A 68,109-nucleotide genomic window follows, 5' to 3' on the forward strand; every position below is an offset into this window, starting at 1 on the left:
TCTAACCCAGGTCGCCTGCCCTGAAACCACCTCAGCACCTCAAGACAGAGATGCTGCCCTCTCAACTATGCCTTCCTTTGCGCATCAAACCCAGGTCTCCCCTCTTCTAACCACCCCACTACACCAGGACAGAGATGCTGCCCTTTCTACTTCTCCTCCTTTTGGGTCTCAAACCCAAGTTGCTTCTTCTCGAACCACCCTACTACCCCAAATCAGTGTGTTTCTTTTCCCACCTGTACCTTTTCCAGCGGCTCTAACCCAGGTCACCTCCCCTGGAACAACCCCACCACCCCTGGGTACAAAGACTGTACATTGTCCAGCCCACCAACAGACCAAGGGGGGTGCAGATCCAGCTGGAGAGGCTTCCAGCTCACTTGCTCTGTGTCTCCCCTGCAGGGCCAGTGTGTCTGTGTGTCCCCTGCCCAGAAAAGGCCTGCAAGGAGGGCCGGAGGGAGGCAGAGAGACAAGGGGCATCCAGGAGACAGGCAGAGAGACCAGGGATGACCAGGAAACTAGTCAGGTGCCAACACAGGAGGAGAGATGGCAGAGACATAAGAGACCGGAGGAGTGTCAGGAGAGACAGGAAGAGACACAGAAGGAGAGACAGGAGAACAGACAGGAGGAGAAGCAGAAGGATATACAAGAGGAGAAGGGGGAAGTGAGACAGATAAGACTGGAGGAGAGAAAGGAGGAGAGGTGCGAGGAGAAGCAGAAGGAGAGACAGGATGAGAAGCATGAGGAGAGGCATGAGGAGAGGCATGAGGAGAGGCAGGATGATAGAAAGGAGGAGAAAGAGATAAAACAGGAAGAAATACAGGAGGAGAGACAGGAGGAGATACAGGAGGAGAGGCAGGAAGAGAGGCAAGAGGAGGGACAGGAGGATAATGTGGAGCAAAGACAGATAGGACTGGAGGAGAAGCAGAAGGAAAGGCAGAAGGGGATACAGAAAGAGAGGCAGGAGGAGAGGCATGAGGAGAGGCAGGAGGAGAAAGAGATAAAACAGGAAGAAACACTAGAGGAGAGACAAGTGGAGAGACAAGAGGAAAGACAGGAGGAGGGACATGAGGAGGGACAGGAGGCGAGGCAGAAGGAGAGACAAGAGGAGAGACAGAAGGAGAAACAGGAAAGACAGGAGGAGAGGCAGGAGAAGGGACAGGAGGCAAGGCAGGAGGAGGGACAGGAGGCGAGGCAGGAGGAGAGACAGGAGGAGAGTCTGGAGGGGGTGCAGGAGGAGATACAGGAGGCAAGGCAGAAGGAGAGACAGGAGGTGAGGCAGGAGGATAATGTGGAGCAGAGACAGATAGGACCGGAGAAGGGTCAGGAGGAAAGACAGGAGAAGAAGGAAGAGGAGATAGAGATAAGGCAGGATGCGAGGCAAGAGGAGAAACAGGAAATACAGGAGGAGAGGCAGGAGGAGATACAGGAGGAGAGGCAGGAGGGAAAACAGGAGGAGAAGGAAAAGGAGATAGAGATAAGACAGGAGGCAAGGCAAGAGGAGAAACAGGAAAGACAGGAGGAGAGACAGCAGGAGGAGAGAAACGAGGAGACACAGGGAGAGAGACAGGCAGATAGAGAGACGATTTTTCAAGGGTTGAAGCGGGAAAGGGGGGAGGAGAAGGGAAGGGAGGGGGCAAATGAAGGGCCAGAGGAGGGGGCAAAGGAAGGGCCAGGGGAGGGGGCAAAGGAAAGGGAAGGGGAGGGGGAGGGCCTGCAGCTCCAGACTGGCTTGTCACTCAGATCCAGGAATAGAAAAGCTCTTGCAAGCTGCAGCTCCACACTCTCAGTCGTCCGACAGCCACAGTCAGGAATCTTACCCTTGCTAACGCAGACGCCGCCACGCACAACACCGCCCTGCTATTCACAGGGTTCCCTTGCAACTGGACAGCAACATCAGACATACCGGCAGCACCAGGAACACCGGCAGCATCGGACACACAGCCCTAGCCCTCCCGCTTCCATCACCCACATACCGGACTACCGGACGACTTTTTACCCACCCAGACCCAAACCCGGACACAGACCCAGAGTAGTACCAGGTCAAGGACCCGGATCCTTTCGGTTCCCCCGGCAGCCTTGCCTCCCCCCCCGACAGCCCCCCAGAGCAGCCCCCCTGTCTGGCCAACCCCCCAGTATGACCGCCAGGCTGTACCAGCCAGACAGGGAGCTGGGCCAGGGGCGCCACTTCCTCAGCAAGCACCGCTGCCCTGAGGCCGACTACCTGGAGGTTTGTGACCGGGACCATTGTCCATCCTCCAGCCACTCAGCCCAGCCCTCCCCGCTGCCCTCCCAGGAAGGCAGCGCCTCCCCCTGGTCGGAGGAGGACCTGTCCCTCCACTTGCCCGGCGGCAGCCTGCCTGGCGACGCCACCCCCACCCCCGCCTGCTCGGACACCGGCAGCTTCGAGTGTGTGGACGTAGCGCTGGAGCAGTGGGGGGAAGGGGGGGAAGAGCGGGGGGGCAAGACTGTCCCCAAGCGTCAGATTCAACTGAAGAGGAAGGACCAGGAGGAGGGGGAGGAGGAAGGGGGAGGAGGAGATAAGGAGGTGTTGGCTGAAGCCTCAGCCCCCCCCCGACTGCTCCTGCGCCAGCACTCCACTCCTGCCACCTTCAACCAGCGGTCACATGACCTGCCCACGTCACTCGACCTCCCCCTGCCTGGAACCTCCCTGGCCGAGCGGCGCCAGCGCCTGCACAAGTCCCTCTCATTGGACGAGACGGTCTCCCCCAGAAAAACCAAGATGGCGTCCTGCATCATCAAGAGTGTCCTGTCAAAGAAGATGCAGATCGAGCAGACCATGCACAACAGCTTGGGAGAACGTCAGGAGAACATTCAGGAGAACCTTTTCTCACCTGCTGAAGCTTACAACAACAGCTCACAGAACAACAACAGAAACTCTCTCTACCATGGCTCCCTGGCCATTAAGTTCCAGGTGGCTGATAAGAAATGCATTAAACAGCGTGCCCTGGGCCCTGGAGTGCCTCAGCAGCATCCCAGTGTGAGCACCAGAACCCAGCAGAAGCCTCCTTTCAAACAGATCTGTGTGTCCGTCTCTGCCAGCAGCCTTCCAGGGTGTCGGTATCAGAACACTGGGAGGAGGAGGTCTGAAATAGCCAGCACTGCTGGAGAAATAGAGGGGGAGGGAGAGGGGGAGAGGGAGGGAGATGGGGAGACAGAAGTAGAGGGACAGAGAGAGAAAGAGGGAGCAGAGAGACTGAGACACCAGGAGGCAGGAAAGCAGTGTGTTAACTGGAACTCAGGGGCAAGACTATCCTGTGACTCAGCTAAATCCGACAGCAGGAGCATGTGTGTAGGACAGGGGACCCGTGGGGCTCCAGAGGGCAGACAGGATGATGGAGAGAGAAACAGAGGAGGAGAGAAGGAGGGGGAATGCCAGAGAGGGCGCCAAGGGAACAGTAAACAGCAACCGCAACCCCTCCTCACTCCTCCTGCAGAGCTGCAGGGGGCAGATGCAGGGTGGAGCAGCAGGAATATAGAGGGGAGGGAGGTAGATAGTGGGACTGGTGCTGGATTTGGGGTAGAGGCTGAGACTGGTGCTGGGTCTGGGGTAGGGACTGGAGCAGGGCTAGGTTCTGGGCCAGGGACAGGGACAGGGGATCTCAGGTTTATAGGCCAGTGGGCCAGTGTCCAGGGGGCTGCCGGGGTATTTAAAGGTATGGCTCCAGTTCACGTGGTCAGAGATATGAGAAGCCTGGTGAAGACCACCTACAACCTTTCCTTCAGAAATACCCCTACAGATGCCGGGATTGGGCGAGAGGACAGACCCCCGTCGGCCAATCAACCGCCCTCGCGTGACATCCTGGGCGTGAGGAAGGTGTCGCCCCCGGTAACAAAGACGCAGGTCCCAGAACACGTCTCTCACTACAGAGGGTACATCAACAGAACCCCTCTCAACCAATCACATGACAGGGTGCCAAACACTGGACTTACTAACTCCGCCTTCCAGGTTCTCCCACTGCCTTTTGGAAGGAGAGGCAGCCAGCCAATCGTCAATCAGGGATATGCCGGGTCGACACCCCTGACCCCTGCTCGCCCCTCCAGGAGTGAGGGCACCCCAGCCCCCCAGCGCTGCCAGCCGAGCAGAGCCGGGCCTGACACCAACAAACAGATATCACCTCCGTCCTACATGTCCTCCTCAGCTCAATCTACAGCTCCATCCTACATGTCCTCCTCAGTAGCATACCAGCACCGGCCAGAGTCTGGGCCAGGGAGCTCTGGTACCAAAGACACCAGCAGCCAGGGACTTGACCAGGGACTTGACCAGCCCCCCAGATCCCAGCCTCAGACAACCCTTCTGGGGTACCTTCCTTCGTCCACTCCTGGCTGTCCACCCCAGCAGATCCTCTCTTCCTATTTCTACACCCCTAGCCCCCTGGGCTACCAGGCCCTTCAGACCCCCACACCCCTAGGCTACCCAGCCCTGCACACTCACTTGGGGAAAGTCAGATATATCCAGGCCCCTGTCCTTTTCCAGCCCCATCAACCTCCAGATAGCTACAAAGAAGTTACATTCTCCCCAGCTCAGCCAACAGTTAGTGGAAACAGCGGAGAAAGGGGAGCCAAAATGGCCACCCTGGAGTCCCAGCAGCAGCACTTCCTGTCCAGTGTACAGGGTTTCCCAGTCACAAACACAGAGCTCCGAGGGCAGGGGAACTTCCCTGAGATGCCCGCCGCCCATCTTTATGGCCAGGCTCCCCGCCACATGCTATTGGACCCAGAGAGTGGTCGGTGCTTCCTTGTGGACACCCCACTTCAACCTCAGCGTAAGATGTTGTTTGATCCAGAAACGGGTCAGTACATAGAGGTCTATCTGCCCCAGCACAACATGGCTGCTACTGCCCCTGCAGCTATCTCCATGCCCTTCCCCTCCTACCCCTCCTTTCCCTTCCATGCACTGTTTGCCCCCCAGTGTCTGCCCATTAACATCCAGACCCATGCCCAGGAGTTGCCCCACAATGCACCCTGAAGCAGAACACAATCCACACCTTCTGTCCTCTTCCTCCTTTCTGACCACCAAGACAACAGTACTGTGGATGACTAGGATCTAGTCTTCTTCACACACTCTCCAACAACCTGGCGTCTGCTAAATGACTAAATGTAACCTTCCCCAGTCTCTACTTGTCTTCAACGGTCTAAGACAATCGTCCTTAAAGGTCTTCACTAGCCTGTGAAACCAAGCTTCATGGTTTCAAATCTCAGCATTACCACCTCCTCCATCTATCGCTAGCAGCTTGAGGGCATAGCCGGCCATAGCGGCATGTTGTTTATGAGAGGAGGAGAGCAGCCTGAGTAAGGACCTGAGACCCCAGAGACAGCTGCTCACACTCCCACTGCCTGACTGTCCTACTCTCATACTGCACAGTGCTTCCTCAATACTTTACTGATTTAACTTTTTCATATTTTTACTTCACAGTGAAATGTTTTGTAAGGATCCACAACTGTGTTTTTACAAAGACAGGATGTTACTGTTTGCTTGCTAACATTTTCTTGTTTGCCAACTTCATTTGAGTAGTTTGTTCATAATGTAAACAACCATTCACACTGAAAAAAGTGTTTTTATTACATTTGTTTTGTATCATCAATATCCTCACATTTGAGTACAGGTCATCCATAATTAAAACATTTAATTAATTACTTGTTTTTGTACACAATAAAGATATACAGTAACAAAAACATTGTTTTGTGGTTGCTTTTATAAATTCATACAGTTTAAATACAGCTTCAAATCTAATAAATAGCATGTCATTAAAGTAAAAGGCTGTGAAAATACAGCAGTGTTCAAAAGTAATATTTTGACATTTCAACTATGAGTCACAGCAGAGGCATAGGAGTGCAGAAAGCTAACAGGCTAACACGCTACCTACAGTAGGCTACTGTAGGTAGCCAAAACGCTAACTAAATTTTGGTGCCGGTCAAGCTGGGCTAGCATGCGTACACACTAGGTACAGCCTGCCTTTGTGCAGGTCAGGCTAGCCTAGCGTGCTAAAGTACTAGCTACACGTTACCCGAGTGCAGATCAGGCTATGTTAGCATGCTAACATGCTAGCTACACCTTAGTGCATGCCAGGCTAGCTGAGGTGTCTGTGTTTGATGCTGCCCCCTCCACCATCCCACCAGCCCCCTCGCTGACCTCCTCTTGGAGGCTGGACCTGTGGCCCCCTCGGTCCCCCCAGCCCTGGAAGCTGGGGCAGATAGGCAGGTAGCGTAGCCAGCCAGTCTTGCGGACACAGCCCATCCCCACGGGAAAGTCGTAGGTGCCCCGGCTGGCAGAGGAGCCCTCTGAGGCAACCGCCGCCTTCCAGTCCAACAGGCCACGCTCCTTCCTCGTTCCTGGCCGACAAACACACACACTGGGTCACACCCACAGACCTACAACCACACACACACACACACAGACCTACAAACACACTGGGTCACACACACACACAGATCTACAACCACACTGGGTTACACACACAGACCTACATCCACAATGGGTCACACACACACATAGACCTACAAACAAACAGACACACAAAAGTGTACCATATACTTTATACAGAGCCACTACATATTATGCAAGCAATCCTCCCCCAATCCCCCCCCCCCCACACACACACACACACACATAACACAGACCACCTTGTAAACAAACAGTGGTAGTCAAGGGCAACAGCTGTTGCACTGTGAGTGATTGATGTGTTCCTTGGTGATGTGATAGACTAACACCAACAAACAGACAGAAAGTGATAACTCCACTCTGATCACATTGGCTTCATGTGTGTGTGTGTCCATGTGTAAGTGTGTGAGCACATGCCTCTGCATATCTATGTGTGTGTGTGTGCATGTTGGTCATGTGTTAAGTGGAGCAGCCAGGTTGGTCACATAGCCGTCATACCGGGGATGGTGTTGTCGAGAGCGAAGGCCAGGAAGCCACCTACGAACATCTCCGTGGTCAGAAGCACGGTTAGGATCTGATCCAGCTCTGACACTCCTGTCCACAGGGAACCAAACCATGATGGATTCACTGATTGATTGGTCGTATCTTGATTGTTTTATGTTGTATTGTAAATATACACGTGCTGTTATCAAGTTCCATCTAACCTTGGCCTAGCCCAGGTATAACCCAGGTCTAATCACCTTCCGGGTGCTGCCTTTGTATGAGTGTGTGTGTGTGACCCACCTGTCTGGATGCTGCCAGGGTGTGTGTCCAGGTAGTTGGGAAGCATGAGGCCAAAGAACAAGGAGAAGCCGAGAACGAAGAGGTTCCTTGAGGAATTCAGATCCACACTATGCAGGTTGGACAGTCCCACTGCCGTGATCATACCTGCACACAAACACACTCAGGACACATACACAGTCAGGACACAAACACAAGTAAATAAAAGTATAAAAGTAAAAATATTGAACACACAATACGGGAAAGTAGCTAGTATCGAATTTGTGAAACTATATGACTATATTCTGAGAGTTCATTTTGAGACTGAGAAGGGAGTTGTCTGTCATCACACTGCCCTGTGGTGGTGGATAGGCAACACTGCAGGCCGGAGCTCCTTTCCATAAACATGCATGGTTCTCTGGGCCTCATTTATCAAGGCCTTTGCGCCTGTTTCCAGGCGTTAATTGTTCGCAAAGACTGACTTAACCCTTGTGTTATCTTCGGGTCATTCTGACCCATCAGTCATTGTGACCCACTGTCGTATTGCGACAAATTTACCTCATACAAAAACAAAGTGAAGCATTTTCTTTTAACTGTCGGGCTGTCTCAGACCCCCCACATTGGAATGGTTAAGAGAAAATTATTTTATTTGTTTTTGTATTGGGTAAAATTGGGTAAACACAACGATGGTTCGTTATGAACCTTTGGGTCATGTGACCCGAAGGCAGCACGAGGGTTAACCGATGCGGGATATTTAAAAACAGGGCGCAATTGCGTAAAATCGCAGATTGCGTACCACGTGAACGGGTAAAGTGCGCCTAATTATATATTCTGTGGTATTTACAAAGACTGCCAGTAAGAGTGCGCCTCTATTTTGCGGAGGAAATTTACCGCCTCTTAAAAACAGGTGTAAACCAGAGGCCTGTTCCATAAAGCGAGTTTACCGAATAAGCCAGACTTATGTCAGTTAGTCGGGCTCATTTCTAGTTCATTCGGTTCCATAAAGCTAGCTCAACGTAGTTCAAACTCGGTTACTATGGCAACTTAGGCTCCGAAACAAGTCTGGTCCGGGGCAGGTTAACTGTCAGGCTTAGCGTGACTTGGTGCTTAACCAGACCTTCCTGTAACACTGACCCAACGGGAAAACGATGATTTACCACGGATAGTCTCATTTTCTTATTCTCATCAGTTCAATATGTTCAACATTGATAGAAAATCAACTTAAATTGCCTACATAGGCTACAACATTTAGCCTAATGTATTAAACGACGATGAACAATGATTTGATACACGCCACGTTAAATGTAGCCTATGGCTAGCCTAGTTTGTGATTTCAAATGTTTAGGCATCAGGGAGGCCTATCTCAATCTAAACTAGAGAGGGTACAATTTCTGGGGAAATTGTAGGGTGTGCTTGCTTGCGTCGGTTGCACAGGGGTCCGTTTTTTAATGACATTTTTACAACTAATATTTCTGTATATTTTATATAAAACTGCATAGGGCCTACTTATTATTTATAAAGATTACATAGATTTAAAAGCATCTTTTTTTGCTGCTCATTTACAACTCAAAATACGAGTTAAGTGTAGAATGAAATATGACGTCTTCTCATTTCCCTTGATTTTTACACCGGTCTGCCAAATTTATTCGTTGATTCAGACCGGTGTAAAAATTTACCTAATCTCTATGACTTAAACGTCCTTTTAAGTTTTCCCTTCTCGTGATATTTTCAGGCATTTAGCCTACTCATATTGCATTCATTCATTAATAAAGAACCCCCTTTGAAGATTATTCTACGACGTTACCGGCAGAAGATAGAATCGCGATTCAAACAGTACCATCTGCTAACTGAAAATATGCCCCCAAAAACGTAAATAAGCTTGACATTTATTTAGTGGAAAATCACTCATTCATAAAACGCTCACTGGTAGCGATCATTGTCAGTAACAACGCAAAATGCGATATAGCCCTGTGTGGAGAAGCTGCCCCGGTAAATTCTACTACTACAGTACAGTACTAGACTACTGCTGTGTTCGTCTTGGTAGCGATTGCGTTGGTTGAATTCGATTAAACGTTCCGTTGTACGGTTTAGGCTGAAATTTATTATTTTCATGAACAGATTGACAAAGTTTAGGCTGTGGCAATGAAGTTCAGGTTAGTAGTCAGATTGTTTCAACTATTGAAAGACTTTTGAGTAAGGGGAGTGCCGAACATGTTCTGTCGCCGTTTGACTTGAACAGCTGAGTTTTTGTTAGCTACTGTACTCACACTAGTGTCTCGGGGAGGCTACAGCGTTGCAGTGAGCTACACTGGTTTGAAACCACAGGTAATGGTAATTTCACCAACAAATCGTTTACTAATGTCAGAATAAATCATACAACGAAAATGTATATGTGAGGAATGTTTATTTTAACGATTGAAAACAGATACATCATAGACCACTGTAGTATGTGTTGCCCGGGCAACACAGGCTAATGTCATGATGCTAATACTTCAGTGAAATAGTAGACTACTGTTTCCGAAAGTAGATGTACTTCCTTAATAATATCAGCTTATATTGTACATTACACATCACAATTGTGTGTCATATCACAAAGTAAAATGAGTAAATATTTATCACCCTGGCCTCTTTGCTTGTGGCGTTTCTGCAGCTGCCTTGCAGTAAAGCTATAGTTAGCCTAGCTATCCCCCAAGTTAACAGATGCGAAACGAATGTTCTGCCAAAGGTAGTCACGCGTGTTTTCGTGACGTTAGTGACGTTAGTAACGTCAGTGACTGTGGCTAGCAAATTAGCCACCGTTAGCTGCACTTTTCGCCACAAAAACTTAACTTAAGCCCAAACCATGCAACGGAACGTAAATTCCAATAGAAGCAACTCAATCTCTACCAAGACGAAACTGTTGACACCTACGTTGTCTATGTAGGCCAAATATTGACTGAGTTTTAGGGGGGCAAAAAGAATAAAAATAATAATAATAATAACTAGAGAGGATACAATTTCTGGGGAAATTGTAGGGTGTGCTTGCTTGCGTCGGTTGCACAGGGGTCTGTATATTTTATATAAAAATGCATCGGGCCTACTTATTATTTATAAAGATTACATAGATTTAAAAGCATCTTTTTTTTGCTTCTCATTTACAACTCAAAATACGAGTGAAGTGTCGAATGAAATATGATGTCTTCTCATTTCCCCTGCAAGAGGCAGCTGACAGGCTGAATCAAAACGAATATATTTGGCAGACCGGTGTAAAAATTGACCTAATCTCTATGACTTAAACGTCCTTTTAAGTTGTCCCTTCTCGTGATATTTTCAGGCATTTAGCCTACTCATATTGCATTCATTCATTAATAAAGAACCCCCTTTGAAGATTATTCTACGACTTTACCGGCAGAAGATAGAATTGCGATTCAAACAGTACCATCTGCTAACTGAAAATATGCCCCCAAAAACGTAAATAAGCTTGACATTTATTTAGTGGAAAATCGCTCATTCATAAAAAGCTCACTGGTAGCGATCATTGTCAGTAACAACGCAAAATGCGATATAGCCCTGTGTGGAGAAGCTGCCCCGGTAAATTCTACTACTACAGTACAGTACTAGACTACTACTGTGTTCGTCTTGGTAGCGATTGCGTTGGTTGAATTCGATTTAACGTTCCGTTGTACGGTTTAGGCTGAAATTAATTATTTTCATGAACAGATTGACAAAGTTTAGGCTGTGGCAATGAAGTTCAGGTTAGTAGTCAGATTGTTTCAACTATTGAAAGACTTTTGAGTAAGGGGAGTGCCGAACATGTTCTGTCGCCGTTTGACTTGAACAGCTGAGTTTTTGTTAGCTACTGTACTCACACTAGTGTCTCGGGGAGGCTACAGCGTTGCAGTGAGCTACACTGGTTTGAAACCACAGGTAATGGTAATTTCACCAACAAATCGTTTACTAATGTCAGAATAAATCATACAACGAAAATGTATATGTGAGGAATGTTTATTTTAACGATTGAAAACAGATACATCATAGACCACTGTAGTATGTGTTGCCCGGGCAACACAGGCTAATGTCATGATGCTAATACTTCAGTGAAATAGTAGACTACTGTTTCCGAAAGTAGATGTACTTCCTTAATAATATCAGCTTATATTGTACATTACACATCACAATTGTGTGTCATATCACAAAGTAAAATGAGTAAATAGTTATCACCCTGGCCTCTTTTCTTGTGGCGTTTCTGCAGCTGCCTTGCAGTAAAGCTATAGTTAGCCTAGCTATCGAACAAGTTAACAGATGCGAAACGAATGTTCTGCCAAAGGTAGTCACGCGTGTTTTCGTGACATTAGTGCAGACCGGTGTAAAAATTGACATAATCTCTATGATTTAAACGTCATTTTAAGTTTTTCCCTTCTCATGATATTTTCAGGCATTTAGCCTACTCATATTGCATTCATTCATGAATAAACAACCCCTTTGAAGATTATTCTACGACGTTACCCGGCAGTAGAAGATGGAATCGCGATTCAAACGGTACCATCTGCTAACTGAAAATATGCCCCCCAAAACGTAAATAAGCTTGACATTTATTTAGTGGAAAATTGCTCATTCATAAAGAGCTCACTGGTAGCGATCATTGTCAGTAACAACGCAAAATGCGATATAGCCCTGTGTGGAGAAGCTGCCCCGGTAAATTGTACTACTACGGTACAGTACTAGACTACTGCTGTGTTCGTCTTGGTAGCGATTGCGTTGGTTGAATTGGATTTAACGTTCCGTTGTACGGTTTAGGCTGAAATTAATTATTTTCATGAACAGATTGACAACGTTTAGGCTGTGGCAATGAAGTTCAGGTTAGTAGTTAGATAGACTTTTGATTTAAGTAAGGGGAGTGCCGAACATTTATGTCGCCGTTTGACTTCCTAAACAGCTGTGTACTGTAGCTAGATGTTTTTGTAGTGTGTCTCGCGTAAGCTACAGCGTTGCAGTGAGCTACACTGGTTTGAAACCACAGGTAATGGTAATTTCACCAACAAATCGTTTTCTAATGTCAGAATAAATCCTACAACGAAAATGTATATGTGAGGAATGTTTATTTTAACGATTGAAAACAGATAACGCTACATCATAGACCACTGTAGTATGTGTTGCCCGGGAAACACAGGCTAATGTCATGATGCTAATACCTCAGTGAAATAGTAGACTACTGTTTCCGAAAGTAGATGTACTTCCTTAATAATATCAGCTTATATTGTACATTACACATCACAATTGTGTGTCATATCACAAAGTAAAATGAGTAAATCGTTATCACCCTGGCCTCTTTTCTTGTGGCGTTCCTTCAGCTGCCTTGCAGTAAAGCTATAGTTAGCCTAGCTATCCCCCAAGTTAACAGATGCTAAACGAATGTTCTGGCAAAGGTAGTCACGCGTGTTTTCGTGACGTTAGTGACGCAGTGACGTTAGTAACGTCAGTGACTGTGGCTAGCAAATTAGCCACCGTTAGCTTCACTTTTCGCCACAAAAACTTAACTGAAGCTTAAACCATGCAACGGAACGTAAATTCCAATAGAAGCAACTCAATCGCTACCAAGACGAAACTTTTGACACCTACGTTGTCTATGTAGGCCAAATATTGACTGAGTTTTAGGGGGGCAAAAAGAAAAAAAATAATAATAATATATATGTGAGAGAACAAAGGTTGTGCTCTCGCCGAAGGCTTGAGCACACCCAACTAGAGAGGATACAATTTCTGGGGAAATTGTAGGGTGTGCTTGCTTGCGTCGGTTGCACAGGGGTCTGTATATTTTATATAAAAATGCATCGGGCCTACTTATTATTTATAAAGATTACATAGATTTAAAAGCATCTTTTTTTTGCTGCTCATTTACAACTCAAAATACGAGTGAAGTGTAGAATGAAATATGATGTCTTCTCATTTCCCCTGCAAGAGGCAGCTGACAGGCTGAATCAAAACGAATACATTTGGCAGACCGGTGTACAAATGGACCTAATCTCTATGACTTAAACGTCCTTTTAAGTTGTCCCTTCTCGTGATATTTTCAGGCATTTAGCCTACTCATATTGCATTCATTCATTAATAAAGAACCCCCTTTGAAGATTATTCTACGACTTTACCGGCAGAAGATAGAATCGCGATTCAAACAGTACCATCTGCTAACTGAAAATATGCCCCCAAAAACGTAAATAAGCTTGACATTTATTTAGTGGAAAATCGCTCATTCATAAAAAGCTCACTGGTAGCGATCATTGTCAGTAACAACGCAAAATGCGATATAGCCCTTTGTGGAGAAGCTGCCCCGGTAAATTCTACTACTACAGTACAGTACTAGACTACTGCTGTGTTCGTCTTGGTAGCGATTGCGTTGGTTGAATTCGATTTAACGTTCCGTTGTACGGTTTAGGCTGAAATTAATTATTTTCATCAACAGATTGACAAAGTTTAGGCTGTGGCAATGAAGTTCAGGTTAGTAGTCAGATTGTTTCAACTATTGAAAGACTTTTGAGTAAGGGGAGTGCCGAACATGTTCTGTCGCCGTTTGACTTAAACAGCTGAGGAGTTTTTGTTAGCTACTCACACTAGTGTCTCGGGTAGGCTACAGCGTTGCAGTGAGCTACACTGGTTTGAAACCACAGGTAATGGTAATTTCACCAACAAATCGTTTACTAATGTCAGAATAAATCCTACAACGAAAATGTATATGTGAGGAATGTTTATTTTAACGATTGAAAACAGATACATCATAGACCACTGTAGTATGTGTTGCCCGGGCAACACAGGCTAATGTCATGATGCTAATATTTCAGTGAAACGTAGACTACTGTTTCCGAAAGTAGATGTACTTCCTTAATAATATCAGCTTATATTGTACATTACACATCACAATTGTGTGTCATATCACAAAGTAAAATGAGTAAATAGTTATCAGCCTGGCCTCTTTGCTTGTGGCGTTTCTGCAGCTGCCTTGCAGTAAAGCTATAGTTAGCCCAAAGGTAGTCACGCGTGTTTTCGTGACGTTAGTAACGTCAGTGACTGTGGCTAGCAAATTAGCCACCGTTAGCTTCACTTTTCGCCACAAAAAATTAACTTAAGCCCAAACCATGCAACGGAACGTAAATTCCAATAGAAGCAACTCAATCGCTACCAAGACGAAACTTTTGACACCTACGTTGTCTATGTAGGCCAAATATTGACTGAGTTTTAGGGGGGAGTTTTATTAATAATAAAAATAATAATAATACATATGTGAGAGAACAAAGGTTGTGCCCTTGCCGAAGGCAAAGCACACCCAACTAGAGAGGATACAATTTCTGGGGAAATTGTAGGGTGTGCTTGCTTGCGTCGGTTGCACAGGGGTCTGTATATTTTATATAAAAATGCATCGGGCCTACTTATTATTTATAAAGATTACATAGATTTAAAAGCATCTTTTTTTTGCTGCTCATTTACAACTCAAAATACGAGTGAAGTGTCGAATGAAATATGATGTCTTCTCATTTCCCCTGCAAGAGGCAGCTGACAGGCTGAATCAAAACGAATACATTTGGCAGACCGGTGTAAAAATTGACCTAATCTCTATGATTTAAACGTCCTTTTAAGTTGTCCCTTCTCGTGATATTTTCAGGCATTTAGCCTACTCATATTGCATTCATTCATTAATAAAGAACCCCATTTGAAGATTATTCTACGACTTTACCGGCAGAAGATAGAATCGCGATTCAAACAGTACCATCTGCTAACTGAAAATATGCCCCCAAAAACGTAAATAAGCTTGACATTTATTTAGTGGAAAATCGCTCATTCATAAAAATCTCACTGGTAGCGATCATTGTCAGTAACAACGCAAAATGCGATATAGCCCTGTGTGGAGAAGCTGCCCCGGTAAATTCTACTACTACAGTACAGTACTAGACTACTGCTGTGTTCGTCTTGGTAGCGATTGCGTTGGTTGAATTCGATTTAACGTTCCGTTGTACGGTTTAGGCTGAAATTAATTATTTTCATGAACAGATTGACAAAGTTTAGGTTGTGGCAATGAAGTTCAGGTTAGTAGTCAGATTGTTTCAACTATTGAAAGACTTTTGAGTAAGGGGAGTGCCGAACATGTTTTGTCACCGTTTGACTTGAACAGCTGAGGAGTTTTTGTTAGCTACTCAGACTAGTGTCTCGGGTAGGCTACAGCGTTGCAGTGAGCTACACTGGTTTGAAACCACAGGTAATGGTAATTTCACCAACAAATCGTTTACTAATGTCAGAATAAATCATATAACGAAAATGTATATGTGAGGAATGTTTATTTTAACGATTGAAAACAGATACATCATAGACCACTGTAGTATGTGTTGCCCGGGCAACACAGGCTAATGTCATGATGCTAATACTTCAGTGAAATAGTAGACTACTGTTTCCGAAAGTAGATGTACTTCCTTAATAATATCAGCTTATATTGTACATTACACATCACAATTGTGTGTCATATCACAAAGTAAAATGAGTAAATAGTTATCACCCTGGCCTCTTTTCTTGTGGCGTTTCTGCAGCTGCCTTGCAGTAAAGCTATAGTTAGCCTAGCTATCCCCCAAGTTAACAGATGCGAAACGAATGTTCTGCCAAAGGTAGTCACGCGTGTTTTCGTGACATTAGTGCAGAACGGTGTAAAAATTGACCTAATCTCTATGATTTAAACGTCATTTTAAGTTTTTCCCTTCTCATGATATTTTCAGGCATTTAGCCTACTCATATTGCATTCATTCATGAATAAACAACCCCTTTGAAGATTATTCTACGACGTTACCCGGCAGTAGAAGATGGAATCGCGATTCAAACGGTACCATCTGCTAACTGAAAATATGCCCCCCAAAACGTAAATAAGCTTGACATTTATTTAGTGGAAAATTGCTCATTCATAAAAAGCTCACTGGTAGCGATCATTGTCAGTAACAACGCAAAATGCGATATAGCCCTGTGTGGAGAAGCTGCCCCGGTAAATTGTACTACTACGGTACAGTACTAGACTACCGCTGTGTTCGTCTTGGTAGCGATTGCGTTGGTTGAATTGGATTTAACGTTCCGTTGTACGGTTTAGGCTGAAATTAATTATTTTCATGAACAGATTGACAACGTTTAGGCTGTGGCAATGAAGTTCAGGTTAGTAGTTAGACTTTTGATTTAAGTAAGGGGAGTGCCGAACATTTTCTGTCGCCGTTTGACTTCCTAAACAGCTGTGTACTGTAGCTAGATGTTTTTGTAGTGTGTCTCGCGTAAGCTACAGCGTTGCAGTGAGCTACACTGGTTTGAAACCACAGGTAATGGTAATTTCACCAACAAATCGTTTTCTAATGTCAGAATAAATCCTACAACGAAAATGTATATGTGAGGAATGTTTATTTTAAGGATTGAAAACAGATAACGCTACATCATAGACCACTGTAGTATGTGTTGCCCGGGAAACACAGGCTAATGTCATGATGCTAATACTTCAGTGAAATAGTAGACTACTGTTTCCGAAAGTAGATGTACTTCCTTAATAATATCAGCTTATATTGTACATTACACATCACAATTGTGTGTCATATCAAAAAGTAAAATGAGTAAATAGTTATCACCCTGGCCTCTTTTCTTGTGGCGTTTCTGCAGCTGCCTTGCAGTAAAGCTATAGTTAGCCTAGCTATCCCCAAGTTAACAGATGCTAAACGAATGTTCTGGCAAAGGTAGTCACGCGTGTTTTCGTGACGTTAGTGACGCAGTGACGTTAGTAACGTCAGTGACTGTGGTTAGCAAATTAGCCACCGTTAGCTTCACTTTTCGCCACAAAAACTTAACTGAAGCTTAAACCATGCAACGGAACGTAAATTCCAATAGAAGCAACTCAATCGCTACCAAGACGAAACTTTTGACACCTACGTTGTCTATGTAGGCCAAATATTGACTGAGTTTTAGGGGGGCAAAAAGAAATAAAAATAAAAATAATAATAATAATAATATATATGTGAGAGAACAAAGGTTGTGCTCTCGCCGAAGGCTTGAGCACACCCAATAATATATATGTGAGAGAAAAAGGTTGTGCCCTTGCCGAAGGCAAAGCACACCCAATTATCCGAGTATAATTATCATAGCTATATAGTTCTTAACAGTAGTCTACAATTGCAAAACAAACCTAAATCCATAGGCTACATCTCCTCCATTTTCCCGACACAACCATGTTAAAAAGTTAGGCTACTGGGTAATGTATTGATTAATAGTAGGCTATTTATTTAAAACAATGTCAAAAAAGTACATTTACATGTGTTTAGAGGGTGTCCGTTTTTTAATCAACGAAGTAAAGGTCTAAAAAAGGACCTCGACCTACGTAGCCTATCGTTCACGTCAATCATGGCGTGTCGTTTCATTTTGATGAAGCGGTGGATGAGGGAGCTGTCATAGTACAAGGCTTAAAGGGAACGTTCTTTCTGGAAGAAGTCACGTGGCATTGCTTTTGCCGTGGTGGATTGTATGATCCATGTTTTACCTCTCGGGCTGTTTAAGAATAGGGTGCACGCGCAATTAGCTTGACTACTTAAATCTTGACTTGAATTAGTAGGACTGCGTGATCTGAAATTGGCCTTTATGGAACCGCTTTAGCCCCGCTTGACTTGTTAAGCTAATTCAAGTCTGGTTTGGGACTTTAAATCCAACTTATTTGAGCGTCCTTTATGGAACAGGCCCCAGGAGTGCGTTTTCATGTGTGTACAAATTTACCTTATGCAATGGCAGCAATGATCCGAGTAAGGCGAAGACAGGGCAATTTTTTTTCGTAGAGTGTGGATGTTCTTCATGTTCGTAACATGGTTACCTGCAAAGTTACCTACCTCGTTGTTTGTGATCATTGACCTATGCACTTTTGTAAAGTCTGCTAAATGAAAAAATGTACATGTAAATGTTCTGCACTGTAATATGTTCAGGCTTGCGGTGACTTCATGCACGTCACTAAATTTAAGATTGCGCTTACTTTTTCCCATAGGAAGATCCATGATAGAAACATGCGGGCCCATTGTTCTTTTAGAGGCGCGATAATTGCGCTTGAGGGCGGAGTATGCGCTAATTGCCTGATGAGTGTCAGGTTTGATAAATACTACGCAAAATGAGGAAGCATAGCGGGCTCTATTACCGAACTCGCATAAACAGACGCAATGTGAACTGCGCATGTGTTAGTGTGGAGGGGACATGGAACAACTGTGGGGGGTACAGGGAGATGAGTGGAGTGCCGGTACCTTGCTACAAAAAAGATGATTCAAGTGAGGCGAGGTGGCTGAAATTATATTTCCAATTTCAAATGGGCCGGACTGGAGCAGAGTAATTGTCGACCAGTATGTAACTGGTGCTATGTTTTACCCCAGGTGTCATGTTCTACCCCCAGGTGTCATGTTCTACCCCCAGGTGCTATGTTCTACCCCCAGGTAGCATGTTCTACCCCCAGGTGGCATGTTCTACCCCCAGGTGCAATGTTCTACCAGCAGGTGCTATGTTCTACCCCCAGGTGGCACGTTCTACCCCCAGAATCTACCCCCAGGTGCTATGTTCTACCCCCAGGTGGCATGTTCCAAGCACTCTGGACCAGTGTGTAGCTGTTTTTATGATCCACCACTCACCAAACAGGGTGCAGAACATGCCCCCCAGGATGGGGTCGGGCAGGGAGGCAAAGAGAGCCGTGAACTTGCCCACGGTGCCCAGGAGGAACATGATGGCTGCCCCATACTGGACCACCCTCCTGCTGCCCACCTGGGGCGGGAGGGGAGGAGAGAGAGAGAGAGGATAAAACCCTGAGGTCAGTAATCACTAGCTGGCTCAGACAGCAGGGCATGCATCAAGGTCCTCCCATCCTTTGTTCCTCTCTAAAGGTTCTAGTTCTTTCTCTGGCATTGATGTCTAAGCCAAGCCCTCTCAGAATAATACAAAGGGATTTGATGTGATTTCACGTGATTGGGTGTGTTTTGGGCTCCAGAGGGGTGGGGCTTGGTTACCTTGGTAATCCCCAGCACACCTATGTTGGGGCTGGAAGAGGTGGATCCATTACCAGTTCCCAGCAGTCCTGCGATGATGCAGCACACCCCCTCTGTAAAGATGCCCCTGCAGCAACAGGAAATTACATACATTACCATGACGCAATGTGACACAAAAAAATATGACACACGACACAACAAAATAGATCACACGACAAACTAGTCAAATAGAACCCACCATTACATGGTAAAATAGAACGCAGTGACAAACCTGTTGATAGCATGTACAGGTGGTGGTGGCGCCCCCGAGAGGCGGGCACAGGCATAGTAATCTCCAATCGACTCCACGATGCCCGCCAGGGTAGCACTGAACATTCCCAGCACCCCGGCAACAGTCACTGTCGGCAACCCCCACTGGCCTATCACAAGGACGTAGAAAGGATGTTTGTAAGGGATGTGTTTGTAAGGGGTGTGTGTGTGTAAGGAGTGTGTGTGGGTAAGGGGTGTGTGTGTAAGATGTATCTGTGTATGCGTAAGAGGTGTGTGTGTATGTAGGTGGTGTGTTTGGTCTTACAGGGGTAGGGGACCCGGAACCATGGTGACAAGGTCATGATGTCACCGCGGGCATCTGTGCGAGCTTTGTATCCGTAGCGACTAGGGTCGCTAGGCAACACATCAGTAAGGGTGAGGATGTAGCACACCAGCCACACTAACATGATCGCCATGATAATCTATCACACACACACACAAGCATACATAAACACACATGCATACATAAAACACACACACATTAACACAGATATACAATCCTATCATTAGCAGTGTCAATTGCTTAACTTGACATTCATGTCAAGTTAAGCAACTGTGAGCCAGTAACACTGTTAACTCATTGTTTGCATGCATGAGTTTGTTTATGTGCTTGCGTGTATCTGTGCGTCTGTGTGTGTGTGAGTCCTTACCGGAAACATCTTGAAGATGTGGACCTTGGTGGTTGAGAAGCCCCTCTTCCTGGTGTAGGTGGGCAAGAGGAGGGGCCAGTTCCTCAGGTACTGGGAAAACAGAACAATGAGGAAGATACACCTAGGATGGAGAAGAAGAAAACGGAGACAAGAAGTTGACAGACACAAGAAGTTGTTCTGTAAGTGCTAAATTTTGAGATGACAAAGAATCTACACTATTTATATGAAGCGTATGTTTGTGTTTATGTGTCTGTGTGTGGCCGTGTGTGTGTATGTCTATATTTGCCTGTGTGTTCCCGTGTGTGTGTGTTTGCGTCCTCCTACAGTGCAGACAGCCCCCAGTGTGAGCCGGCCCGGTCTCCAGCGGTGGTAATAACAGACAGGCCAATGAGGGACACGGTGGGGGTGACGGTGAGCGGGCCGATGTAGTCCAGCAACAGGCCTGGGAGTCCAGCCAATCCCATCAGCACCTCCACCAGGCTGGACACGATGATGGCCCCCTGGATCTGGAGCAGGGAAAGGGTCACTTGGGGAGTTTAGGGGACAGACAGCGGGTTTGGGGGGCATACAGGGAGTTTGGGGGACCAACAGGGGGGTTGGGGGACAGACAGGGGGTTTGGAGGACAGACAGGGGGTTTGGAGGACAGACAGGGGGTTTGGGGGACAGACAGGGGGTTTGGGGGGACAGACAGAGGGTTTGGGGGACAGACAGGGGGTTTGGGGACAGACAGGGGGTTTTGGGACAGACAGGGGGTTTGGGGGACAGACAAGGGGTTTGGGGGACAGACAAGGGGTTTGGGGGACAGACAGGGGGTTTGGAGGACAGACAGGGGGTTTGGAGGACAGACAGGGGGTTTGGGGGGACAGACAGAGGGTTTGGGGGACAGACAGGGGGTTTGGGGACAGACAGGGGGTTTGGGGACAGACAGGGGGTTTGGGGGACAGACAGGGGGTTTGGAGGACAGACAGGGGGTTTGGGGACAGACAGGGGGTTTGGGGACAGACAGGGGGTTATGGGTGACTCAGGGGTTGGGGTAGCTAGGTTGAACACATGGTTGAGACAACGACATCGTCACAACATGGAGGATTTGATGGTGGTACCTCAGTACTTTGGTAGCTCATCACCCACAGCAACGGAAACATAATCTAGCTAATAGGTATAAAATTGCTTTAATCTAGTGAAATGGCACATGATGACAACTAATTATGTAAAAATAAATCTATTTATATTGTACATTTGGCAAATCTTGTCATCCCAGTTACCCAAAGTTGGTCCCATATTGGTGTCCATGAGCAATTTACTTCCTACAAAATCCACTGGGCTATCAATGGAAATGTCTTATACTTATATATGAATATATATATATTCAACAAGGACTTAGATGGATATTTCCCTTCCTGGGTATGAGTGTCAGAAAAGACAGGCCTGTCATTGGCCAGTGTGCTGTGGCCACACCCACCTCTCTGATCCTGGGGTTCCATATATGGGAGGTGTTCAGGGGAAGACTCCAGTTCCCATAAATCTCCTCTGTGGAACAACATTAGAATTAGAAGTCTTCTGTAATGAAGACTTATTAGAGAAGCCATCAATGTAGGTTCAGTGAGGAAGCTGGAGAGACAGAGGGATGATGAGAGGAATGATGAGATAGAGAGAGGAAGGGATGGAGCCATAGGTGTAAATTTAGGGTGGGACGGTATGGACATGTCCCCACCAATATTTAGGAAAAATGTAATTTTCCCCACCAATAATTGCGAGTCGAAACAAAATGTTTTAATTCTTTTAAAATGTTCTGCTCCACAATTGGTTAACTCTCTCAAGGTCAGCGTTACTCCTGATTGGCAGGAGAGCGCTGATCACAATGTGTACCAGCCTGTTAGCTAACAGTGGTCAAGTGAGCGTCAAAGAGAGACTGTGAGAAGAGATTCAATGATTGGCTTTTTGGCAGGCTACTCCTGTAAGGTACACATTAACATTGAGTGAATAATAAACGATAAAATCGAATTATATAACACTCCCTACACACTGTATACTATTGTTGAAAATGTATAGTATTTTTTACGTTAACGAGTCTTTGCTAGCTCTGGAACACAACTACGGAATTGTCTGCTTGCTACTAGTAGCTATCAGACATTCATTCGTGCTTTTAGCAACAGGCATGAGCATCGATAGCCAATAGAATACTAAAACTGTGTCCCCACCAATGTTCAAACCAAACCTACGCCCTTGGATGGAGCAATGTAGTGATGGAGAAAAGAAGGGGTGGACAGAGGGGCAGAGGCACATTGGTATGGCGGAATGGAGGGACAGAGGGGGAAGAGGGAGAGATGGAGGGAGGGAGGAGTGGAGAGAGGGACGGAGAGAGACGGATGGATGGAGGGAGGAAGCAGAGGAGAGAGGGATGGAGGACTGACCAGTAGGGGGGCACTTCCAGCGCTCCAGCCCCAGGATGGCCTGAGCTGGGACGAGAAACGCAAACGCACTGGCCTGGAACAGAGGCAGTCTGGAGGAGAGACGAGGTTACACACACACACACACACATACTGAAACACCCACACACATACTGACATACATACTGACACATCCACACACATACTGACACATCCACACACATACTTACACACATACTGACACATCCACACACATACTGACACACATACTGACACATTTACATTTAGTCATTTAGCAGACTCTCTTATCCAGAGCGACTTACAGTAAGTACAGGGACATTCCCCCGAGGCAGGTAGGGTGAAGTGCCTTGCCCAAGGACACAACGTCAGTTGGCATGACCGGGAATCGAACTGGCAACCTTAGGATTACTAGCCCGACTCCCTCACCGCTCAGCCATCTGACATCCACACACATACTGACACATCCACACACATACTTACACACATACTCACACATCCACACACATACTGACTGACATACTGACACATCTACACATACTGACACACGTACCAAAACATTCACACACACACACATACTGACACACATACTGACACATCCACACACATACTGACACACAAACTGACACATACACACACACATTCTGACACACCGACACATCCACACACACACACATTCTGACACACATACCGACACATACACACACACACACACATGTTGACACATACAGACACACACATGCTGACACACAGACACATGCACACACCCACATGCTGACACACACATTGGTACCTGATTCCGAAGGTGGTCTGTATGAGAGTGGTGATGCCCACACAGGTGAAGATGGTTCCCACCAGCTGGCTGACTGCGTGCTGGTCCTGACCCACACACATGGCTTCCGCCAGGAGGAAGGGCACCGCGATGGTACCACTGAAACACGTCAGGTAGTGCTACACACACACACAAGCACACATACACACAAGGTAGTGTGAACGTATATGAATGTGCAAGAAACATTTTGTATGTGTTTGTGCGAGTGTAATGTGTGTGAGTGAGTGTGTGTGTATGTGTGCGTGTGTGTGTGTGTATGTACCTGGAGGCCCAGTAGTACACAAAGATACCAGGGTGGGACATCCTCAATAGTGTAGATCATGTCCAGGGCCTTCCTCTCTCCGATTGTCTCCTTAACCCTGTCCGTCTGCTGACCCCGCCCCTCTGGGACTTCCAGAACATCATGACTCTGGAGGAGGGGCATCACACGGTGAGGTCACACACAGAAAGCGAATCATACAATGACAATTGGGGGGGTCAATTTTATCCAGTACACAGAGCTGACACAAGTGTAAAGCCAGAGACACTTGTGTTGATCAGCGCCTGGAAAACAATTCGATTTGATGGCATGGTGATTGACTCGTTATTTACTGTAATGATATGCAGTTACAAATCATGACCACAAGGTGTCAGTAGCCTACTAGATTTAAGTTATGAGGTAGTTCTTCAGGAGACAGGAAGTTCTGGTCAGAGACTTGAAAGCATGTGAATAAATAAGATACAAATTTACAAATTAGCCGTTTCATCAATAAAATACGCACATTTTCAGCAACTACACTCCCAATTTCTCGTCACATTTTAAATCAGTTGCTGATTTACATGTACTGTTCAGCTGAAATATGAATTGTAACAACTTACAGCAATGGCGGTCAAAGGATTCTGTTCGTCCTGTTTATCACGGCAACCCCGCCCCTGACGCAAGCGGTTCTTAATACGGACCAATCACAGCCAAGGGGTTTCCGTAAAATGACGGACGGACAGACGGATAGTCAGGAAAATCAGGAGGTGCACGTAGAGCTCTCCGAGGGGCTCGGAGAGGGCACGGAGAGGGAATTTCTCGTCGGAGAGGGCGTTCCCTGTGTCAGTCTCCGTAAAAACGAAGTATAAATCGGCCTTAACTCGTGTTCTCCGATTTGTAACTCGTGTTTGTCAGGTTGCAAACAAATGTAATGGGGTCATTTATTTGTGAATCGCGTTACATTTGTGAATCACAAAATACATTTGTGAATCGCGTTACATTTATTTGTGAATCATGAAATACATTTGTGAATCGTGTTACGTTTGTTTGTGAATTATTAAACTAATCTAACTCCATAGATTAGTTCCTTTCTCTCATGGTCGCGCATCGGGACAGTTGCATAGGCTCACAGTCGATGAAACAGAAATTATTAGTTCATTTCCCGACTGAGTCTGCGGGTACGAGTCATCGGATCGTTTTTCACATGACCTGCATAGGTTTAGTAGAGGAAAAGAAGACACGGTCGCGAAATGAACGAATCCTTTCGACTTCCTCTACCTATGCACGTGAAAAACGACCCAAAGACTCGTACCCAGATTCACGGTCGGCAGAGGAACGAATCTTTAACCCGAAGACTCGGTCGGAAGGGGAACGATTCCTTCGTTCGGTTACGAGTCTTTGGATAATTTTTCACGTGACCTGCACAGAGCCACCCCTGGTAGAGGAAATCGAAACCTAAGAAACCACGACTGTGTCTTCGGATCCGAGTCTTTGGATAGTTTATCACGTGATCTGAATACACACGCTCCGAAAAGAACAGAAAGGATTTTTTTCGTCATTCACTTTCGCGTGACTGCTCGGTTTAGCAGTAACGCCTGGGACACACTGCCTGCGATCGGCTGCGATCTGCTGCGACGCGCCTGGAAGCGCCTCCTTTTTTCTTTCGGCGCCCATGTTATCAAATGGGACCGACCACACTGGCTGCGAAGCGCTGCGATTGCCTGCGATTGCCTGCGATCTGCAGCGATCGTTTCGGCAGCTGCTCGAATTTTTTTGCGAGACACTTGTGAAATCGGCTGCAGGATGATGAAATACACCATATTAGTTGATATATTTGAATAAAAAAACATGTTATTAAGATTTTACTCCATTAATTGTAGACTACGGTGAACATTTGTAAAGTTGTAGACTTTATAATTACACAATGTTGGTAACGAACGTCCTTTACATGTGGTTACCCTGATGAAAACGAATGAAAATAAACGGACAGATCCGTTGAGCTAGCATGCCCGTAGTTGTTTTGTTTGTTTGAGAGAGTTGTCATGCGTTGCACACAACACACAAGCAGACATAGCCTACCGAGAGAGAACCCCCAAGTAGATTTCTAAAATCAGCATCAAATGAATTCTCAAAGTTGAAAAGCACAGGGAGTTGTTGTATGTCAGCAACAATTTTACAAGGACAACGTAGATAAGGATCAATGCTTGGATATAGCCAATGCCATGTTTATGTACCATGTCAGCGTAACGCCTGGGACACACTGCCTGCGATTGGCTGCGATCTGCTGCGACGCGCCTGGAAGCGCCTCCTTTTTTCTTTCGGCGCCCATGTTATCAAATGGGACCGACCACACTGGCTGCGAAGCGCTGCGATTTCCTGCGATCGCCTGCGATCTGCAGCGATCGTTTCGGCAGCTGCTCGAATTTTTTCGTGAGACGCTTGCGAAATCGGCTGCAGGATGATGAAATACACCATATTAGTTGATATATTTGAATAAAAAAACATGTTATTAAGATTTTACTCCATTAATTGTAGACTACGGTCAACATTTGTAAAGTTGTAGACTTTATAATTACACAATGTTGGTAACGAACGTCCTTTACATGTGGTTACCCTGATGAAAACGAATGAAAATAAACGGACAGATCCGTTGAGCTAGCATGCCCGTAGTTGTTTTGTTTGTTTGAGAGAAACGAGTTGTCACGCGTTGCACACAACACACAAGCAGACATAGCCTACCGAGAGAGAACCCCTAAGTAGATTTCTAAAATCAGCATCAAATGAATTCTCAAAGTTGAAAAGCACAGGGAGTTGTTGTATGTCAGCAACAATTTTACAAGGACAACGTAGATAAGGATCAATGCTGGGATATAGCCAATGCCATGTTTATGTACCATGTCAGCGTAACGCCTGGGACACACTGCCTGCGATTGGCTGCGATCTGCTGCGACGTGCCTGGAAGCGCCTCCTTTTTTCTTTCGGCGCCCATGTTATCAAATGGGACCGACCACACTGGCTGCGAAGCGCTGCGATTGCCTGCGATCGCCTGCGATCTGCAGCGATCGTTTCGGCAGCTGCTCGAATTTGTTTGCGAGACGCTTGCGAAATCGGCTGCAGGATGATGAAATACACCATATTAGTTGATATATTTGAATAAAAAAACATGTTATTAAGATTTTACTCCTTAATTGTAGACTACGGTCAACATTTGTAAAGTTGTAGACTTTATAATTACACAATGTTGGTAACGAACGTCCTTTACATGTGGTTACCCTGATGAAAACGAATGAAAATAAACGGATAGATCTGTTGAGCTAGCATGCCCGTAGTTGTTTTGTTTGTTTGAGAGAAACGAGTTGTCACGCGTTGCACACAACACACAAGCAGACATAGCCTACCGAGAGAGAACCCCCAAGTAGATTTCTAAAATCAGCATCATATGAATTCTCGAAGTTGAAAAGCACAGGGAGTTGTTGTATGTCAGCAACAATTTTACAAGGACAACGTAGATAAGGATCAATGCTGGGATATAGCCAATGCCATGTTTATGTAGGCTACCATGTCAGCGTAAAGGAAAGCTCAGAGTAGTGACTGTGATCATGAAAAATTTCAAATCATACAATGATTTGCCGTTGAAATGAACGAATGACTCGAAAAAAGATTTGTTCCTTTTAATGAACGAGATTCAAGCCTTCGTCGAGCACAACCATTGTTCTCTCAAATATATATTATTATTTTTCTTCTTTCTTTTCCCACCCCTAAAGGCCGAATCCTACTTCTCCGACTCCGTTACGGACGGACGGAGTTGGACGGATTGGTTGAATTTATAGTACTCCGAAGGCTGTGGGTGCTTAAAACACTTCACTGCCAGAAGGGTCGGTGGTCCGTAAAAACGGAGAAGTATAAATCGGCCTTAAGGATCCCTCAATATTTGGGCTACATAGACAACGTTGGTGTCAAAATGTTTCAATTCAGGCACAATTCAGCTTCTCCACGCAGGGCTCTAGACTGAGACCAAATTGTCGCTTTTGGCTTTGTTACTGACAATGATCGCTTCCAGCAAACTTCTTTTGAATTAGCCATTTCCCCTTGGATAAATATCAAGCTTATTTAAGTGTTTGGGGGCAGATGGTACTGTTTGAATAGAGCCTAGAGCCTTGCCCCCCCAGCTGCCCCCTTAACTTTGGTGATCCAAAAACTGTACTGTAAAAATAAACCGCCATTATGTCGTGTAGTAAGTGATGCTTTTGACTTATAGAAAATAAAGTAGTTCAACACAGGTAATCCCGTTTGTTTAATAGTTTTTTATGATGTATGCTATACAAACCTATTATGGTTAAAATAACATTACGTTATTTACAAGAGCACAGATTCTACATCTATAGATCTAGCCTCTTAATTTTGTTCTTAAAGTGCACCAGATTGATGCGTTTAACTTTAAAATTTAATAAATTTTCTTCCAGGGGAGCATGCCCCCGAACCCACCTAGAGGGTCGGGGGTTCACCGTATCCTTCTCACCTTTTTTACCCCTGACCTGTTTGGAGTCTGCTGCGGTGCGGTGGCACTGCATTCCGGCAAAGACTGGAGTGACTGAGCTGCCCCCTAGCCTCTGAAGGTGAAGTCAGTTTCCCCAGGTGAAGTTTAAACACACGTTTGTGTTTGGATCTGCCCTCCTACGTACTTCCGCTCAATTTTAATTTTGCTTCTGTACTGCGTCGGGGTTTGAGGTAGGCCTACATTACGCCGAGGCTACACCAAGCACGGGAATTTTGCCTTGCGGACGCAGTTTGGACTCAGCAGAGTTCTAATACATTGTAAGCAATTAGAGTGGCTACACCAGACGCGAAAACTACATTTCCGTGCGGAAAATGTATAAATAGTTATTTTTTGGTAAACAAACACAGAAAAACAGATAACGGATTCATCTTAAATGTAAATCTTTGACGCGTCCAGTGTAGCTGGCTAAATAAAAGATCCGCTCCGTGAACGTTCTTTCTCCGCGCGTCAGAATTTCCGCGCTTGGTGTAGCCGTAGCGTTAGTCAGATGTCTCCGGTAAACGTTCTACCTGTCCAATCAGCGAACAGAGGGAGTGGATGAGAACGATGACGTTGATGCGTTGCGCTAGTTTGTGTTGTAGTTCCGCAATGGCGGCGGAGAAGGATGCGAGCGAAGCCATTCGGTCCGTTGTGGCAACGCTGCCGAATATCTATAAGATAAAGCCGGAGCAAGAAACAGTTTTGCTGAGTTTTGGTGGGGGCCATGATGTCGTGGCCCTCCTCCCCAAGGGGTTCGGGAAAAGTTTGATTTTCCAGCTAGCTCCGTTAGTGGTGAAGGAGTTGGCTAAGGCGAACGCTAGCGATTGGTTATGGCAGATCAGAGTGGCTCTGGGCAGATCCAATAGTTTTAAACTTCAACAGAGTACCCGCCTACAAGGAAGTCAACGCTTGTCAATGGAGCGAACCCAGACTCTGTGTACAAATGAAATGTACGAGAGTCTGGTTAGGACTAGGCTAGCCTAATGTAGGGCAATGCTAAAGATGATTCCGCATCAGCAAAAACAACGAGTCTATTGCGTTAGCCAAAAGTCAAATCGCTCCCTCGTCATAAGAGCACTGCCCTTTGATTAGTTTTAATTTGAGTAAAGACAAGAACAGCTTAATATAAAATATAAAATCTTGTTTGTATCCATAAGGTTTACTGATGGTCTCTGTTTCGCTGACGTTACGTTACAACAACACACAATACAGTGCCAATCCACTTACTCTCACATATCGTTTGTGAAACGTTTTATAATAAGTACTTGAGTAGGCATTGTATGCTGTTTTATACTTGTAGTCCACTGCATCTTGGACACAATTATTGTAGGCCTACCTTTAATTTTAATTTTGATTTTTATACCTTTACTTTAAATATGCACAGTTTTGATTTGTTTGAACACTGGACTCAAGCCTGGAGTGGCCATCGGGAGAATGAACTGTAGTTTTACAATGCTTACAGTATCTTGCTTGTTAAATATAATGTCTTAAGTCTTTAGATGATGATACATGAAATGTATTACACCAGCTCATGGGGCTCGTACCACACAACAAGTTCTGGAGTGGGGGTCACCACTAATGTCTTCTAGAGAAAAACTGCCCCACAGACCCACGCACACACATGCAACAACAACAGACCATCATTTCTGCTCAAACACAGACCCACACGATGTTGCACCAGAACCACAGACACTATCGACATGCCAAAGAGGTCAACAGATGTGTTACTACTGTATAGCATCTAGGCCTGTGCCTCTCTTAACATTAAAGGCAAAGGCCATCCAATCATTTGTCAACTGTTTCAGTAGACCTAGTTGTTCCAATACCAAAATGAAAGGATAACGTAGGACTCAGATTATACTATAGACTCTATAGGCTCAAAAGCATGAGCTAGAGTCCCCCCTATCTTTTCCAATAATTCAGAAGGGAGAAACACTTGCCTCCTACGGAAAAGATCCTGTAAATGTAGAATATGGATTCGTTTTTCTACTACACAATTTTTAAGGTCGGAAAACAGTTGACAAACTTCGATTTTTGGGTGGTCTATGCCTATACTGTAGGATAGGCTAATGTTTTGGTCTTCAAAGTTGCCTAATGCAAAATATTATACATACAAAAAGTACATATTTTGATTTCTTTCTTTCATAAATGTGAACTTTTGGGTTAAGTAATCACTATGCAAAATCACAATCTAATTCGAGAATTGTATCCTTGCAGGGTAAGATGGAAGGCTCCAAATCAACTTGCCATCTAATGATTTACAGACGCATGTTGGGGATAAGGCAAGATAAGTTACTTGGCAGATCCAAATTCGTTTCACAAGCATCTTAGATGGTGGTTTTACCATACATTCATTAAGAACTATGGAACTTTGGCTGGTTAAAACTGCTCTACCAAATGTCCCTCTGCTCTATCCCACTCTTGAAGATCTCCATCCCTCTATATCACCCTCAAAGAGTTCAATCTTCTCTTCATCCTTCCATTCCTCACCAGCCCAACTCTATTCATCCCTCCATCTCTCAATACCCAAGATATATTTACTTCCTTCCATCATCCATATATCCATGCATATATCCATCCATCCCACCCCATCAGAATAATCACACAGCAGTGATAAGGACCTGGTTCCCCACACAAACAGAGCCTGTTCTACATCTGTGAAGCTGCAGTATTCTGGCAGCTAAGTCTATTTCTGATGAAGAATTTCCACCAAGGTGTCATTCAGTAGGCATGCCGTCAGAACGTGTGGTTGTGTATCAACAGGTGGAAGTGTGGGTGTGAGGAGAGTTTACCTTGCGTTCCACTGTCGAGTCCATGTGCTTCGGTTGGCCTCCTGACACGCGTGTTAGAGAGTGAGCAAGTGTGTGTGAGAAAGAGAGGGTGAGTGAGCGTGTGTGTAACGGGTCCTACGGACTGTTTCAATGAAACACGTGTGAGGTGATAGTCGGTGCTGTTTTAAGGGGCGCTAGGAAACAGATTACCTTTGGTTAATCATCTGCCCTGGGACGGACTTTACCCCCCCCCCCCCCCCCCCCCTCAGATCAGGAGATCTGGGTTTGGAGGCCTACTGGGACAGGAGACGAGATAGAAGGCAGGAGAGCAGATAGGAGAGGAGATAGGCAAGGAGTTGGATGGCAGGAGAGGAGATCGTAGGTAGGAGAAGAGGCAGGAGAGGAGGCGGAGGGAAGATGGGAGAGGAGATAGGAGGCTGGAGAGAAGATAGGAGAGGAAGCAGGAAAGGAGATCGGAGGCATGAGAGACAATAGGAGAGGAGGCAGGAGAGGAGATAAGAGGCAGGAGATAAGATGGCAGACATAAAAGGATATAGGACACAAGAGTTTGGGGATGAATGCGATCAGAGCAGGGAGGAGTCAGAGTCAGGGTTCAGTCTGGTTAATAAAGAGCTTGATCAGTGACGTATAACAGCTTTATCAATGTGAAAGACCAACAAACAAAATGTGTGAGAGTCGATATATTTATTACACAGAGTGCATCCATGTAAGTGTTCTAAAGTATATCAGTGTGTGTCCTCACATGTGAATGCAGCCAACCGTGTGTGTTCCTGGAGAGGCAGCGCTTGAATAATTTGATGACTCAGCTCTTGTGACACTATCAAAGTCATTGTCATATAAGTTGTCAGGCGGCTGAGCGGTTAGGGAATTGGGCTAGTAATCAGAAGGTTGCTGGTTTGATTCCCGGTCGTGCATAATGACGTTGTGTCCTTTGGCAAGGCACTTCACCCTACTTGCCTCGGGGGGAATGTCCCTGTACTTACTGTAAGTCGCTCTGGATAAGAGCGTCAACTAAATGACTAATGTAAATATAACACATACATCTGGGTCACTGCACACATGCCCCGACATCTCTCTGCCGGTCTGAAGCACACTTAAAGATCCTGTAAAGTGGAATTGAAAACGAGTTTTAAGTTCACCACACCACAGAAGAATGTGTTGTTAACTACGCTTCCAAATTCGAATGGAAAAAAACAGACATGTTAAATTAGGCTTTGAAATCGTGAGAAAATCAGCAGTCTTCTCTGCTAATATAAAGTTAGCGGTTTGCACTAACTCATAGCAGAGATACCTCTGGAAAAGTTATCTAGTATAATTATAACAAGCACACAGAACTGAGTGATGAACTGCTGCCGGCGGTGGATGGTCCAGGTGCGACCGGAGGAGGAACGGCCGGGAGGGCGATGCTCGGTACGGCTCAGCGCTGCAAGAGAAGCCGTGTGTTCGTGAAGCCCGTCTGTCTCTGGTCCATGTTAAAACTATCCGCGGTGAAATGGTCACTGCAGATGCGGCTGTTGGAGTTTATCCGAAGCTTTCCATCAGCGTGGCTCTTCACAAAATCCACCTATTTTTCCTTTCCTCATCAATAGTGAAATTTAACGCTATTTTTGATGCAGTTGCGGGTGGAGGGAGACATCTTGAAGCTAGCTAGCTAGCTGATGTAGGCTACAATAACAGTACAGCAGGAGGAGCCATTCAGTGATTTGACGTAGATCGGTCAAAGTGACGTAGATCGGTAATTTTTTGGCTCCGCCCATTAAAACCTGATCTGAAAACGGAAGAGAAACTGTTCTATGGTCTAACTCCACATTAAGTTGTCGGGCTTTGCACATGCTTTCAGGAACTAATTTAACACGTATATAATGTACTGAGAAGCAAATCATGGAATTTGCTTTACAGGATCTTGAATATAAGGCAGGGCTCTCAAGTTTTGAAGACAGGCAAGAGTGACAATATATGTATGTCATATTTTCAAGGCCTATTATATGTATCAGACGAAATATTGCAAGCTCCGTCAAAGGTATCAGGCTTGCGTTCGTCCCGCACTGGGTTCGAACCTTCCACCTTTGACATTCCAAGCATAACCACTACCAACTACGCCAACGAAAAGCTAGCTAACTGTGGACGCGGGTGGCCTTTTACATACCTGAGAAGTGAGTTTCACTGATACACACCGGCTACATCTATGAACTACTTGTTCTGAGCAGGTGTTGTCAGTGAACAGGCTGTAAAACTGTTGGTTAAGTCACTCATGAAAAACGGATGCTAATTATCTGGGAAACATTTTATAACAGCAGTCAAGTTGTCATTGTTTGTGTCAAACAAGTTCTGAATTTGTTGTAACATTAAAACAGGATATCATGACTGTGCTCAAAGTGATGCTCGAGCTCCAGTGGTTTGCTCTGTAGGAGAACGAAACTTTTGGAAGACGTTGTAGCAGAATCACGTGAAAAATTACAGGATATGCTTTTTTTCCATTGGTTGTTGCATTAAATCGTACCCAGATACAATGGTGCTATTTTCCGATTGGCTATTGTATAGACCCTTTCTTTTTTTTGATTGGCTGATAAATGGCAAGCTCGATTAAGAACTCCAGGGGAGACGCGCTTGATTCCTGCTCGTTCCACAGTGTGAGTGGCGCGCCCAGAGGAATTTTGTTTGGGTGCTGCGGCATATTAAATATATTATAAATATTTTTTTTCTGCGTGAGACATACAATGTGTGGCGGGAGGGCGTGACAAAAAACCGAAATGAGTGACTGTCACGCTCAATGCGTGACACTTGAGAGCCCTGATAAGGTGTCATAGCTGTGTCCATCCTCTGGAGCCCAACACACGCTGAAGTGACATGAATCAGCACCCCGAGTTTTTGACAGTTTTTGCAAATGTAAAAATTCCCACAATGCATACATTACAGACAGATGGATCGCCAAAAATGTAGAGATGATCCTACTCAAAAACAATTTAGTCTGTTTTGTTTAATTAAGACAAGAAACATTTAACTAGCAATAATAGTAATAAACTTGTGAACCATTCCCTTGCAGTATCTGGGATCACAAAACAGAGGTCAGCTTATGCATCTTGTTAACAGTATTTGTACGGTGCGCATGTTTAGCCCACAATGCCCCCTTGATGTCATTGTCAACTGTGATCAGGTGGCAAGACAATGACTCAGCCCTTAGTTCTAGAAGTTTGAGCTCCTATCTCCTTTACTATGCTGTTAATTTTTCAGGTTATTTTAGTATCTATGTGTGTATATGATTGGTTATCTGTATTTATTTGTGAGTGGTTTTAACGGGACCTCAGTACCTAATTTCGTTCCAGCTCATGTACCATGTCTTTGGAATGACAATAAATTATCCTTATCTTTGAGGACCAAACCTGCTGTACAATACATACATGTTCAAATCCATGTATAAATGCATACATGAAATATCTATATCAATGCATAAATCAAAAGAATATATAATTATGGATAAACAATTATTTTTGTCTTGGCTCCATATTCTCATTCATGTATTTCTGTGTGCATTTGTGCATTCATTTATTCTATTATTTATTTCCATATGTATGCATAGACGTGGAAGTTTATTAATATGGCAGGTTTGGTCTTCCATAATCCACTCCTGATCGGAAATGCAACAACACTTTTGTGTGAAATAGGCCAAAGGTCATTCCAAAAGATTTTCAGACCGTTCTGATGTCTCAAACCTTTTTCCTGGAACTCCCACATGTTAGAACACACACACAAACACACACACAGACACTCTGCTGTTTCATAACTTTATTACCTGGAAAGACCAACAGGAGGAAAGAGCTTGCAGAATTGGTTGGTGATTTACAGACACGTGGCCACCTTGGGTAATGTGGGAACACTTTTTACATAGACGTAAAATTGTCTGTGGGTGTATTGGCCTGCGTGTGTGTGTGTGTTACTGAGCCCTCCTGGACATCAGCATTTCTCTGATATTGTCTTCAGCATCCTTCACACTGCGCTCAAGGTAGGTCTTCTTTTGCTGAGGGAGGAAAGGGAGACGGGAGACAGAGGTACAGAGGTTAGTTGGGAAGAAAATAAGAAAGACATATTGAAAATATACACACCATCTCACTGAAGAAGAGTTCGAGAGAGTGTGAACCATTCTACAATGTGAACCATTAAATGAAATAGTAAATATTTTCTTTTCCACTCTATAATTACAGATTTCAAAGATCTTAATGACATATCCAAATAAAAAATACTCCTAGGAGAAGACAGGGCATATCTTGCTGCCCAATATGAATCAATATGCCACAACCTGAGGTTTAGTAGATTTTTGATGCTTTGGCAACATCGATATTGTGACATTCATGCCAATACATCAAATTTGAATTTTAGAGAGATATGAGAGGGATCTGAGAGGGAGTCAGAAGACATGGGGAGAGAATGACGTGTCACACAGAAGCAGGAAGATTAGTGGCCAACACATCAAACCTATTGTCTGTGCTCCTTCAATGACTTCCTGTGTGAAGCGTTGAGTCACCCTGTGCTCCTGTGACCCAAGTTGAATTGGTTAATCTCACTCAGTATAAATATGGGCCACCTGGGCCATGGAATTGCTAGCCTTTCCATGGTGCAGCTGGCTAAAGAGGTGGTTATGAAAGTTGGTTATTGCATGTGTGAGGGCCCTAGTTCAAAGCCCGGAGAAAGTGAGGAAGAGACTCTGACAAACTACTCCATGACGACTGCTTGAGACACCCCTACAATAGCTTCCAGTGTGACGCCTCCAGTCACCCTGTCTGACCCCACACAGAGGAGCCTGCTATGACCTCACCACCAAGATGTCACCTGTGATGCCATCGAAATGGCCCCTGAATATCAGCAGCATGGGCAGCTTTCGGCGATGCAGGAGCAAGCCCACACAATGAGGACTCGCTGACATCTGGGGGGCCATTGTTGCTCTCCCATACAAATATAAAAAGAATGAGTCAGCTGGAACTGTGACTGTGCTAGCCAGCGCCAGCAGAAAACCAAGATGTCAACACCAGCGTGGAGACATGCAACAAAAACCGTGGCCATGATGGACTCAACTCGGATATCATTAGCATCATACGCAGACATTTCTAGTAAGATCTATTTGGAATAATGTCTATGTAATGTTAAAAACAAAATGCCCCCCCAAAAAACTGATTTGAACAAATGTATTCTAATGTGAGTCAGAGTCCTGGTGTGTGTGTGTGTAACTGTTGGGGGCAGACGAGGTGTCTGCATTCCCACCTCCAGCTCTTTAATCTTCTCATCTGCCGTTTTCTGTTTGTCTGTGAGCTGGGTGTTGATATCCTCTTTAGACTGCAGGATGAACCTAAGAGAAGAGAGAGAGGGAAGAAGGAGCAGGGAGACAGAGAAAGTTTAGTCAGACAAAACCAAGCAAGGACAAACTTGCGTGCACGCACGCGCACAGGTTATAGTGGTTTAGTGTTCCACAGTTGTGTACCAGAACTTGCGTGCACACACACGCACAAGTTATAGTGGTTGAGTGTTCCACAACTTTGTGCACCAGTCTAGAGAAGGTTACTCACATCCGCCCCACACCCTCGTACATTCGCGTGGTCCCTGGCAATGAGGCAATCTCTGTGTGTGTGAGGTTGGCATGTTTCTTCATCCGGGTCAACTGATCGATCTGCAAGTCAGCTAGCTTAGCCTTCTGTTGTGTGTCAATCATCTTGGCCTGAAGCTCTGCAAAGGCCTGCATGCAGCCAGACAATAACAGCAGTCATTAATGTTGATAATGTCCTGTAGGTGTACTAGCACTTTAACCTTCATCAACCTCATCAAAGTAGTTAGTTAGGATGAAGATATCATACATTGATCATAGGCTTTTGTTTAGCACAGTTTGTAATTTTAACTTCGCTGTTTGATGCCTATTCATGAACAGTTTCTACCGTGGCATCTACCGCTAGCTTGCTACCTCTTACTGCAAGATCAGATGTCAGTTTGCTGCTAGATAATGTTAGCTAGCTAGCCTGTGGGTACCATGCACGAGCTTTTTGTGCCATGCCCTCAGTGGCGTTTCTTTTCATTTGTACAGCTTCAGAGAATATTAGACAATTTAGTTGAGTGATGTTTACTATAGGACCTTTAGAATACACCCCATCGGTATCTTTAATCGCGTAGAAAATACAAAATAAGATGTACCTTTTTTAGCTCGAGGTCTATGGGCGCGGCCATGATGGACTCAACTAGGACGTCAGTAGCGTCAGAGAATGTCGAGGCTCTAGCGTCATGCGCACAAATATGAGTAACACTTATGTAATTTAATATACTTTTTGTTGTTGTTACAATACCCCAAATCCAAACGAATTAATTATAATAAATAAACATTGTAAGTATATTTAAAATGTACGAAAATTTGATGTAAAATAAAAGCCGAAATCCCCTTTTTTCTTTTATTGTCGGTTTAAACCTACAACCATCCTGGCTCAAAGTTATATTTCCCCAAGTTTGTAACTTAATTGCACACATGAAACCCATTGTTTAAAACACATCTACAGTAATGATTAGGGCGAACCGAGGCTTTCGAAACACAGGAAATATTTGAGTCGGTGCCTTTGAAACGCTCTAAACTTTTACTCAACACTGACATCTGCTGGCAGCTACGACTATGGCATACACAACAGTCTAATTCCACAAGTGATGTAGCCTGGGTGCCAGCCAAGCCCCCACCGCTCGCCCCTCGGCTTGAAGCAACGGCCCCGGTGGATGTAGGTGGTATTGCATTTCGTGTTTGACTTCCGACTCTTCCGGTCGTTTTTATTCTATTAACTCCAGTCAACATTTACAAAACAATTTCCCCCAATAATTTTTGTTCGATTCTCAACCTGGCTCATACTACTAGCTTTTTCATAGAAGAATTTTTCCTGATTTTTGCTAAGTTTGAAACCAATCCGAAATGGGTAAACTAGCACCCCATTTATTTGCTTACGTCAATAAAAGTTGCCTGCAAATGTGCTCGCGGATACTAACAGGGCACGAGCACAAAAGTTCACATTGGCCGATAGCCGATTTACCTGGAGCTGAAAGCAATGGCTTGAGTTGCCTGCCCTGTTGTAGCAAGTTTAGCAAATGGTTGTCACACATACATGAACTGTTGTTAATATAGTTTATTCCCGTTATTTTAAAATATATTTGATTTTTCGTAAAAACGTTCAAGACACGATGGCAAATATTATATTATGTTAAGCGTGAGCATAGATTGTTGACATGTCTATCTGGAGCAAAGACGAAGATTAATAGTACTTTAACTTATAACCACAACAGGAAATGATATATATATATTTAAATAATATTAGTCTTGCCTTCAGAAGCTTTTGTTAAACACACTCATTATTCTTTTTTTGATCGTGTCAAAGCCAGACTGCTTTTGTGGGACAATGAAGATCATCATTGACTCTATGTTTCACCCCCACTTATATCTGATGGAAACGTCTTGTATATAGTTCTGTTAATATGCCCCTTTCAAAGGCACGTTCAATAAAGTAGATTATATTTTAGACACACTTCTCAATTTATTACATTATTACCAAGTCTTGTTAGATCACGTTATATCCATTAATAGGCGTTTGGGTTAGGTTTTACCCTACAAAACCAATTGGTTTTGTAGGTTGAACATATAAAACACAAGCCACATTTCTACACTGATGTTAAATTGAAGGCAGTGTGATTTTCGTGGCATTTCGTTTGAATATAAAGTTGACAGTAAGCTATGGTAAGTCTGCATTATGGAAGATTTCTGTTACAAAAATAACTATTAAGCTTTCTTTGCCTGGCGAGAACAACGACGGAGTTAAGTGTTCATGTTAACAGTTTAATTAATCCGATACAATGCGTTGGAAATCATACTCAAATCACGAAGAAAAAAAACAACATATGTGATGAGTTCCATCTAGAATAGCCCTATATTTAACCCTATAGCTTATTTGAAAAAAAAAACAAGTGAAAGGAATACTATACAGTGACAGTGTAACAGATATGAATAATCATTTGTTTTTCACATAAAATCCCTCTCCATTTTATTGCCATTATTGTACTGCTGTTTGTTTTATTTAATTATACGTTTTGTGTACTGTATACTTTAAAGAGCTTTATAGAATGTATTTTGGCGTTCTGTCGATGACGTCATCGGGGTGCGTGGTGCGATCTTGCCTCAGTCTGTGCGGAGACTTTCTGAGGTGAGGCGTGCTCGGGAGCGCAACTGTGGGAAAAAATATAATTGTATTGTTTGAAAAGGTCACAAATCTGTTTGGTTGATAGTTACATTTTGTTTAGTGCTGTTGAAATGTTATTGTTGTTGAAGGGACTGTAGACGGGAATATAATGTAATGTGGACGAGTACTTTTTGGTGGGCTAGCTGGACCTTGAACTAGCTTAACTGCACGGAGTGTCTTCTGCGTGTCTGTGTGTAACGTTACTCTTCTTTGTTCTCCCCTCCCCCTCTTGCATTTAGCTAGCTGCGTTGGAGAAGCCTGCTCATTGTGCCACATTTTGTATTTCTGTCCAGGTAATGTCACTTTTGTATGTAATGCTGTTTATCTTGTTACATTTTGCTAATCTTTTAATGGTTATGGTTAGCCTCAGTCTGTGCGGAGACTTTCTGAGCTAGCTGCGTTGAAGAAGCCTGCTCATTGTGCCACATTTTGTATTTCTGTCCAGGCTTTTTGAGGGTACAAATACATTCTCACACCGCCAGAGAAGTTGTTTGTACAATCATTCACAACGCAAGTGTCAGACGGTAAAGGCGGGTTACAACAGCATACATTTCCGTAAAGTTTGTAACATGTCTGATTCTTATCGGACTTGTACCCCATTCTGCCACTGAAATGCCTTAGCTCACACGCTCGCAACCATATAAATCTATGCTCGTGACTGGTTGTCGCAAAGTATGACGTGTACAGCTGACGCCGACACGTGATCACGTGGTTCATGTAGCTCGCTGTAGTTCCAAAAAACCCCACTGCTGTCAACCGGTTTGAATGGTTTTCAATGAAGCTGGCCAACGGAAGTCGCTTTCTCAGGCAAATGATGAATGAAACAGGCTTGATTAAAGAAATCCGATATTCTGGCTATCTTCAGCAGACTCGTATCTACAAAAGGCAGTCCTCCCTGACGTGTTTGGTGTAGAATGGAGTGAAATACAACATTGTGAACACTCACTGCCAGTGAAACACAGGAAAAAAGCGAGAGCTTTTTTGTCACGTGGTTCCGGTAGCTCCCTATAGTTAAACAAAACCCCCACTGCTGTCAACCTGTTTGAATGGTTTTCGGCGGGACAGACAGCAGCACCATCTCGATTCACGGACATTTTCGGTATATTAACACATAATGTCAATTGGTTACTGGTGTGTTGTATCATGTATGTCTGATACTTTATTAACATGTATGTATTACATGAACTTATACATAACGCAATATTGTGAAGCAGAGATAGAAATGGCTATGCTAGCTACCATACTGTACAAACTGTACTGTACCATACTGTACATACCAAACAGTAGCCTAATGAGGACTATATTGTTCCACTTAACGTTTAACCTTAGACGGTTGAAGTAAATGGGTCTTGTTAAACGTTTTTTTATTCATCAGCCCACTTACAATTTAGCCTACCACATTAACAACACTTATATTTGTAGTACTTGATGCAAGTTGAGTCTAACCATTACCACCAGCAACTGCTCAATTTAAGACAAGAAAGTAGTTTGGTAAATAGAACAGAATAAACAAGGCAACCAACTGCATTCAATACATTTTTTTATTGTTAAATATGTCCTGTGTTCTTCCACTCCTTTTGTTTGTAGTGATCCGGTGATCTTCTGGCTATGATACATGTACAGCTAGCTAGAGTAAAAGTGTTGCTTACGTAGACCTAGCGTTACAGTCTAGCTCCAACTGCATTTAGAATCTAACAAGCTTACGATAAACTTTAACTAAAGCTGGCTATATAAAATACTACTAATAACAATTGATATGTGGTGGTCGAAATATGACAAAATGCAGGATTTTCGTGAATTTACCAGCTAACTTGCTTCTGACCACTTAATTTGCAATTCATTGTTGCTAGCTCTACTAACTAGGCTAATAAGAGCTATATATAGAAGACTTACTTTGTATGCCAACGAACACCAATAATTAGAACTAATTTGACAGACTATAAGCCAACTGACTACTGGTTATGATACACGTGCTCTCTAGCTAGCTTCAGTAACAGTGTTGCTTATGTTAGATACTAGCTAGACCTACAGTCTAGCTCTAACTGCGTTTCGAATCAAACAAGCTATAATCTTACGATAAACTTTATCTAAAGCTAGCCATATGAAATACTACTAATAACAATTGATATGTGGTGGTAAAAATATGAAAAAATGAAGGATTTTCATCAATTTACCAGCTAACTTGCTTCGGAGACACTGAAAATGAATGGGGTTGAACGGTGGAAAATGCAATGTTTGGAACTACAGGTCACATGTGACACGCTTTACTTCCGCATTCCTCGATAACAATGGGAGTCTATGGAAGTGTCGCAACTCTCTTGTTCTATGGCTCTGGCGTGCACGAGGTCTCGGAGCTAGGGAAAAAAAGAGCCACTGTTTAAAGCTAGACCGGTAGTGGAAAGATGGCGCGGTCCAGTTTCGTACTCTCGCTTGCCTCACTGAGCACTTTTCATAGAAATGAATAGGGACGCCATCTTGGAAGACAAAAGTTGCTTCCTCTAGTTATATTAACCCTTGTGTGGTGTTCGGGTCTGTGGGACCCGTTTTCACTTTTTATCAAAAGAAAAATGATACGATAAATTATTTTTTCAAACTCAGACTCATTGGCCTTGGCTCATTTTCTGTGAAGAACATATATCAGAACACATTTTCAATGACCACACACCGTACACCCCCCCTACACATTTATATTACATACAGGATGTTTGGGTCCACTGGACCCAGGGCTAATAAGAGTGTGGAAATTGTAGGTCCTGTGTACCTTCACTCTGTCCTCTTGTCTGGGCCTGCTGTTAGTGTGTGTGTGTGTGTGTGTGTGTGAGCCCCTTCCGTTCCCGCACAAGGTTGCAACATTGTTGACAAATTCAAGCACCGCACCTGTCTGCTCTCACATTCCCGCACATTTTACCCTCTGTCTTGCGGGAACCAATATTTATTTGCTCATAATCTATCCCAGCAGCAAATTGGGGGCGGGACAATATAAATATAGCTTTGCCAGTGTGGTTCCTTATCACAACTGATCAAGATGGCGAAAAGATTGTCTGCTCAGAGGGCAATGCAACTGATTTTGGAAGAGAGAGAAGCTTTTGACGATGAAGTAGAGGAAGAGATTTCAGAATGTGAGGATCACATTTCTGAAAATTCAGAGTCTGACAGTGACTTTGAAGAAGAGGATGAGATTGATCATCAGCTACTCCAAAAACGAAGACGAGCCACAGGACCAGCCCATCAGCAGCCAGCACAAGGACCAGCCCATCAGCAGCCAGCACAAGGACCAGCCCATGAGCAGCCAGCTCAAGGACCAGCCCATCAGCAGCCAGCTCAAGGACCAGAACAAGATCGTCATCATATAGAAAGGGGAGAAATATGGATGTCAAAAAAATATGAAATTGAATGGTCTTCTTGCTCAAAAAATGAGCCACCCCGCATGGCTGCCAATGTCATAAGGATGCAACCAGGGCCAACACGGATGGCAGTAACTCATGTGCAGGACACCAAGTCTGCTTTTGAGATTTTCATCACGGATTCAATCCAGAAAAGTATTCTGGATTCCACTAATTTGGAAGGAAGGCGTGTGTTTGGAGAAAGGTGGAAGGAGATGGACCAAACCCACTTACATGCCTACTTTGGGGTTCTCATCCTTGCGGGAGTTTTCAAGTCCAAAGGGGAACCCACAGAATCCCTGTGGGATGCAGAAACGGGCAGAGAAATTTTCCGGGCAACAATGTCCCTGGAAAACTTCCACATCATTTCTAGGGTTATCCGGTTTGATAACCGAGATGACAGACCAGCTCGACGGCAGAGAGACAAGCTAGCTGCCATCAGGACAGTGTGGGACAAGTGGGTGCAACGCCTCCCCCTGTTTTACAACCCTGGGCCGAATGTCACCATCGATGAGCAGCTGATGCCATTTAGGGGGCGCTGCCCCTTTAGGCAGTATATACCATCTAAACCTGCAAAATTGCCCCTCACACACACACCCTGCCCCTCATGTGTTGTATAGGCTGGTATGAAAAGACTGCGTTCAATGGGGCTAATGTGTTGTCTAGACTGACATGGTTACTGTGTGTTCAGCTTGTGTTGTGTAAACTGACCTGAATTGGTTAAATTTCTAATGAAGTTCAAATAGCCTAAATAAAAATCTATAGTTATGAAAAACCTTCCTTCATTTGTAAATTTGTTGATTGTTTTTCCATTCTAATTTTGATTATAACTGATTTTCTTTTTTGTCACATTTTATTAAAAGAACGAGAAGCACTTTAGTTCCTAAATGTGATCTAACAAAGGTAAAGGGCAACTATTAACACTATATGCTGTTTATATTGCTTTTGATTGAGATGAAGTAAACATCTGTTGAGTATTTTAACTTAAAATTGTTTGATTGTGTTGAATTAAAAACCCCAAAATGCAGCGGGTCCAGCAGACCCACGAACACTGGCTGAGTAACTAAAATATGAACACCACACAAGGGTTAACTCTATGGTGCCAGCTAGTGATGGGAAGTTCGGATCATTTTACTGATTCGGTTCTTTGAATCTCGTTCAGTAAAATGAACTAATCTTTTTTCGAGTCATTTGTTCATGCACTAACCTACATATTCTCATGTAGGTTAGTGCATGACATGTGCACCAGCAGATACTATTTTAAAAGAAATTCTTGCATTTAAATAATGTATCATGACAGTTTGTATTATTTGGTCATTTATTATCACACTAGCATTTAATTATCACGGCAAACAATTACACTGCACTAAACTGTAAGTCAGTCATCCGTCTGTCAAACTTCTGAAGTTTGCGGACGACACCACCCTCATTGGGCTCATCTCTGACGGGGATGAGTCTGACTATAGGTGGGAAGCTGACAACCTGGTGTAGCCAGAACAACTTGGAGCTCAATGCTCTTAAGACAGTGGAGATGGTTGTGGACTTCAGGAAGAATACAGCCCCACTCACCCCCATCACCCTGTGCGACTCCCCAGTCAACACTGTGGAGTCCTTCCACTTCCTGGGCACCATCCTCTCCCTGGACCTCAAGTGGGAACTGAACATTAGCTCCCTCACCAAAAAAGCACAACAGAGGATGTACTTCCTACGGCAGCTGAAGAAATTCAACCTGCCAAAGACAATGATGGTGCACTTCTACACAGCCATCATTGAGTCCATCCTCACCTCTTCCATCACCATCTGGTACGCTGCTGCCACTGCCAAGGACAAGAGCAGACTGCAGCGTATCATCCGCACTGCTGAGAAGGTGATCGGCTGCAATCTGCCTACCCTTGAGGACCTGCACACCTCGAGGACCCTGAGGCGTGCGAGGAAGATTGTGGCCGACCCCTCCCACCCTGGTCACTCCCTGTTCCAGCTGCTCCCCTCTGGCAGAAGGCTGCGGTCCATCAGGACCAAAACCTCACGCCATAAGAACAGTTTCTTTCCATCTGCTACTGGCCTCTTCAACAAGGCCAAGGACTCCCATTGACATTCATTCACTTATTTAACCATTATAAGTCCATCTAATAATATAATGGCAATTCAGTATGCATAAGCCACTTTATCTCAGTATCCGATTGCACTATGTTGACCATTCACGCTGCTCATTATTCTTATTTTTATATATATTTTATTTTATATTTAAATTGTTGTATTAGTTAAACTTTTGTACTTTTACTTAATTTAAGATCTGTATATGTTTTGCACCTCCCTGCCACAGTAAATTCCGTGTTTGTATAACATACATGGCGAATAAACCGAATGCTGATTCTAAATGTAAAGTGAGAATAACAAAACCAGTCAGTATGATGACTTGAGCGAATATCATTCACGTCTTACTAAAACAGCGGCCACGCGAAAGGGAATGAGGAAACTGTTTCAACTACTAAAAATACAATGTGGGTCACGTGAAAAAAGGATCCAAAGACTCGTAGAAAGACCGAGTCGGGAAATGAACGAATCGTTTGTTTCCTCCAGTACAGAGCCTATGCAGGTCACGTGAAAAATGATCCAAAGACTCGTAGAAAGAGCGAGTCGGGAAATGAACGAATCATTCGTTTCCTCTAGCTACCACTACAGAGCCTATGCAGGTCACGTGAAAAATGATCCAAAGACTCGTAGAAAGGACCGAGTCGGGGAAATGAACGAATCGTTCCCTCTAGCGTTTCCTCTAGCTACCACTACAGAGCCTATACAGGTCAAGTGAAAAATGATCCAAAGACTCGTACCCGAAGACCGAGTCGGGAAATGAACGAATCATTTCTGTTTACTTGGGCGAGCCTATGCAACAGTCCCGATGCTTATTTATCCCACTTAGTACTGCTAGTTTATGTATAGTTAGTCCACATATTTAAATTTTAGGTATATGTTTATTGTATGCACCTTCCTGCCAAAGCAAATTCCTTGTCTGTGCAAACTTTCATGGCGAATAAATCCCTTTCTGATTCTGATGCGCGGCCACGAGAAAATGAACGAATCACTCTTTGAGAGGACTCGTTACTCCCGAGTCCTTGTAAGGATTTGTTCAAAATGAACGAATCGTTCATGAACAACACATCACTAGTGCCAGCCAAACTTAGCCTGCCCACAAAAATATTTGGTCGGGAAGTTGGGTCTGGGGTCGCTCGGTTGGGGAAAAACTATGTCTGAACAAGAGCTGTTCGGACCAATCAAATTGTCAGGGCGGGCTTTATACGATGATGGACAGATGATCAAACAGTAACATAATCAACCACATCACCAAAGAGCGCTTGGGTTGAATTCGTTTTCAACAAACAACATAGGCCTACTTGCTGTGATTGGTTGTAGGTCTATCCAATTGAGTGAAGAGGCATTTTTTTCCGGGTTCGGTTGAAACACGCCACATACTCACAGCCCAACGGAGCGGTATCAGACCATAGGCTGTGTCTACTACCGCGCACTTTACTAAGTACACTGCAATACAGTGCACTGCAATACAGTGCACTTACATCTGTAGTGCCCTCCGTCGCTGAGTAGTGCTGTCTCAAATGGAACACTTAAGTTAACCACTTGGCGGGAAGTGACGGACCCAATCTGATTGTGACACCCGCGAATCTAAGGCGAATCTGCTCGTGAGTCATTTCGTCCGCCATTATTTTAGAAATTAGGGGAGTCCGGTGGCTGAGCGGTTAGGGAAGCGGGCTAGTAATCAGAAGGTTGCCAGTTCGATTCCCTGCCAAATGACGTTGTGTCCTTGGGCAAGGTACTTCACCCTACTTGCCTCGGGGGGTATGTCCCTGTACTTACTGTAAGTAACTCTGGATAAGAGCGTCTGCTAAATGACTAAATGTAAATTAAATGAAAAGCTGCCGAAAGGGCTCCTCCTCTTCCGCTACGTAGCCAATATGGCGCCCGTTTAGGGCGAGTAGTGTCCATCGTTGTCATAGAGTTAATATAACTAGAGGAAGCAACTTTTGTCTTCCAAGATGGCGTCCCCATTCATTTCTATGAAAAGTGCTCAGTGGCGCAGTGAGGCAAGCGAGAGTACGAAACTGGACCGCGCCATCTTTCCACTTCCGACTCTTCCGGTCTAGCTTTAAACAGTGGCTCTTTTTTTCCGTAGCTCCGAGACCTCGTGCACACTTGCAACTAGCTGTACACGTCATACTTTGCGACAACCAGTCGCGAGCATAGATTTATATGGTTGGAGCGTGTGAGCTAAGGCATTGCAGTGGCATAATGTTTTGAATTTTAAAAGGCATTGAATACTTTGAATAATTTAAACAACACCGAATTCACATATTTCAATGAAAAAAAAAAAAATCTGACCCAAAAGTTCAAGACTCGGAAATTCAGGTTGCTCAAATTTGAGCCCCCCCAAAAATTCGAGCTTAAAAATGTCGAGCCTATCAACTTCGAGCCAAAAAAATTCTATCTTAACAAATTTGAGCCTTATGGAACAATAGGGTCATTGTAATCAATAGGAAATCATTGTTTAAATATGATTGGTATGAAAAGGGCATTGTGTTTGTGAATGATGTTATAGATGTCTGGTAACCTTTTGTAATATATAGCTTTCTTCGACAAATATAATTTAAACTGTACTTATAGAGAATACAACAAGATCTGTAAAGCAATACCGATACCATTATTACAGTTAGTTCAAAGCACATTGTGATATGTAAGAATAAGACCCTTACCAACTTTACCAAATGTTTTTATTAATGATTGTACTTTATTTGACAGTAAATGTAATAATGCATATATTAGTGATGCTTTGAAATCTAAATATTTTTTTGATAACAGAGGATTGTGTGTACAGGTTCCAGGGCGTGACAGGGAGTCAGGTGGCTGAGCGGTGAGGGAGTCGGGCTAGTAATCTGAAGGTTGCCAGTTCGATTCCCGGCCGTGCCAAATGACGTTGTGTCCTTGGGCAAGACACTTCACCCTACTTGCCTCGGGGGGAATGTCCCTGTACTTACTGTAAGTCGCTCTGGATAAGAGCGTCTGCTAAATGACTAAAAATGTAAAATGTAAATGAATATGGTTGCATTGTCCATAAAAAAACTAACATTTAAAATTCATTAAATGGCCCATTTCCCCAAAAGTCAAAGAGACACGGACCCCATAGCTTACTGTCAACTGTATTTTCAAACGAAATGCCACGAAATTCACACTGCCTTCAATTTACATATCAGTGTAGAAATGTGGCCTGTGTTTTATATGTTCTACAAAACCCAACGCCTATTAATGGATATAACGTGATCTAACAAGACTTGGAAATAATGTAATAAATAAAAGCTTGAGAAGTGTGTCTAAAATATACTTTATTTAACATTTGCCTTTGAAAGGGGCATATTAACAGAACTAGGCCTATATACAAGACGTTTCTGAAGATTTTTTTTTTAAATGGATGAACTTCAGCTTCTGGTGTGGAAAAACAGACTTTCATCCATCTTCCGTTTTGTGCTTTACGGAGACATGGCTGAGTGAACTGATCCCAGACTCTGCGCTACAGCTAGCAGGTTTCAAACTGCTGAGAGCGGATCGTGACCCTGTGCTCTCTGGCAAAACGAAAGGCGGTGGTATTTGTTTTTACATTAACAGTGGCTGGTGTGAAGATGTGACAGTGATTCTGCAGCACTGTTCTCCTGATCTGGAATCATTTTTTATTAACTGTAGATCTTTTTACTCGCCACGAGAGTTTGCATCATTCATTCTGGTTGGCGTCTACATGCCTCCGCAGGCTAGCGTCAACGAGGCTCAACGTGTGCTCGCCAGCCAGATACTGAGTGTGGAGCATGAAAATCCGGATTCCTTGGCTATTGTGGTAGGCGACTTTAACAAAGGAAATCTCACTCAAGAACTCCCAAAATATAGACAATTCATCAAATGCTGAAGGATTCAAAATCTATGTGTCTATTCCAATATGTAATGATGGTATTCAATGACACAAATCTGTGTTCTAGAAAGAGTGGTCTGGAGTCACAGAGGTCCGATAATATCAGCTTTAATGCAGCAGTTGGAAATCAACAAGTACAGAGCTCTGGGGTCCCTACCGGCAACAGAGTTTGGGCTGGTTCACAAAGTCCAACTGGCTATCTATACAGTGCAATTGAAACACAAGTATCAAAAAAGGGTTCAGCTTGTTCTAGGGAGTTTTTCTTGCCTACGCGTGTCCCACCTGCTCGGGTGCCATCTCCACCCAGTTTCAAGGTTGTTTCTGAAAATGAAGAGATAGAGACACAAAGAACAGCCTGCTTCCCACACTCAGTGTGAGACCCAATTTTAAGCCTGAGCACACTTCTAAGTTCATACCTTTAACCTTAAACACTGCCCCCTACCCCCCCCCTGTTACTACGCACTAAATTTTAATAAATATATTTTTTAGACTACTACACATGTTATACATCATTGGAAAGCTACGATTCTTGTGCTTGTAGATATGTAAACCATTTCAAGATCGAGTCACAACAACAAGTTTAGTCAACGTCTTTGTCCAGTCACCACTTTGGTGTTGTTTACAAAGCCAAACGTCTCTACTTACCCTCAAAGGTTCTGTGTCGTCCAGGTATGCAAACAACACATCAAAACTTGATCTGCGTACATTCCCAAGGGTTCAAAGTATCTAACCATGTAAAGTAATTCGTCCAAATACAATGTTTTACGTTCATGAATAGCCATTATCCTTTGTTTCATTATGCAAGTTAGCCGACGGAAGAAACAACTTGTTCACATAAAAGTGTTCTGTTCTCCGGTTAGCAACGGAGTATTTACGATATGAAGGAATCAAAATGTCCGTTGAACCCTCCCCTTTTGATTGACACCTTGTTTGACCCAATAGGAGCTTCCATGCCCCGTTGACAGCCCTCTAAAGCCAATTAGGTCTGTGCGTCCTGCCCCCCCCCCCCCCCCCCCGCCCCCCCCCCCCACACTCTTTCTAAACAAATTTCTCGAACTGGCTTCGACTGGCTCTGAAATGAGCTCGTTAGCCTTGTAGCTGAAAGCTAGCTGAAAATGCCAATACCTCATTTGTATGTGTCTGTGGAGCCGTCAAAATAAAAGTCGATTGCGCAATAGGGTTGAAAGAATCAGTTTTCTTTGTGCGCCAATCCTGGGAATCAGATAAAGCACTCCAATGTGTTCATGCTTCAATTTTTGTGTTTCAGTAATACTAATTAGGGATTTAGCTATTATATATGATAGTTCTAAGTACCACCTTTCATTAGAGATAACAATTATGAAAAATAATACCTTTTATCCTGAGTATTTGACCTTGGTTACAAAGGGTCATTTTGGAGTCTCCAAAAGGCCCTTTTAGAAAATGAATGGATGTACTCTTATAAAAACATGTGTCAAATATTAATATATTGTGGTATTATGTTTGACTTTTGATTTGAATTGGGTAAGGCTTCAACCTGTGGTCCAATTTAGTCTTCCAGCTAATACCTACCACCTCTAGGCCTCTTCAGGCCTCTGTTTTCAAAACAAAATCTAGGCGGAAATATAAATTTTCACTTTCCTTGTGTTCAAGCTTCTATTACTCAACACTAGTAGGACTGACAGGGGTCCTGACAACAGGGGACATAACTTCAGAGTGTCAGCTTTCAAAAGAGATCATTTACATGCATGTACTCCAAATGGTTCAAGAACAGCTTCCAATTTACTTTGGGTATGCTGTTTAGGCGTTTTTAGGCAAATTTAACTGGATTTTGAAAAGGTTAATAAGCCCAATGCATAACTTTATAAGCACAGTATATTCTTTAATCCCTCTTTTGATCTCTGAAAACACCAGAGATCAATCAACATAGCCCGGACCAACCACCGCCTCCTCGTCCTGGTTAGCCAGCCCCAGCAACGGCATTTGGGACCCCTTCGTCGGGTTCTCCTCAGCCGAGACAATGATCCTGTTACACAGGGACCTGATACATGGGATACAGCAACAATCATGTTGATATTGATATAGCACACTCTTAAGTAAAATAGCGGAAACCTTCTTAGTCCAGTACAATTCTAGTGTGGTCAAGCAGTATCACTCTTGACCTAGTCGTAACTAGGGATGTAACGATATTGACGATATTGCGCTATCGCGGTGGTAAACGTGTCTCGATGTCGTCGTGGTTGGGTTACAATATTAAAAGGACAGGTGTCCGTCAAAAAGCAAGAGGAATAAACACAGTCCCGCGGAACAAATCATTGTTAACTACATAGACCATGATCCTTTGTGCTGCGTCGTCACAACAACCATTGTTAAGCCAATAGGATTGCACGCTGCACGCTGTCCACAGAAGCTCACAGCAATCCAGCATGGCCGACAGCGATACTTGTAAGGATGAAAACAACAACCCCGAAGTTGAGATTGTGCCAGCCTCTGCAGCTTTTAAATCAGATGTCTGGAAACATTTTGGTTTCGCCGTGTCAAAAAACGCAAAAGGAGAGAAGGTGGTGGACAGACAATGGACTATGTGCAAGCACTGCCACAGTAAACTGCGATACAACACGGGAAACACAAGCATCATGCGAAGTCATCTGACAACCCATTATCCCGAAAAGTTTGCATATTCTCTCACAAAGAAAGTAATCTCCGGTCAAAAAACCCTGAAGGAGGCATTTTCAACAACTATGCCACACAACAGCGTGGTTGCAGCGTTGATCTTTCTAAAGAAAAACTTGAACATTAGCTAAAGGATAAGTCAGTGTTTTTCAGAAGGCTTTTTGCCAGACTGTTTAAGGATTTCTTTTTTTTTACTGTTTTTTTTTCTTCTCACTTGCAATGTAGATATTTTGATCTTTCTGATGAAAAATGTGAACATAAGCTAAATGATAGGTCAGTTTTTTTTTTAAGGCTTTTTGACTGACTATTTTATTTAAGTTTAAGTTATGTTCCTAAATACCAGTTTTAAAAGGCTGTATTTGCCTTGCACATTTAAACCTGACTTAACTTGATCTTTGTTTGCACTTAAAGGGAATTCCCTATTGTTTACAATTGTTCTAGTTGCTTCTTAACTTGAACATTGCACAGAAAAATCAGTTATGCAACCAAATATTATTATACAGAATATTGATGTTCCTGACTACAACTTGCACTTTAAAAGCACTATGTGATCAGCGTTTTATGTTGTCATGATCCATAAATACAACAATAAATTGCCTGTTGACTGGCAAAAGCAGAATAAATGTCAGTATTTTTTTTGCTATTATCATCACAAACACTATCGTGAGCTATTTAACAATACCGTGAGCTTTTCCACAATATCGCAATAAATATCGTACCGTGAGGTCAATATCGAAATTGTATCGTACCGTGAGATTTTGATATCGTTACATCCCTAGTCGTAACCCTCTTTTCCGGACTCTCACATTCGTAGCAATAGCAAAAGGTTCACTGGCCCTTCTCCACCAACTCCTGCAACGTACGACTGGATTCTGGAGCAGCACAACACATGCTCCAGTGGTACCACGTACTTCCTTTCCCCAGCAGCCTTAGGGCGTGCAAGGTTCTCTTGATGACCTTGAATGGTCCTGTCCATAAATGTACAACAGGCTTCCCCGAACATCTGATGATGTATTGGGGCAGGTGGGACAGGGTCTTCAAGGGGAAGGGGGGGGCAGACCACTCATAGGTCTGATGAGGCATAGGGGCAGATGGGGCAGGGTCTCCAAGGGGAAGATCATCCAGTGAGAAAGGGGGGGGACATGGTCTCCAGGGGAATGGGGCCTTAGAATAGGGGTTAGGTAGTCAGACCCGCCGGTCTGACTCGTCCTGAAGCAGAAAAGAGTTACAGTCCCAGCATAACCTTATCTCCCATGATCAAGCAGTAACTGAGTCAAATGAGATGCGAACAGTCGAACACCAATGATTAAACACAGATATTGAAATCAAGAACCCATTTGAGGATTTAAAGTGGATATTTTTTAAGTTCAAATAAATCCCTCCTTTCACACCCTTATAGGGTGTGACAACAAACCCAAATTTAAAAAAATATCCCATTACCTATTACACAATGTTGACATACAAATCAACAATAATGATGAGACTATGCAGCGTTATGGCCAAGTGGTGTGGACACACTGGACACAGTGGGAAAACCCTAATGATGTTATAGGGGAAAACCCACCGTCACTCCACAGAGTGGACATTCGACATCCATGTATCCACGGCAGACTTGGACATGCTCACAGGCCCCCTTAACCATATACATACAACTTTAGCCAAGCTTTTAGAATTGTAATAAAATAAAATAAATTCGAAACAAATAGAAAAAACAGAAATTAGACAGGATATTTTAAAGTTTTCATAAGATCCCTCCTTTCATTGATAACTTTAATCAATACCCAATCTCCTCGTTTGACTCCTCCACTCTTTGGTTTACTGCTTCACCTGGAACAGAATTTAGCAGAAGACATCTCTTTTCTCGTGAGCATTAGGTTTAAGTTGTGGAATTATGATCTTCCATAATTCAATTCAAATGTTGTTAATGCATCTGGTACAGGACTGGCAAAGATTTCAATCCACTGTAAACATACAGTTAGGTCCATAAGTATTTGGACATTGACACAATTTTCATCATTTTGGCTCTGTATACCACCACAATGGATTTGAAATGAAACAATCAAGATGTGCTTTAAGTGCAGACTTTCAGCTTTAATTTCAGGGTATTTACATCCAAATCAGGTGAACGGTGTAGGAATTACAATACATTTTATATGTGCCCCCCCCTTTTTAAGGGACCAAAAGTAATTGGACAATTGGCTGCTCAGCTGTTCCATGGCCAGGTGTATGTTATTCCCTCATAAAGGGAGTTCGTTATTTCATTGACAAGGAGCAGATAAAAGGTCTAGAGTTCATTTCAAGTATGGTATTTGTGTTTGGAATCTGTTGCTGTCAACTCTCAATATGAAGTCCAAACAGCTGTCACCATCAGTGAAGCAAGCCATCGTTAGGCTGAAAAATCAAAACAAACCTATCAGAGAGATAGCAAAAACATTAGGTGTGGTCAAATCAACTGTTTGGTACATTCTTAAAAAGAAAGAACGCACTGGTGAGCTCAGCAACACCAAAAGACCCGGAAAACCACGGAAAACAACTGTGGTGGATGACAGAAGAATTCTTGACCTGGTGAAGAAAAACCCCTTCACAACAGTTGGCCAGATCAAGAACACTCTCCAGGAGGTAGGCGTATCTGTGTCAAAGTCAACAATTAAGAGAAGACTTCACCAGAGTAAATACAGAGGGTTCACCACAAGATGTAAACCATTGGTGAGTCTCAAAAACAGGAAGACCAGATTAGAGTTTGCCAAAAAACATCTAAAAGAGCCTGTACAGTTCTGGAACAACATCCTATGGACAGATGAGACCAAGATCAACTTGTACCAGAATGATGGGAAGAGAAGAGTATGGAGAAGGGAAGGAACTGCTCATGATCCAAAGCATACCACCTCATCAGTGAAGCATGGTGGAGGTAGTGTTATGGCGTGGGCATGTATGGCTGCCAATGGAACTGGTTCCCTTGTATTTATCGATGATGTGACTGCTGACAAAATCAGTAGGATGAATTCTGAAGTGTTTCGGGCAATATTATCTGCTCAGATTCAGCCAAATGCTTCAGAACTCATAGGACGGCGCTTCACAGTGCAGATGGACAATGACCCAAAGCATACTGCGAAAGCAACCAAAGAGTTTTTAAGGCAAAGAAATGGAATGTTCTGCAATGGCCAAGTCAATCACCTGACCTAAATCCAATTGAGCATGCATTTCACTTGCTAAAGACAAAACTGAAGGGAAAATGCCCCAAGAACAAGCAGGAACTGAAGACAGTTGCAGTAGAGGCCTGGCAGAGCATCACCAGGGACGAAACCCAGCGTATGGTGATGTCTATGGGTTCCAGACTTCAGGCTGTCATTGACTGCAAAGGATTTGCAACCAAGTATTAAAAGTGACAATTAGATTTATGATTGTTAGTTTGTCCAATTATTTTTGGTCCCTTAAAAAGGGGGGGAGGCACATATAAAATGTGTTGTAATTCCTACACCGTTCACCTGATTTGGATGTAAATACCCTGAAATTAAAGCTGAAAGTCTGCACTTAAAGCACATCTTGATTGTTTCATTTCAAATCCATTGTGGTGGTATACAGAGCCAAAATGATGAAAATTGTGTCAATGTCCAAATACTTATGGACCTAACTGTATCTATAATTACTAGGCAGTATTGACCCTTCAGTTTTCTTATTGTTGAGCAAACATATGTAACAGCATCTAATAAGACAATACATCATCATTTGATATTCAACTCCTATTAGTCATGCCTAGAAATGACAATCTGTTTCTTTGTTCCCTTCTTTAGAAAATCAACTGTTAGTCTAATTTCTTTCACTCCAAAAAACCTTTTCTGTCTTTTAAAACAGTTAAGTTTAAGACCAATATTGTTTTAGATTCTCTATTTTACCAAATCACACCTCTTTTTATCAAAGATATGATCAAAGCAATTTTCATTATACCAAACCAGAATCTGTATGCCTCTTAAATGAAATAGACCAAATAATGTTCTTAATGTAGCTATTAACCAAACATTTTTCCCAACTATATTTTCTATAAAGGTCAGATAGGTAGAACTTCATAACTCGTTTTGCTGCAGTTCAAAACGAGCCAATTAGCTCAAACCATCATAACCACAATTTATCAGACTTGATGAGTCTTCCCAAATTATTTCAGAACTGAATGTTATAATAACCCTCTTCATGCACTAATACCATGTATTAATACAACATTATCACAGCCTAACTGTTTATCCCAAACAGTATGCCAGGCTCTGATAAAACTCTCAAATAAAACTTAAAACCAAATTACAATTAAACTCCAAATAAAAATACATTTAGTTTTTTTTTCTCTTGCTCATTTTTAGCCAAATTACATCTAAAAGATCTTGGATCTAAAAGATCCAAGATGGCGCCGATGATGGCTGCCTCGGTCGTTAGGTGCGCTCTTTTTTGTCTTGTTTTGTCTGTTAATTCAGTGTTCTGCCAAGATTTCCGGGGTTCTCTAACTAGAGAAGTACTTCTAAACATCAGGACTACAACTCCTGTGGATTTATTTCCCACTTTTCTGCTTCCAGCGGCAGAATTAGTGGGAATTATAATCAAAGCCACCCTCGGCTTTGTCCTAGCAGCGAAGCCCCGTAGGAGAGGCAAACGAGCCGGTGCTCTGGTGCGACTCCGTCGGCGTGTGGCACGCACAGCGTTACCGGGGATATTTCTCTCCAACGTGCGTTCACTGAGCAACAAACTGGATGAACTTCAGCTACTGGTGTGGAAAAACAGAGACTTTCATTCATCTTCCGTTTTGTGCTTTACGGAGACATGGCTGAGTGAACTGATCCCAGACTCTGCGCTACAGCTAGCAGGTTTCAAACTGCTGAGAGCGGATCGTGACCCTGTGCTCTCTGGCAGAACGAAAGGCGGTGGTATTTGTTTTTACATTAACAGTGGCTGGTGTGAAGATGTGACAGTGATTCTGCAGCACTGTTCTCCTGATCTGGAATCATTTTTTATTAACTGTAGATCTTTCTTCTCGCCACGAGAGTTTGCATCATTCATTCTGGTTGGCGTCTACATGCCTCCGCAGGCTAGCGTCAACGAGGCTCAACGTGTGCTCGCCAGCCAGATACTGAGTGTGGAGCATGAAAATCCGGATTCCTTGGTTATTGTGCTAGGCGACTTTAACAAAGGCAATCTCACTCAAGAACTCCCAAAATATAGACAATTCATCAAATGCCCTACCAGAGAAGGAAACACCTTGGATCACTGCTACTCTACAATCAGCAAAGCATACCATGCGGTCCCCCAAGCAGCACTGGGTCACTCTGACCACGCCATGGTCCACCTGATTCCTGCATACAGGCAGAAGCTAAAGCGCTGTAAGCCTGCTGTGAGGACATCAAAACAGTGGACCAGTGAAGCTATCGAGGATCTGCGGGCGTGCTTGGACTGCACTGACTGGGACATGTTCACGACTGCTACCAATAGTCTGGATGAGCTCACAGAGGCTGTGACATCATACATCAGCTTCTGTGAGGACTGCTGTATACCAACACGCACCAGGGTAAGCTACAACAACGACAAACCCTGGTTTACAGCTAAACTCAGAAGGTTGAGGTCAGAGAAAGAGGCCGCGTTTAGGAGTGGGGACAAAGACAGTTTCAAGGAGTCGAAGAACAGGTTTAGCAAGGCGGTGAGGGAGGCTAAACGACTGTACTCAGAGAGACTAAAACACCAATTCTCTGCAAACGACTCTTCTTCTGTCTGGAGAGGACTCAGGCAGATTACCAACTACAAGCCCAGAGCCCCCCACTCCACTAACGACTCCCGCCTGGCCAATGACCTCAATGAGGTCTACTGCAGATTTGAAAGACAATTGGACAGTCCTGAACTACCCCTTCCCACCCAGGAGGCCTCCCACCTCCCCCCCTCTACAGTGACGACTCTCCATTCAGGAGGGTGAAGTTAACAGACTTTTCAAGAGGCAGAATCCCCGCAAAGCAGCTGGGCCGGACTCTGTCTCTCCAGCCACCCTCAAGCACTGCGCTGACCAGCTGTCTCCGGTGTTTACCTACATCTTTAACACCTCCCTTGAGACATGCCATGTGCCAGCCTGTCTCAAGTCCTCCACCATCATCCCTGTGCCCAAAAAGTCAAGGCCAACAGGACAATGCAGTTAACATGGCCCTCCACTTCACCCTTACAGCACCTGGACTCTCCAGCATCCTATGCCAGGATCCTGTTTGTGGACTTCAGCTCTGCCTTCAATACCATCATCCCCGCCCTGCTTCAGCACAAGCTCTCCCAGCTGAACGTGCCTGATTCCACCTGCAGGTGGATCACAGACTTCCTGTCTGACAGGAAGCAGTGCGTTAAGCTGGGAACACAAGTCTCTGACTCCCGGTCCATCAGCACCGGATCACCTCAGGGCTGCGTCCTTTCTCCTCTGCTCTTCTCCCTGTACACCAACAGTTGCACCTCCAGTCATCCGTCCATCAAACTCCTGAAGTTTGCGGACGACACCACCCTTATTGGGCTCATCTCTGGTGGAGACGAGTCTGATTATAGGTGGGAAGCGGCCAACCTGGTGACCTAGTGCAGCCAGAACAACTTAGAGCTCAATGCTCTTAAGACAGTAGAGATGGTTGTGGACTTCAGGAGGAACACAGCCCCACTCACCCCCATCACCCTGTGTGACTCCCCAGTCAACACTGTGGAGTCCTTCCGCTTCCTGGGCACTATCCTCTCCCAGGACCTCAAGTGGGAACTGAACATCAGCTCCCTCATCAAGAAAGCACAACAGAGGATGTACTTCCTTCGGCAGCTGAAGAAGTTCAACCTGCCAAAGACAATGATGGTGCACTTCTACTCAGCCATCATTGAGTCCATCCTCACCTCCTCCATCACCGTCTGGTACGCTGCTGCCACTGCCAAGGACAAGAGCAGACTGCAGCGTATCATCCGCACTGCTGAGGTGATTGGCTGCAATCTGCCTACCCTCGAGGACCTGCACACCTCGAGGACCCTGAGGCGAGCGAGGAAGATTGTGGCCGACTCCTCCCACCCTGGACACTCCCTGTTTCAGTCACTCCCCTCCGGCAGAAGGTTGCGGTCCATCAGGACCAATACCTCACGCCACAAAAAGTTTCTTCCCTTCCGCTGTTGGCCTCTTCAACAAGGCCAAGGGACCACACTGACTCTAATGACTTCTTGCTTAAAACACACTGCTTTTTGCACTGCATTACAATAATGGTATCTTGTACATTTGTATTTTTTGTAATATTTGTATTTTTATATTGTAATTTACGGCAACTTATATTTTATTTATTTGTATATTTAATTATATTCTAATCCCACTTAGTACTGCTAGTTTATGTACCCTTAGTATAGATAGTCCACATATTTAAATTTTAGGTATATGTTTATTGTATGCACCTTCCTGCCAAAGCAAATTCCTTGTCTGTGCAAACTTTCATGGCGAATAAATCCCATTCTGATTCTGATTCTAATACCTTTATCAAAACTCTTAAAAACCCTAGATTTTACTATTTTGACTTAAAATGTTATCCCATATACCCTCAAAGTATATTCATAGTTTCCTCTTCAAACATCAGTGTTTACAGTTTTTCCCCATTGCTTTGGCTCATTTGACGAAACAGAAATGACATTCTCAAAACAACACGTGCAAACCTCCAAACCACTGGGCACTTGTTCACAAACGATTGGAATTTTTCATTCCTTTAATCAAATTGCAATTGTATTAGCACATCCTCGTAAATGACAAGTGTAATTGCCTACAGTTTGCACACATTTCAAATGATTTAGCACATCTTTGAAATGGTTAAGTACAATTGCCTTCAGTTAGGCCAATTACCAATTGAATATATCTTGCTGGTCTAAACTGACTGTTGTTTCTCAGTCAAGTGGTTATTCGCTGCAAAACATATTGCCTTATTTTCCTTGTGTACATCGTCACCTGCACAATAGTTCACTCCACTGTCAAAATCTTTCAGGCACATAATACCATGAAAAACATCAAGGTATATACTGTAATATGGATCTCTTGGATCAACTGGTTACAGTCATGGTCAGGTGCAACTAGAACTTTACTAAACAAGGGGACACATCCGATCACCAATCACACAGTAAGTTTAGTTAGCTGACAGAAGCTATCCAGGAGTATAAATGCTTCCATCAAATATATAGAGCTTGTCCCAGGCCAGCTCGGGGGCAACATCACCATGTGTGCTGACATTTCAGAGAATGGTGTAGTCACCCACATTCCCAGTCTTGGCCCATACAATACCCAGAAGCACCTGGTGTTCTTGGACCACCTGCACTCCGATCTTATCCCTCTACATGAGAGGGGTTTGGTAGGGCGTCACTTGCTTACATTTGTCATTGTGTGGGACAATGTAAGCTTCCACCGTGGCCCACTCATCAGGGTTCACTGCCCATCCAAGAATGCTTATGGTGCTCATCACCTTACTCCCCATTCCTCAATCCTATCGAGGAGTTTTTTTCTGCATGTAGGTGGAGGGTCTATGAGCATTGGGCTCAAAACCAGAGGTCCCTGCTCCAGGCAATGGATGCTGCTTGTGATCATGTCACAGTAGATCAGTGTAGGGGATGGTTGCGGCATGCACAATGATTCTACCCCTGTTGCATCGCAAGGGAGAACATCAGATGTGATGTCGATGAAATCTGTGGCCAGACAGACAGGAGCGTGAGGATGAGCAGGAAAGTGAGGACGACAACTAGTGAAACTCCAGCTTTGCTTAACTTTTTTACTGTATGTGTTGGTAGTGTAGGTTATACATAATGTTAGTTTTGATGTGCTTATTGTATGACATTATATTGTGCTGTACACATTTCATGTTACAGTAACCACAATGTATGGCACTTACAGTAACAATTTCCAAAGCAGTGTGAGTGCAATATGTGATGTGAAACCTTGTAGACTACTCTTGAATTACTGTAATATTTTTTCTGTTTGATACACATTTACATTTTATATTTATTCATTTAGCAGACGCTTTTATCCAAAGCGACTTCCAAGAGAGAACTTTACAAAAGTGCATAAGGTCAATGGTCATAAACAATGAGGTAGCCCCAAAAACATTGTGGGTAGCTAAAACACGAAGCATACATTGTGAAAAGCAAATAAGTGCCAATGGGAAGAAACATAGTTCTTGAAGGTGGAGGTGGGGAGGTGATTCCACCATTGGGCGGCCAGACAGGAGAAGAGCTTGGGTTGGGAGCGGGCGCTCTTGAGAGGTGGGACCACCAGACGGTTGTCAGAAAAAGACCGTAGGTGGCGGGTGGGGGTGTAAGGCTGGAGGAGAGACTTGATGTAGTCGGGTGCAATCCCGTTCACCACTCGGAAGGTCAGTACCAGGGTCTTGAATCTGATACCGGCCGTGATTGGAAGCCAGTGGAGGGAGATGAGGAGCGGTTGAACATGGAAGCGTCTGGGTAGATTGAAGACACATAGTATTCTGGAAAGAAAACATCTACTACAGTAACTGTAGCACAGTGCACATGAGGGATATTTTTAAGGTCCACTGCCATACTGACAAAACATCTAATCATTTTTACCTGCAGTGTTTACACAATGCCAAAGGGACTTTTCATTTTGGGGGCACTGACTATTTCTATGAGAAAAGGATTTAGTTTTGACTGATGAGTTGTCTGTTTTAGGAGAAAGATGACCCTTTGCAGGTGTGCCATGGTGTTTTGCTGCACCATCTAGGTTATTTTGGCAAATGTATTTAAAGCTTTGAGAATGTCCTCTTTTTTCTCGAGAGCTGGGCCAAAGCAATCGAGAAGGAACTTTTCATTTTGGGGGCACTGACTATTTATATGAGAATTTTTTTTGGTTTTGAAGCATGAGTTAACTGTTTTGGGTGAGATATGACCTTTTGAAGGTGATCTATGTATTTGTGCTGAACCATATTGGCTATTTTGCCAGATGCACTTAGAGCTTTGAGAATGTCATTTCTGTTTCAAGAATTGAGCCAAAGCAATGGAGAAAAACTGTAAACCAATCATCTCTTCACATCCACAAAACGTTCTCTTGTTTCATTTCATAACCTTCCATGATCCTCTCTAAACCAATCCTTTATGTAACTTTCCAATTGCTTCCTCATAATTTTTCACATACATTTCCTCAAACCATTCTTTGACCAACACAGCTGGTTTGCTCTAGTTTAACTCTTCCAATTGTATTAGAACCAATTTATTAACCAGGGGTTCAATTTCTGCATTTTTACCGAATACCATCACACATCACAGATTTTCCGCCTATAAATACAAGTTCTGGTCGGAAAGGCTTTAAAAAAAAAAACTCCCTGTTTGGCTAGGAATTACAACAAATGTTGATCACGCATTTGTTAACCACCAAACTTGGAATTCATCTAAACGAACACATCTATCAGCATTAATACTCACATAATTATGCAGAACTATACCCTCTGGGATCACCTTTGTAAGATCTCAAGTAACGGGACTCTTTTAGCCCCCACCTTTCTCCATTTCTCCTCGGGATTTATTTAACTTCTTGGTCAAAGGAAAAAACACACCACACTCCTCTCTATTTTTATTCAACTCAATCTGACTCCACACAAATAGACAGTGTTCAGGGACTCTAACCCTTGGAGAGGACTCTAACCTCCCTCTTGACGTGTTCAGGGACTCTAACCCTTGGAGAGGACTCTAACCTCCCACTTGACGTGTTCAGGGACTCTAACCCTTGGAGAGGACTCTAACCTCCCTCGTGACGTGTTCAGGGACTCTTAACCCTTGGAGAGGACTCTAACCTCCCTCTTGACAAAGACAAAACTTAAACACGGTTGATTTCCCACCATTGTTGGTTTGATTAGGTACGATGAAACATAGTAATCGTCTAAATTTGGTTCTCAGTTCCGAAAAGCAGTACTTTGAATTAACAGGTGTCTGCTTACCTTTTTTTATGTTGAGGCCTCAGACGATTACGTCTGCCTCCTCGTACCGGTGTATGGGTCTCTCCCCCGATCCGTCGGTCGGGCCGGAACCCTCTGGACTCCCTCTTTTCAGCGTCGGGGTCACCAGTTGAAGGATTGAAATTCTTTGTGTCTAATATGTAATGATGGTAGTCAATGACACAAGTCTTTGTCCTAGAAAGAGTGTTCTGGAGTCGCAGAGGTCCCATAATATCAGCTTGAATGCAGCAGTTGGAAATCAACAAGTACAGAGCTCTGGGGCTGTCTACGTTTCCCTACCCGAGTTTGGGCTGGTTCACGAAGTCCAACTGGCTATATGTCCCTCCCCAGCATATATTTATACAGTGCAATTGAAACACAAGTATCAAAAAATGGTTCAGCTTGTTCTCTCGTGCGTCAGGAAGTTGTTCTTGCCTACGGCGTCCCACCTGCTCGGGTGCCATCTCCACCCAGTTTCAAGGGTAATAACCAAAAAAGGGTCTAATGACGCCCCTGGTAAAAAGCCAATCAATTTACCAGCTTCCCAATTTTTACCCAAACGTTGACAGTTATCGGAATCTCGCGGGGAAATATCCCGGGAATCGAACTGGCAACCTTCTGATTACTAGCCCGCTTCCCTAACCGCTCAGCCACCTGACTCCACATTGTTCTGTGTGAAATGAATGTTGCAGAGTCAAAATAAAGAAACATTTCTGGTTCAGGCAGGAGGACTCAGTATAGTATTTACTTGATACTTTATTTCACACTGTACAATACATGATTGTACTACTTGAATTTGTCATAATGGTTCTGCTCGCCGCGGCTCCCTGCCGCACCCAACGGAGACACCTTCTCGACATCAGAGAAGAGAGCAGCGACGCATTCCCACCTACCAAAAGAACACAGAACCAACGGTGGAGGCTGGGGAGGCGGAGGCAACAGATTAAAGAGAGCATCCTGTGTCGCACTAAGCAATGCGGAGTGCAGCGATATCCTGATTAATAGGCCGTAAGGTTAACCCTGTTATCGTTTCAACCCGCTCCACAGTCTGGCATCTACACAATCTTTAGCTCATAAAAAAGAACGAGTCCTGCTAAGCTACCAAAAAAAAGTTTGTCGCTGAAATTCCAGTCGATTGTCGATGCGTCTATGTTTTATGCAGAACTAGTTTCTTAAGAGCGTAATAGGATTTTGGTGGCACGGTTCGACACGTGATCCTTCTACACCAATAAGGTAGCTGCTTTTTGTCAATATGGATGGATATGGTTGTCAAATAGAGGATGGGACCTTGCACGTTAGTGTTTCCTATGTTTATTTTGCCGTGGCGGCCCGCCACGACTACATTTCTGCCGCCGTGGTATCAGAAATAGGGCTGTACAAAATTTTAGGACGTCTACGTGATTGTTAGAGTGCATGTCGGAGAATAGCATGGATACGCGCTTCACACCGCAGTTGAGATTGTGCGTCTTTGAGAAGTCGTATAGCTAACTTGTCAGTTAATTTAAGCCTGTTACTGTATTAGTCTATATTCTTGCTAATTTAAATTAAGTTAACTGGTGATCTGTATTATTCCCCTGCTAGCTAAATTGCACATGTCTGTTGATTCGATAGCGATTGCTGCCTTTTGCTTACGTTTGTATTTTCGGTGCATTACTATGCAGAAGTAGTTTTAATTAATAAATAGTGGGTTTATTGTTATTATTTGCTACAGAATGCTTAGCCTATCAAGCTCAAATGAAGCAGACAGTGTACATGCTTTCGAGTACCTTAATCGATAGGCTACTGACCAATGTCAATTATTAATACCTCAATTAATAATTGGCAGCATTTATGCCATTTAGAACATACTTTATGAGTGGAAGGTCTCTAAGTAGCCTAACCTTATTGCTTCTTGCTCTTGCTCTTGACGAAGGCGGTCGCATTTTTCTATCCTCCCCTCCCTGACCTTCCCTGCTTGGCTGTGTCTTGTCTTGTCTCAAGATACTCTCTCATCATCACTCTCCGAAACTAGAAGCATGGAATTAATTAGCTGGTCTCTTAATGCTATTGACACCATCTTCTCGAAGAGAAGCTCGGGTGCGGGGGAACCCAACTGTCCGGACGGGACGTTCGCAGCTGGCTACACGATGGACGCGTGGGAGAATTGGCGTGTCGTGTGTCTAACGGCGCTTTCCGTGGAGGACGTTGAAGACATCTTCATATTCGGAACCATGATTACAGGCTTTCTGCTGTTTGGAATAGGCGCTGGCTTTGTATATCGTAAAATCAAGGAAACGGCTGCAGCCGTCAAAAGCCCCGTTAGGCTGCCCGATATGATTGATGCGGTGGGCAGAGTTGCTGGAGCTCAGTCTGTGAACTTACAACGCAGCATTGATTACAACAGGGATAAGTTTGCGGCTCTGCAGAGGAAGATGGAGGACTTGGAGACCTTCCTGAAGGGTGGACGCGAAAATTGAGTTGCGGCTACTCGTCAAAACAACTACCCCAATCTTATCCTCTTTCGGCCCCGTAACCAGCACAAGGCCTGGCCAAGGTCGTTGCTGGAAAACAACTCCCCTGGAGAGCGCTGAAGCGAGACTATCTTGCTCCTCCCTTCCCCCCCCCCCACCGACATCTGTGGTTTGGTCTCTTCCCGGGTCATGACCAAGGATGTCTCCTGGCCAACACAATCTGCATAGGGAGAATCGGACTGATTGTGGCCTAGGTCGAGGGCGCCAACCCAGACTTACTCACACATTAACTTTCACCTACTACAGATATCACCACCCCCCCACCCCCATCCAACGCCTTCGCCTGCTTGTTTCCCCAGGGTGGCTGGCGGTTCTGTGTCCAGCGCCTACATGGCTGCAGGTCCAGATGCTGCTTGTCTAACCCCCCCCCCCCCCCCCCCCACTCGTTGCAAGTATCGTGTTTTTGTAAATGTTGTTGTGCTTATGTGCTGAGGTTTTTGTCTGTTCCCACACTGTACTCCTCTAGGAGCATTGTCTGGGTGTTGCCTTTTTCTCTCCTCCTCTCTCCTCATGTTATGCTGTAACTTTCTAGTGGCGCCGAAATTGGCTGCCTAGGTAGGCTCTCCTACCGAAGTAAATTCCTTGTCTGTGCAAACTTTCATGGCGAATAGAAACCCATTCTGATTCTGATTCTTTAGGGGAAATAGTATGAAAATATGTGCAATATTACATTAGTTATTAAACTAGGCTATTACATTAACCTGGAGGGGGGTGGGGGTGAGAGACAGACTTATGTGTTGTTGTAACATTCATTCATTCTTCCACAAATGAAAACACTGATCAACCATAAAAACAATCGTAATGAAAAATATGAAACATGATATATAAAACTGTACAAAACAGAATAAGGAATAACAGATTAAGGACACTCAGTCCTCACTGTCAGTGTCAGGACAGTTATCTCCCAGTTCCTCAGTTTCTTTTGTGTTGGCACAATTACAACAACGACATAAGTCTGTGCAACACAGTCCTGCAGAAAAACATGAACATCTGCCTGTCTCACACGCACTTTTGCAGCCGCAGTGTATCACATGCAAAACACTGTAAGGGGCCGAATTTCTGTTACGTGCAAGGTCCCATCCACTATTTGACAAACATATCCATCCATGTTGACAAAAAGCAGCTACCTTATTGGTGTAGAAGGATCACGTGTCGAACCGTGCCACCAAAATCCTATTACGCTCTGAAGAAACTAGTTCTGCATAAAACATAGACGCAACGATAATCGACTGGAATTTCAGCGACAAACTTTTTTTTGGTAGCTTAGCACGAATCGTTCTTTTTTATGAGCTAAAGATTATGTAGATGCCAGACTGTGGAGCGGGAATCATTTTCTAAAAGTCAGGAGTCAGGTGGCTGAGTGGTGAGAGAATCGGGCTAGTAATCCGAAGGTTGCCAGTTCGATTCCCGGTCATGCCAACTGACGCTGTGTCCTTGGACAAGACACTTCACCCTACTTGCCTCGGGGGACTGCCCTTTCAGCAACAGGTGGATGCAGGTCAAGGTCACACTGGCAGAGGTGGAGAGAGGGGGATGAGATTGATGGAGAGCTGGAGAGGGAAGGACAGGTGGAAACGGAGAGAGGGGGAGCGTTAAGTGAAAAGTGAGGGAGGAGGAAAGACAGAGAGGGGAAAAGAGAGAAGGAACGAGAGAGCGAGCGGGTTGAGCTGAGCTGCTCATCTTGGTGCTTAGCGACTGCAAATCCACCCAGGCTCAGGCCCTAAGCACCACTACGTCTCCTGGCTCACCTTGCAGCCTATAAATAGCCCGCTCTGTTAGGAAGGTGTGCCCCGACTGCGTGATATGACGAGTTACTGTGACGCGCTTGTTTCCACCGCGTCTGCGAGCCTCAAACCGCTATATCCGCCTCTCCCCTCCATCTGGATTTTTGGAATGAGCGATTAATCGTTTCATCTGTGTTATTTATCCTCCCGGAAGCTGATTCACCGCTCTGACCACCCCTCGCGGAGAGACCAGGGGCCTGTACTAAGAATCAAGATCAACATGCTCTGGATCACTTTCAGTACCCGGCTACGCGAAGCGTAACAATCGCAATCACGATAAGTGGTATCACGACGGCGGTTATCAACTCAACCCAGATCTTTCCAATCTAGAGACGTGCGGGTTCACATAAAGGGGCGGTGTTTGCACCGTATGGTAGCAATGTCCAATCGCAAACATGGACAAAACAAGAGCCGCATATTTCATGCAGGAGGAGCCGACAACAATCTTCCAAACTTTGTCTACTCCTCCTGCGTGAAATATTGTAATACAAACATATCAGAAATACAGACATATAATACAAACAAAAATCAACAAAGTCGCTGCTGCCAAGCTGGCAGAAAATAGCAGACGCTGTAAATGCGTAAGCTACATGACTTATTGATATCTTGTGCCCCAGGCACAAGATATCAATATAATTACACGTGTGCATTCCATAACGTTAAACTTTTGTTGCTGTATTATTTTAGTTGCAACACTGGCAGTGGCAAATGATCGTGGGAGCAAATATAAAACCATAAAATTTTGGGGGTACACTTTTCAGTTTTATTTACCACTTGCAACACAGATGGTGAGAGTGTGTTAATGTGTGGCTGTGATTGAAGTGTCTGTAATGACTTGCTAATGGTGGTGGTCTGAACATGAGACACAAGTCCTTACAGTGCTCATTTCAAATATGACTCAATTGATTAAATTGCTATGGTGTTAAACTCCACTTCAAGGCCAAGACAAAGACACAAATTATAAGCAATGAACCTTGAAACACAGTAGTCAAATGGACACCTTCAACTTTCTCCAAGTGTGCCTTGCAAAGGGACAATGTTCTTTATTTGTTTCAGGTTGGAGCAGACAATGTGAGGGCCCTGTATAAAAGAACCCTGGAGCTCAATATAGAGTATAAGAGGCTTTTAATAAAAAAAAAACAAGGCTGGCTTTTCTGTGTTCCTAGGGAAGGGAGAAAACATAAGGATGTATTTGTAAAACTTTTTTCTGCGTTTCAGTCTTTTTATACCTTTTTGTGGCTTTTTTGTTGTGCATTTTGAGTCTTTTGTGGGGGTTTTCACAATTTTTTTCTTTCAATGTCCTATTTATTCTTTTTGAAAAATGCTATAAAAGTGAACGAAACATCCAAATTCAATGAGAGTACTGAAATTATCATTTATTTAACTTGTGAAGAGCGTTGTATGGTACCATATACATTGTTCTTTTTGGTTTGAAATGTTTTGGTTGAAAGAAACACACATTTCTGATATGGAAATAATTAGGGATAACATATCAACATGAAACCTCCCCAGTTGATAACTAATATTAGGTCAAATATTGTTTTCATTACTAGTTTCCTGTAAATGTATGTTTAAATGATGCATTAAGTTGAAAAATTTGATATAATTTGCATACATTTCCAGAACGGAAATCAGAACATTGCATGAAGACAGACTGAAAATCCTTGTTTCATTTTGTCAACATATTAGAGTCCAAAGTTTTTACAAAGGGCACTTTGGATATCTCTTTTT

At 43.9% G+C, this 68,109-nt stretch overlaps 2 protein-coding genes across 2 annotated transcripts; both read right to left on the reverse strand.

Annotated features, from left to right (window-relative positions):
• Window positions 1-5,561: 5,561 nt before the first annotated feature.
• slc23a1 (solute carrier family 23 member 1) lies at window positions 5,562-30,961 on the reverse strand. Its single transcript, XM_067229146.1, has 14 exons — window positions 30,905-30,961; window positions 23,600-23,746; window positions 23,299-23,456; window positions 22,512-22,600; window positions 21,560-21,627; window positions 20,424-20,605; window positions 20,100-20,220; window positions 19,715-19,871; window positions 19,412-19,559; window positions 19,162-19,267; window positions 18,790-18,919; window positions 7,181-7,324; window positions 6,896-6,991; window positions 5,562-6,348 (listed from the first exon to the last, which is right to left on the reverse strand). Exons 1-14 carry the CDS (start codon window positions 30,926-30,928, stop codon window positions 6,065-6,067), a joined length of 1,854 nt encoding a protein of 617 aa, XP_067085247.1. The 5' UTR covers window positions 30,929-30,961; the 3' UTR covers window positions 5,562-6,064.
• A 3,711-nt stretch (window positions 30,962-34,672) lies between these two features.
• Window positions 34,673-37,139, reverse strand: pfdn1 (prefoldin subunit 1). Its single transcript, XM_067229104.1, has 4 exons — window positions 37,076-37,139; window positions 36,460-36,626; window positions 36,158-36,242; window positions 34,673-34,919 (listed from the first exon to the last, which is right to left on the reverse strand). The coding sequence occupies exons 1-4, from the start codon at window positions 37,106-37,108 to the stop codon at window positions 34,836-34,838; spliced, it is 369 nt and encodes a 122-aa protein (XP_067085205.1). The 5' UTR covers window positions 37,109-37,139; the 3' UTR covers window positions 34,673-34,835.
• Window positions 37,140-68,109: the final 30,970 nt, after the last annotated feature.

Source organism: Osmerus mordax, chromosome 25 (genome assembly GCF_038355195.1).
Source record: "Osmerus mordax isolate fOsmMor3 chromosome 25, fOsmMor3.pri, whole genome shotgun sequence".
Taxonomy (NCBI): Eukaryota; Metazoa; Chordata; class Actinopteri; order Osmeriformes; family Osmeridae; genus Osmerus; species Osmerus mordax.

Bases quoted from the DNA above. Each gene is read 5' to 3' on its own strand.
- slc23a1 (XM_067229146.1), bottom strand. From the start codon at position 30,928: ATGGACTCGACAGTGGAACGCAAG. The intron at 22,601-23,298 runs GTACCAATGTGT...TCTCTCCTCCAG, and splicing joins CAGACCACCTTCGGAATCAG to ACTGCCTCTGTTCCAGGCCA. The intron at 19,268-19,411 runs GTTTGTCACTGC...CTGTTGCTGCAG, and splicing joins CCTGTACATGCTATCAACAG to GGGCATCTTTACAGAGGGGG.
- pfdn1 (XM_067229104.1), bottom strand. From the start codon at position 37,108: ATGGCCGCGCCCATAGACCTCGAGCTAAAAAAG. The intron at 36,627-37,075 runs GTACATCTTATT...GGCTGCATGCAG, and splicing joins TAGACCTCGAGCTAAAAAAG to GCCTTTGCAGAGCTTCAGGC. The intron at 34,920-36,157 runs GTGGGAATGCAG...TTCCTCCCTCAG, and splicing joins AGAAGATTAAAGAGCTGGAG to CAAAAGAAGACCTACCTTGA.